At 39.2% G+C, this 72,089-nt stretch overlaps 2 non-coding genes across 2 annotated transcripts; both read right to left on the reverse strand.

The window, feature by feature from the left end:
- Positions 1-13,807: 13,807 nt before the first annotated feature.
- Positions 13,808-13,911, reverse strand: LOC112133292 (small nucleolar RNA U13). Its single transcript, XR_002914960.1, has one exon. It is a non-coding gene; the product is annotated as a small nucleolar RNA U13 (small nucleolar RNA).
- A 12,432-nt stretch (positions 13,912-26,343) lies between these two features.
- Positions 26,344-26,447, reverse strand: LOC112133204 (U6 spliceosomal RNA). Its single transcript, XR_002914890.1, has one exon. It is a non-coding gene; the product is annotated as a U6 spliceosomal RNA (small nuclear RNA).
- Positions 26,448-72,089: the final 45,642 nt, after the last annotated feature.

Below are 72,089 nucleotides of genomic sequence, written 5' to 3' on the forward strand. Positions count from 1 at the left end.
ATTTTTGCATTGATATTCATTAGGGATATTGGTCCAAAATTCTCTTTTATTGTTGTGTCTCTGCCAGGCTTTGGTATCAGGATGATGTTGGCCTCATAAAATGAGTTAGGGAGGATTCCCTTTTTTCCTATTGATTGGAATAGTTTCAGAAGGAATGGTGCCAGCTGCTCTTTGTACCTCTGATAGAATTTGGCTGTGAATCCACCTGGTCCTGGACTTTTTTTGGTTGGTAAGCTGTTAATTATTGCCTCGATTTCAGAGCCTGTTATTGGTCTATTCAGAGATTCAGCTTCCCGGTTTAGTCTTGGGAGGGTGTATGTGTCCAGGAATTTATCCATTTCTTCTAGATTTTCTAGTTTATTTGCATAGAGGTGTTTATAGTATTCTCTGATGGTAGTTTGTATTTCTGTGGGATCGGTGGTGATATCCCCTTTATCATTTTTTATTGCGTCTATTTGATTCTTCTCTCTTTTCTTCTTTATAAATCTTACTAGCAGTCTATCAATTTTGTTGATATTTTCAAAAAACCAGCTCCTGGATTCATTGATTTTTTTGAAGGGTTTTTTGTGTCTCTATCTCTTTCAGTTCTGCTCTGATCTTAGTTATTTCTTGCCTTCTGCTAGCTTTTGAATATGTTTGCTTTTGTTTCTCTAGTTCTTTTAATTGTGATGTTAGGGTGTTGATTTTAGATCTTTTCTGCTTTCTCTTGTGGTCATTTAGTGCTATAAATTTCCCTCTACACACTGCTTTAAATGTGACCTAGAGATTCTGGTATGTTGTGTCTTTGTTCTCATTGGTTTCAAAGAACATCTTTATTTCTGCCTTCATTTCATTATGTACCCAGTAGTCATTCAGGAGCAGGTTGTTAAGTTTCCATGTAGTTGTGCGTTTTGAGTGAGTTTCTTAATCCTGAGTTCTAATTTGATTGCACTGTAGTCCGAGAGACTGTTGTGATTTCTGTTCTTTTACATTTGCTGAGGAGTGCTTTACTTCCAATTATGTGGTCAATTTTAGAATAAGTGTGATGTGGTGCTGAGAAGAATGTATATTCTGTTGATTTGGGGTGGAGAGTTCTGTAGATGTCTATTATGTCTGCTTGTTGCAGAGCTGAGTTCAGATCCTGGATATCCTTGTTAACCTTCTGTCTCATTGATCTGTCTAATATTGACAGTGGGGTGTTAAAGTCTCCCATTATTATTGTGTGGGAGTCTAAGTCTCTTTGTAGGTCTCTAAGGACTTGCTTTATGAATCTGGGTGCTCCTGTATTGGGTGCATATATATTTAGGATAGTTAGCTCTTCTTTTAAACAATTGATCCCTTTACCATTGTGTAATGGCCTTCTTTGTCTCTTTTGATCTTTGTTGGTTTAAAGTCTGTTTTTCAGAGACTAGGATTGCAACCCCTGCTTTTTTTTTTTTTTTTTTTTTTTTTTGCTTTCCATTTGCTTGGCAGATCTTCCTCTATCCCTTTATTTTGAGTCTATGTGTGTCTTTGCACGTGAGATGGGGCTCCTGAATACAGCACACTGATGGGTCTTGAATCTTTATCCAATTTGCCAGTCTGTGTCTTTTAATTGGGACATTTAGCCCATTTACATTTAAGATTAATATTGTTATATGTGAATTTGATCCTGTCATTATGATGTTCACTGGTTATTTTGCCTGTTAATTGATGCAGTTTCTTTTCTTTACTTTTTTTTTTTTTTTTTTTTTTTTTGAGGAATTCTCACTCTGTTGCCCAGGCTGGAGTGCAGTGGTATGATCTTGGCTCACTGCAAGTTCCGCTTCCTAGGTTCACCATTCTCCTGCCTCAGCCTCCTGAGTAGCTGGGACTACAGGCACCTGCCACCATGCCCCACTGATTTTTTGTATTTTTAGTAGAGATGGGGTTTCATCGTGTTAGCCTGCATTGTCTCAATCTCCTGACCTTGTGATCCACCTGCCTCAGCCTCCCAAAGTGCTGGGATTACAGGCATGAGCCCCTGCGCTGGGCCATTGCAGTTTCTTAATAGCATTGATGGTCTTTACAATTTCGCCTGTTTTTGCAGTGGCTGGTACTGGTTGTTTCTTTCCATTTTTAGTGCTTCCTTCAGGAGCTCTTGTAAGGCAGGCCTGGTGGTGACAAAATCTCTCAGCATTTGCTTCTCTGTAAAGGATTTTTTTTTCTCCTTCAGTTATGAAGCTTAGTTTGGCTAAATATGAAATTCTGGGTTAAAAATTCTTTTCTTTAAGAATGTTGAATATTGGCCCCCACTCTCTTCTGGCTTGAGGGTTTCTGTTGAGAGATCTGCTGTTAGTCTGAAGAGCTTCCCTTTGTGAGTAACTCGACCTTTCTCTCTGGCTGCCCTTAACACTTTTTCCTTAATTTCAACCTTGGTGAATCTGACAATTATGTGTCTTGTGGTTGATCTTCTTGAGGAGTATCTTTGTGGTGTTCTCTGTATTTCCTGAATTTGAATGTTGGCCTGCCTTGCTGGGTTGGGGAAGTTCTGCTGGATAGTATCCTGAAGAGTGTTTTCCAACTTGGTTCCATTCTCCCCATCACTTTCAGGTACACCAGTCAAAAGTAGATTTGGTCTTTTCACACAGTCCCATATTTCTTGGAGGCTTTGATCATTTCTTTTTACTTTTTTTTCTCTAATCTTGTTTTCTTGCTTTATTTCATTAATTTGATCTTCAATCACTGATACACTTTCTTCCACTTGATTTGAATCAGCTATTGAAGCTTGTGCATGCGTCACGAAGTTCTCGTGCCATGGTTTTCAGCTCCATTAGGTTATTTAAGGTCTTCTCTACACTGTTTATTCTAGTTAGCCATTCTTCTAACCTTCTTCAAGGTTTTTAGCTCCCTCGTGATGGGTTCAAACATCCTCCTTTAGCTTGGAGAAGTTTGTTATTACTGACCTTCTGAAGTCTGTTTCTGTCAACTTGTGAAAGTCATTCTCCATCCAGGTTTGTTCCGTTGCTGGTGAGGAGCTATGATCCTTTGGAGGAGAAGAGGCGCTCTGATTTTTTAGAATTTTCAGCTTTTCTGCTCTGGTTTCTCCCTATCTTTGTGGTTTTATCTGCCTTTGGTCTTTGATGTTGGTGACCTACAGATGGGGTTTTGGTGTAGATGACCTCTTTGTTGATGTTGATGCTATTCCTTTCTGTTTGTTAGTTTTCCTTCTAACAGTCAGGTCCCTCAGCTGCAGGTCTGTTGGAGTTTGCTGGAGTTCCACTCCAGACGCTGTTTGCCTGGGCATCACCAGCGGAGGCTGCAGAACAGCAAATATTGCAGAACAGCAAATATTGCTGCCTGATCCTTCCTCCAGAAGCTTTGTCTCAGAGGGGCAGCCGCCTATATGAGGTATCTGTCGGCCCGTACTGGGAGGTGTCTTCCAGTTAGCCTACACGGTGGTCAGAGACCCACTTGAGGAGGCAGTGTGTCTGTTCTCGGAGCCCAAACGCCATGCTGGGAGAACCACTGCTCTCTTCAGAGCTGTCAGACAGGGATGTTTAAGTCTGCATAAGTTTCTGCTGCCTTTTGTTCAGCTATGCCCTGCCCACAGAGGTGGAGTCTACAGGCAGTAGGCCTTGTTGAGCTGCGGTTGGCACTGCCTAGTTTGAGCTTCCTGGCCACTTTGTTTACCTACTCAAGCCTCAGCAATGGCGGATGCCCCTCCCCCAGCCAGGCTGTCATCTCACAGATTGATCTCAGACTGCTGCGCTAGCAGTGAGCAAGGGTCCGTGGGCTTGGCAGCCACCGAGCCAGGCACGGGAGAGAATCACCTTGTCTGCTGGTTGCTAAGACCTTGGGAAACACACAGTATTTGGGTGGGAGTGTCCCATTTTTCCAGGTAGTCTGTCACAGCTTCCCTTGGCTAGGAAAGGGAAATCTCCCAACCACTTTTGCTTCCCCGGTGAGGTGACACCCTGCCCTGCTTTGGCTCATCCTTCATGGGCTGCACCCACTGTCCAGCCAGTCCCAATGAGATGAACCAGGTACCTCAGTTGGAAATACAGAAATCACCCATCTTCTGCATAGATCATGCTGGGAGCTGCAGACCAGAGCTCTTCCTATTTGGCCATCTTGGAACTAACTTACTTACTTACTTTCTTTCATCTTTCCTTCTTTTCTTTTTTTTTTTTTCAAGGTCTCACTCTGTCACCCAGTCTGGAGTAGAGTGATGCAATCATAGCTCACTGCAACCTCAAACTCCTGAGCTCAAGGGGTCCTCCTGCCTCAGCCTTCTGAGTAGCTGAGACTACAGATGCATACCACCATGCCTGGATATTTTATTTTATTTTTTTTTAGACATAGGGCCTCACTTTGTTGCTCAGGCTTGTCTGGAACTCCAGCCTGGGCTCAAATAATCCTCCTGCCTCAGCCTCCTAAAGTGCTGGGATTACACACTCTATACATATTTTCTACCAAAAAAAAAAAAAAAAAATAGAGTACACTAAAACATCTGGGGTAGTGAAACAAAAAATAATATAAATTGTCTTAGCTAACACTGAACAAATATCAATTATGAGCTGGCACATTATCTGATTTAATTCTCTTAACATCTCCTTGAGACAGGTCTATTGTGCAGATGAGGAAACTGAAGCCCTGTCTCAAGGTGATGGCTCTGTTGAATTCTAGAGACTGCAGAGATGAAGAAACTAAGAAACTGAGGCACAGATTATTAACTATACTGCCCAAGGTCATACACTGGAAATGGGTGGTGAAGGTAGGACGTGAAACCAAACTTACAACCTCCAAACTCTAATCACTCTTTTTGGAATACTACTAGCACCTGAAAATGCAGTCTCAAGTCAATGACCAAAATATTACAGATGCAGGATTGTTGATCAGAGGACGTCTTAGTTAATAGAATGCCAGAGACTAGATCCATTAGTTATGAGATAGATGCAGAATCCAGAATGAATCTGAAAGGCTCTATACCCTTCCTACTCAGTGTGGACTGTGGCTCGGCAGCCCCAGCAGCACCATGAGCTTGTCAGAGCTGCAGGAGGTTGTGATGTGCCCTAGACCCTCTGAATCAGAATCTGCATTTTGACAAGACTCCCAGGTGAGGGGGTCTTGCCAATTTCAAATCCTTCAATTTCCCATAGGTTATGTATTTTTATAAGGAGTCCTGGCTGGGCTCAGTGACTCACACCTGTAGTAGCACTGGGCACATGAAAAGCACTTAATAACAATTATACCCTGTATTATAGGACTGAAGCTATGGTCATTTCAACTTGTTTTCTAGAGGGCTCTATTTTTGTTTGTTTTTAGTTTCTGCTGAAATTGAACAGTGAACCCTCAGGCCAGTGAGCCTGTATAAATGGTTCTCAATGGAGACATCCTGGTCAGGCTGCTGAGCCAGAGCTTTGCTCCCAGTGAAGCTGGTGCATGTTCCAGGGCTCAAGGAAGGGAGCTGAGGCTTTGATGATTGCCTTCATCCATTTCTCTGTCTCTGTGAATAGACAAAAAACAATTGTTCTTTTAGTAACATTCTATTTGGAGCTCCTGAGATGGTACAGGAGGGTGGTTGGTATTCTGAATTGAGGCTGATGTTAATAGAGGAACTGGCATTTGGAAGAGTCGTACACAGAGAGAAGAAAAGTACCAAAATGAAATCAGCTCAGAGGAGGTGCTCAGAGGGGTAAAATGTCACAGTGGTGGAAGCAGACCCCTCTAAGCACCAACTTTCCTTTTTAAAGCATATTTGACGAAACTCTTTTTAAAACTCTATCACATCCTCTCCAGGTTCTTTAAATAGAGAATATGAAACCCAACTTAGTGTTAGGGCAGGGAGGGCTGATAGAAATCATCAGACTCAATCCCTTCATTTCACAAATTAGGAATCTGTGACCCAGAAAACTTGGATGGGGGGCAGGTCACACAAAGCCACATAACCCACTTATGGAAGAACAAGGTCTTCAAATAAATTTTTGGATAGTTCTTTCTATTCCATCATGCCATATTTTTTTTTTCTTTCTAAAGTCTAATTATTTTCTTGTCTAATACCATCTTTTTTAAAAAAGTAAATTATGGCTGAGGAAATGCATGCAGACTTTTTCCCTTGGGTGCAAATCTAATTTTCCAGGAGGTCAGCAGGAGGGCACTAAGGATGAAGACAAGCTGTCAGATAAAGACAAGCTGTCATTCAAACTCCAGTGCCTCCTTCTGCTCAAGTGCGTCTCTACTTTTCTGCACATTGCTTCCAGACAAAAGTTCGAGTTTCCTAGACTTTATCTCAAGGTGTACAACACCTTTCCTCCCACTTCAGTCCCATGCTGGTGGCTGCTCCTGCTACCTCTTTTGCGTGGAGCAGAGTTCTGCTCAAGATTCGTCCTCCCAAGGTCAACTTCCTGTTTCTTGTTTTCCTAACAAACAGGAGGCCAAGTGTGGAAAGTACTTGTGTTAAGGTTGCATTTCCCACCAGAGAAGGAACATGGCTAAAAAGCATTAATTCCATTTGATTCTTTCTTTACAGAAATCCATTTGGTCTTTTTCAGATTTGAGAAGTTAAAAACTGTTTCCCTGCATCACTTTTCCGAATCTAACAGAGACTTCAAGCATGGTTTGAGGGCAGAGATGGCACTGTGTGTTTGATTGTTAAAGTGAAACTGCAGACTGTGAGGAAAATCAAGATCCCCAGAGCATTTAAAATGGAATGGTATTTTTCATTTCCATATGAGGAAATATACAGATTTATTAAGAAATTATTTGTAAAAATCCTAATAATGAGATGTCGTGGATATTTTATTTTGTTTTATTATACATATTTTCTAAATTACAAAAACATAGATAGAGGCAGGTCTTGCTGTGTTGCTCAGGCTGGTTTTGAACTCCTGGGCTCAAGTGATCTTCCTGCCTTGGCCTCTCAAAGTGCTGGGATTACAGGCCTGAGCCACTGCACCCAACCTGCCATGGCTATTTTAGAGATTATTAATTACTGTGTCAGTACTACTAATTTCTACTCCTTTATTTCATATGGCTTTAAATATAGTCTAGAAAAGACAAAAATGAGAAGGATCATTGCTTCTGCCCATTTAGTCTCTTACTTAGAATCTACTTATTTATTTACTTAGTTTTCTATTTAGGTACAAACTTGAAGTGCACATTGAAGTACACAAAATATAAGTATATAGCTCAATACATTTTTATGTATGTATATACTCATGTAGCTACCATCTAGATCAAGATAAAAAAGTCTGTAGCACCTGAGAAAGCTCCCTTGTGCTCCTTCCCTGTCCATCCCTGGCCTTTGCCAGAATTAACCTCTATTCTGTTTTTTAGCATAATCCCTTAGTTTTTTCTCTTTGTGGACTTCCTATCAATAGAATCACACAATATTTCTCTTTTGTGTCTAGCTTCTTTCACTGCACATGTCTATGAGATTCATTCATGTTGTTGCTTCTATCAGTAGACTTTAAAAATTTGTAGATAGCATTCCATTATCAGAGTATATCAGAATTTATCCAGTTTCCAGTTCATGGGTATCCAGATTGTTTTCAGTATTGACTTGTGCATAAAAGTGTTAAGAATATATATGTTGGCCAGGTGCAGTGGCTTATGCCTGTAATCCCAGCACTTTGGAAGACCAAGGCGGGTGGATCCCTTGAGGTCAGGAGTTCGAGACCAGCCTGACTGAACCTTATCTCTACTAAAAATACAAAAATTAGCCAGGCGTGATGGTGCACACTTGTAATCCCAGCTACTTGGGAGGCGGAGGCAGGAGAATCACTGCAGGAGAATCACTTGAATCCTGAAGGCGAAGGTTGCAGTGAGCCGAGATTGCACTACTGCACTCCAGCCTGGGTGATGGAGTGAGACTGTGTCTCAAAAACAAAAACAAAAACAAAAGCACCCCAACCCACCCCCCCCCCCCCCAAAAAAAAAAACAGAAAACCAAAAAACTTTGGCATATGTGTTTTAATTGGCAGAAGCACTAATTTCTCTTTAGTGTATGCCCAGAAGTGGAATTGCTGGATCATAAGATACGTTTAATTTTAGTGGTTATTGTCAAACTGTTTTCTAAAATGGCTGAACTCTCAGCAATAATGTACATATAAGAGTTACAGTTGCTCTCTATCCTGACCAATACTTTGTAGCTCAGTTTTTTTAATTTTACCCATTCTGGTGGAAGTGTGGTGGTATCTCACTGTGGTTTGAACTTGCATTTCCCTGGTCAAAGATGATGTTGACCAACTTTTCATATGTTTATAGGCCAATTGGATACTTTGTAACGTGAAGTCCCTAACCTTTGCCCATTTTTATTTTTGTTGTCTTTTTCTTATTGATTTGTAGAAGTTCTTTATGTCTTCTTTTTTAAAAATTTAATTTTGTTTAAAAATTATTATTTATTTATTTGGCATTGAGACATAATAGATGTACATATTTTCAGAATACCTGTGATAATTTAATACATCTGTATAATTTGTAAAGATCAAATCAGTGTAATTGGGATAGCCATCATCTTAAATATTTGTCATTTTTTATGCTAGGAATATTCAAATTATTCTCTTTCAGCTATTTTGAAATATTCAGTAGATTATTGTAAACTACAGTCACCCTAATCACCCTGTTGATCTATTAAACACTGTCTTAAATATATTCTTGATATGAATCCTTTTTTGTACTATGTATTACCAAATTTTCTCTCATTCTGTGGCTTTTTTGTTTACCATCCTTATAGTGAAGAACAGAAATTAATTTTATTGAGACTCAATTTATTAAAAATTTTATTGACCCTCAATTTATTAAAAACTTTTTATTTTGCTATTATAGGGTTTTTTGTGTACTGTTGAAGAAATCTTTGCCTACCCGTAGGTCAAGAATATATTCTCCTATATATCTTTTATAAGCCTTCTTATTTTACCTTTTACATTCCTATCTATACTGCATCTCAAATTAACTTTTGAGTGTGATATGAGGTAGGGGTCAAGGTTTACTTTTCCTCCCATAAGGAGATCCAATTGCTCCAGCACTATTTATGAAAAGGCTATACTTTCTCACTTCAGTATTACTTTTGTTGTAAATCAATTGACTGCACATATGTGGGTCTATTTCTGGATGGAGAAACTTCATTTTTAGCATATTCATTGTAAATATTCTAGTGGATACAGCATTGGGTTAAGCATCAGAAACTCTGGCATCTTCGGCTGGTTTTACCAGGAAGAGCTGGGAGACTTGGGAGTGGAGGACATAGCAGTCTGTTTGTTGCCTCTTACAACACTCCCTCCTAGCATTGTGTGCCCTAAACTAGAGAGCTAACATGTGATCCCCTTCCTCCTTCAGTTGCTCTGATTAGATCTTGGTGGACACGTGGCCCATACCTATAAAGCTACTGGATGGAAAGTGACCAGTCAGATTTTCCCTCTTGGGAATCTGATCCAATGGTTACAGAGACAGGATTTGCATTGAAAGATCATATAGAATAAGCGTGTGGCGGCCAGGCATGGTGGCTAACACCTGTAATCCCAGCACTTCAAGAGGCTGAGTGGGTGGATCATGAGGTCAGGAGTTCAAGACCAGCCTGACCAACATGGTGAAACCCCATCTCTACTAAAAAAAACAAAAATTAGCCAGGGGTGGTAGTGCGCGCCTGTAATCCCAGCTACTCAGGAGGCTGAGGTAGGAGAATTGCTTGAACCTGGGAGGCGGAGGTTGCAGTGAGCTGAGATTGTGCACTCCAGCCTCAAAAAAAAAAAAAAAAGAATAAGTGTGTGGCTTAATAAAGGGATGAAGCTCTGGATCAAGTTAAACTTAAGAGAGAAGGTGCAGAAATAAAGTTGAGAAAGGCAGCTGACCAAGCAAGCAAAGGATAAGAATGGAAGAGCAGCAAAAAGAGGAGAGGAGATGAAAGATTGGATGAGGCAGTGACACGGATAGAAAGGTTGCCTGGGAGAGCTCTGCAAGAGACTCTTATTAACCCATCTTCCAACAATTGTTGGAGAAAGAGCAGGAAAGGTGAACAGAAAGGGCCTATGTAATTAAAATCACTGTGTCACCCAGAGGCAGTACAGAATGCTTTTTATAATAAAAAAAAAAAGTCACATTGTATTAGTCTGTTCTCACGCTGCAAATAAAGACATATCAAAGACTGGGTAATTTATAAAGGAAAGAGGTTTAATTGACTCACAGTTCCACGTGGGTGGGGAGGCCTCATGATCATGGTGGAAGGCAAATGAGGAGCAAAGTCACATCTTACATGGAGGCGGGCAGGAAAGCATGTGCAAGGGAACTATCCTTTAGAAAACCATCAGATCTCCTGAGACTTATTCACTATCACAAGAACAGCATGGGAAAGACCCGCCCCCATGATTCAATTCCCTCCCACTGGATCCCTCTCACGACATGTGGGAATTATGGGAGCTACAATTCAAGATAAGATTTGGGTAGGGACACAGCCAAACCATATCACACATAAAGATATATTTCAACAATTTTCTTTCCTCCTTAGGCCTCCAAGCAACTTCGAAGGTTGTTTTATACACGATCTTGTGAGTGGCATTTCTGGGAAAGCCCCAGTCCTTCTTATAAGCTCCCCCTCTTCTCACCCTGCATACTAGAGCCAAACTTGAGGGAAGCTGCTTTGCCTGTGTGAGGTTTGGGTTTAGTGCTTTCAATTTCCGTAAGTTGTGTATTCTTATAAGAAATCCTGGCTGGATGCAGTGGCTCACACCTGTAATCACAACACTTTGGGAGGCCAAGGTGGGAGGATCTCTTGAAGCTAGGAGTTCGAGACCTGCCTACACAACATAGCAAGGCCTTGGCTCTACAAAAAACCTTTTTTCATTTGAGACGAAGTCTCGCTCTGTTGCCAGGCTGGAGTGCAGTGGCGCAATCTCGGCTCACTGCAACCTCCACCTCCCGGGTTCAAGTGACTCTCCCTGCCTCAGCTTCCCGAGTAGCTGGCACTACAGGCGCATGCCACCACGCCCAGCTAATTTTTTGCATTTTAGTACAGACGAGGTTTCATGATGTTGGCCAGGATATTCTCAATCTCTTGACCTCGTGATCTGCCCTCTCGGCCTCCCAAAGTGCTGGGATTACAGGCATAAGCCACCATGCCCAGCCTACAAAAAAACTTTAAAAAAAATTAGCTGTGTGGTGCCATTTACCTGTAGTCCCAGATGCTCAGGAGGCTGAGGCGGGAGGATGGCTTGAGCCCAGAAGATCAAAGTTGCCATGTGCCATGATGGCACCACTTCACTCCAGCCTGGGCAACTGAACAAGACCCTGTCACCCTGCAACCCACCCCCGCCCCCCTACAAAAAATTCCTACTTTCATTCAAACTAGTTTGTGTATTTCTTGCAACCAAACCAACTTTCACTAGAATTACTTGGATATTCTGTTACTCCTATGTGAAACAGAAGTTATAAACTGTGCCCTGGTATTCAAGAGGGATGTTTGGATGTGATAAGTACAACTTGTCACAGAAGCTGAGCACACACATATGTGGGCAGGACAGAGTTAAAGAGCAGCAAGGGGCAGCCAGGGAATTGCTGAGGGAGATAAATAAAGAACGCTAGTGCCTAGAATAGATATTTTTTTTCCTGCTGGAAACCAGGTGTAATTGTCCATTCGTGAGATCACAGCAATGTGCTTTCCAAAACCTGGAGGAAAGGCCGCTCTCAGTGCTTAGTAAAATCCACATACAGTGGGTATGATTGATGTCTCCCAGAGTAAAGCAAGAAACTGCCTGTAAACGAGGACTTGAAGAATTTGTGAACAGCCAAAATGCCAACCTGAATGCAATTTGTCATTAGAAAGAGGAAATCAAATCCTTCCTTTTCCAAATCAAATTGACACAAGTCAGACTGTGTCCTTTTTGGATAAACAGTAGTTAAACAGAAAAAGCAGGGTCACCTTGGAGCATTCAAAGTTGGTAGTGCCAACCTGGCACTGTCTGGATGAGAGATGCTACTCTGGAGACCACCAGCTTTCTGTGCCTGGAGAGTGGCTCTGCTGAGACAGGGATAGTGACCTGGATGAACACCTCTACAACAGTCCACCACCCTCCTTTGCTTTAATGCTACACTCCCATCACTTTTTTTTTTTTGAGACAGGGTCTTGCTCTGTTGCTCAGGCTGGGGTGCAATGGTGTGATCATGGCTCATTGAAGCCTCGACCTCCTGGGTTTAAGGGATCCTTCCACCTCAGCCTCCCATGCCACCATGTCTGGCTAACTTTATGATTTTTTGTAGAGATGGAGTTTCACCATGTTGCCCAGGCTGGTCTCTAATTTCTAGCCCCAAGTGATCCACCAGCCTCGGCCTCCCAAAGTGCTGGGATTACAGGCGTGAGTCACTGTCCCTGGCCAATTTGATAATATATCTTCCTCAGTATTTTGCTCGTTAGAAGACAATGTCTCAGAAAGGAGTAGGAGTATTTTAGCCACTAGAAAGAAATATCCTTTATTGAAAAGTAACATATTTTCTGTCTGGTTTGTACATTTCAATGAGCTTGAATGGCAAAAGTTCAGCATTCTTGCTTTCAGCCAACTCTGGTGCACTAATAAAGCTAAGTGTAAGATCCTGGCTGGCAGCCTACCACAAATCAACTTCACGGTTGCTCCTAAGTCATCTATATTACCATAGAAGTTTATTTTAAAAACCATCTCTCCATTGCCATAGGAATAATCTTGGGGGCCATAATTTCTAAAGGCATTTACACAAACTTTGCAGCAGGTACTTAAGAAATGTGTTTACATTGGAAGCATTCATATCTTCAGAATTTCCAGCATTTCGCTTGTGATAAAGCACACAGGAACAGAAATAGAACGTGAGAAATAAGGTTGTGTATTAGGTTGCTAGGGCTGCCATCACAAAATACCACAGCCTCGGTGGCTTAAACAACAGGCATTTATTTTCTCACAGTTTTTGTTGCAGGAAGGTCTTGAATTCAGAGGTTTCCAATCTTTTGGCTTTCCTGGGCCACATTGGAAGAAGAAGAATTATCTTGGGCCACACATAAAATACACTAACGATAGCTAATGAGCTAAAAAAAAAAAAAAATCTCAAAAAAGTGTCCTAATGTTTTAGGAAAGTTTATCAATTTGTGTTTGGCCACATTCAAAGCCATCCTGGGCCACATGCAGCCAGTGGGCCGTGGGTTGGGCAAGCTTGTTGCAGATCAAGGTGCCAGCAGGGTTGGGTTCCTCCGAGGCTTCTATCCTGGATTCTGTAGATGGCTACCCTTGATTTACAGACGGCTCACCTCTTGCTGCCTGTTCACGTGGTCTTCCCTCTGTGCATGCAGGACTCTTCTTCTTCTAAGGATGCCAGTCATATTGGGTTTGCCCCCCTTCCTATTTAAAAAACAGATTTAGGGGGTACAAGTGCAATTTTGTTACATGGATATACTGTGGAGTGGTGAAGTCTGGGCTGTTAGTGTAACCATCACCTGAATAGTGTACATTGTATCCATTAGGTAACTTCTCATTCCTCACCTCTCTCCCACTTTCCCACTTTTGGAGTCTCCAGTGTCTGTTATTCCACTCTGTAGGTCCATGTGGACCCATTGTTTAGCTCCTGCTTATAAATGACAACATGTAGTATTTGACTCTCTGTTTCTAAGTTTTTTCACTTAAGATAGTGGCCGCCAGTTCCATCCATTTTGCTGTAAAAGACATGATTTCATTCTTTTTTATGGCTGAGTCGTATTCATATAAATATATATATACACACTGCATTTTCTTTATCCAGTCATCCATTAATAGACACTTAGGTTGATTCCATATCTTTGCTATTATAAATGGTGCTATCATAAACATATGAGTGCAGATATCTTTTTAAACTTTTAAACATTTTTAAATTTTCTTCATGTCAGACAGGTAATATTCCAACATCGCCACGAGGTTCGAGGGTGACACATCTCACACATGTATGTGAACACCCAATCATCACGCTCATGAACTACAAAAGGATCAGGTATCTTTTTCACATAATTATTTCTTCTCCTTAGTTTAGATACCTAGTAGTGGGATTGCTGGATCAAATAGTAGTTCTAGTTTTAGTTCTTTGATAAATCTCCATACTGTTTTCCATAGAGGTTGTGCAAATTTACATTCCCACCAACAGTGTATAAGCATTCTCTTTTCTCTGCATCCTTGCCAACGTTTATTGATTTTGACTTTTTAATAATAGCCATTCTGACTGGTGTAAGATGATATCTCATTGTGGTGTTAATTTGCATTTGCCCGATGATTAGTGATGTTGAGCATTTTTTCATATGTTTGTTAACTGTTGGTATATCTTCTTTTGGAAAACGTTCATGTCCTTTGCCCATTAAATTTTTTTAAAAAAATTTCGAGTTCGGTGGGTACATAAGTGTATATATTTATGAAGAACACGAGATGTTTTGATACAGGCATGCAATGTGTAATAATCACATCATAGAGAATATGGTGTCCATCCCCTCAAACATTTATCCTTTGTGCTACAGACAATCCAATTATGCTCTTTTAATTATTTTAAATGTACAATTAAATTATTATTGATTATAGTCATCCTGTTGTGTTATCAAGTACTAGGTCTTATTCATTCTTTTTTGCTTGCTCGTTTTGAGACAGGGTCTCACTCTGTTGCCCAGGCTGGAGTGCAGTGGGCTAGATCACAGCTTACTGCAGCTTTGACTTCCCTGGGTTCTGGTGATCCTTCCACCTCAGCCTCCTGAGTAGCTGGGACCACAGGCATGAGCCACCACACCCAGTTAGTTTTTGTATTTTTTGTAAAGATGGGATCTCACTATGTTGCCCAGGCTGTTCACAAGCCTTGCCCAGGCTAGGCTCAAGTGATCTTCCTGCCTCAGCCTCCCAAAGGGCTAGGATTATAGGCATAAGCCACTGCGCCTGGCCTTATTCATTCTTCTAATTATTTTTTGTTCTTATCCATTAACTATTCCCACCTCTTCCCCTCCCTCCCACTTTTCTCACTTTTTAATGGGATTATTTGTTTTTCCTTGCTGAGCTGTTTGAGTTCCTTGTCGATTCTGGCTATTAGTCCTTTGTCAGGTGCACAGTTTGCAAATATTTTCACCCATTCTGTAGGTTGTCTGTTTACTCTGTTGATTATTTCTTTTGTGGTACAGAAGCTTTTTAGTTTCATTTTGTCCCATTTGTCTATTTTTGTTTTTGTTGCATTTGCTTTGTCATAAATTCTTAGTCATAAATTCTTTGCCAAGGCCAATGTTCAGAAGAGCTTTTTCTAGGTGTTTCTTCTAGGATTTTTATAGTTTCAGGTCTTACATTTAAATCTTTAATTCATCTAGAGTTAATTTTTGTATATAGTGAGAGATATGGATTCAGGTTCATTCTTCTGCATGTGGATATCTGATTTTCCCAACATAGGGTCCCACTCTATTGTTTTCAGTTAATGTAATTACCTCTTTAAAGGCCCTATTTCCAAATAATATCATATTCTCATGTATTGGAGGTTAGGACGTCAACATATGAATTTGGGTAGGGGACACAATTCAGCCTAAAATAGGTGATGAAATCTGTCCTGTCAAGGCAGTAAGACTTCCTCCAATCTATCTGTTGTTTTGGTGAGTTAGAGGAAAGAAGATTTTCTGGGCTTTGGGTTTTTTTTTTTAATCCAACATTAGCATCCAGACTGGGCAGGCAAGGTTAGCTTCTGCTTTGTGGAATGTCTCCCAGCAAAGACTGTTCTTACAGAGATCATTGTGAAAATGCAACTTAATTATTAGCTTGTATGGACAGAGGCACAGCACAATCCAAGATACACTATTGTTTTAATCTCAAAATCAACAGATAAGTAGTGAACATAAATATCCCAAGCAATGCAGGGGTATTGGACTGGTATTGGTGTTATGATGGTGATTGTTTACAAAGAAGGGCTTTTCTGTGGGGAATGGCTAAATCAGCAGGCCCAGCAAAGGAGAATTAGAGCTTCCTGTGCTGAGGCATCCCAGAATTCTGGGGATTCTGCCAGAGTCCGGCTGGTTCTCAGACAAAGTCATTGGACTTCTTAGGGGAACTTACCAAAGTCCCCCTGTAACTCTAACTGCCGTGCAGCCTGAGCCAATTTGTTCTCTGCCAATCTCTGCAGCAAATTTATGAATGATGAGAGGAAACAGTTGAGGAATCAGTAAACTGGCTAAAACATAATCTTTGTTGCCCTAGCAATGCCTCTGGGGCTTCTGATGGTGGACTGTGCATTTCTGGGCACAGTTTACTTCTCATGCCACAGTCAACTGCCTGAATAGGACTGGGGTTAAGATGCTTGCTCCAAACATTACAGTAATAAATGGAGGTTTGTAAAGAGCAAGGACTTCAAATCAGAGTTAGAATGACCAATGCATTTATTTGTTTACTGAGCACCTACTATAGGGTAAGGCACCCTTGGTGGAGCCAGAGATACACTTCAGAAAAAATAGACAAAAGTCCCTGTTCCCATAGAGCTTTCATTCTATCAGGCAGAGACAGACAATAAATAAAGCCATTAAGTGGAATATATCTTTTGTTATATGGTGACATACATTATGGAGAAAAATAAGGCAGAGAAGGGAACTAGGAAGTTCCCCAGATGGTGGGCAGCTTTGCAGTTTTCTGGGGTGGTCAGGAAAGATGTCACTGAGAAAGTGACATTTGGGTAGAGTCTTGAAGAAAGTGAGGAAGCAACCCATGAAGGTATTTGGGGGAAGAGTGTTCCAGGCAGAGGGCTTCCTAGTGCAAATGTCCTGAGGTACATGCAGAAGCAAGGAGCTGGTATGGCAGAAGCAGGAAACAGTGGTGAGACAATAGCAGTGGGATGAGGTGAGACAGCAGGCAGTGGTGGGGTAGGCAACAATGTCAGTCTTTGTAGGCCATCATAAGGACTGGACTTTGTGAGTGAAATGAGAGGTCATTGAGGGTTTTAGCAGAAAAGCCACTTGACCTGATAATAAGGTCAAGAATAATTCAAAGTGGGGAAAGAGTGGAAGCCCAGCCAAGAAGCTACTGCTGTAATCCAGGTAAGAGATGATGGCTTGGACTGGGATGGTAGCAGTGGATGGGTAAGAAGTGGTTGGATTCCAGCTAGGTTTTGAAGTAGAATCATTAGGATCTACTGACAGCTTGGAAGTAGAGGAGGAAAGGATGACCTTAAGATTTTAGGCCCATAATAACTAGAAATCTTGTGCTAAAGTGGCTAGAAATATTATCAAAAGGCATTTTTAGTCAAATAGACAGACTTTAGAGTCTCTGACACTCAAACATCATTCCCCTAATCTATTCTATAAGTACTGAAGAATGTACCATGCTAAAATCCTCCAGTCTAGCTTCACAGTACCGGATGCCTTCCACCCATTCATTCATTCATTCATTCATTCATTCATTCATTCGTTTGTTCATTTATTCACTCATTCATCCATTATCTTATTCATTCCACCCATCAACTCTAGCTCAGCTGTCAGCCAGCAACTCCCTGTTCCTTGAGATATAGAGGAGATTTATTTGAACAGCCCCTTTCCATGGTATGTGAAAGTCCAGCATCTCCGAAGCACTTCCTCCAAATTCCAGCAGACATAGGTTCTTCTGGCCTCCTCTGTGTCCTGGACCCCAGCTTCATCTATTCTGTCATGGTGCCTTTATACCAAATATTCTTTGTGTCCTGGACTCTACTGATGATTTGGGATAGAGCCTTCATTTCTTCACTTTCTCCTCCATCTTTTCTAGGAGAAAAAATTTCCTTATTGTCTTCTTCATAGCAATTTAGGGACACGTTTCTGGCTTAAGCTTGGTATCCACCTCCAAGACCTTATCAGAGAGAAACCATGTTCTTCTTAGAGCAATCTAAGAGGGTCTAGCCAAAGTGTGTTTGAACATTTTTTGAAGACTCCTTCAGCTGCTGGTTGTAGAATGGATTGAAGATGGGTAAAGTGTATAGACACACATACCCCTCCACCATCTCTCACTATGTGGTTTTCTGGATTTCCTTTGTGCCGCACTCTGTTAGAGATGGCTTATAGTAGTGCTGCTTGTGCTCCAATTGTACAGTTTAGTTGAATAGCTATTACAGCTTTTACTTTGTTCTTTTTAACCTTGGGACCCAGAAATGGGGCTACACAGAAAAGGAGCAGAGTTACAATCATTATGCTCTAAACAGAACCGCCTTCCCCCTGCACCTACCTCCCAGGTACTACAGGTGTTTTGTTGAGCCAAGCTTGTTTTACCTGGCATCCTCTTCCCCCAGGAGGAGTACTCTCTTGAAGTCCTCAGTTCTATAGTCAATGGTCAAAAAACCCACCTCACCTATTTGCAGATGTGCCCAGACAAGTCCGACTCTTATATGGGTTCCAACTGGAACCTGTAAGTTTTATGAATAAGTTTCTTCCATATAATTTGATCCCAGTGAATGACATTTAATATTGATCTTGAGTTAAATTACTTTCATATGGAAAAGATTTCCATACTTTGGGAATAATATGCTTCATAGTTAAATAAATTATGTGTAATAATTGGTTTGTTATTTTTAGTCTCCATACTCAAATCAGTGCCCTTAGAAAATAGCTTCCAAATGTGCCTGTCATTGACAATAAAAGAAGCCAGGATGCGCCTGTGAATGTGCATCACTCATTGTTAATTTAGGCAGGCATCTGATGGGAATGTCCTGATCAAGTCATAGCACTGTTGATTTGCGGACAATGTGGAGAATCTGATGTGTGTTGCTGGTTAGAGTAACTGAGACCAGCAAAAGTTTGTCAGACTTCTTTGCCACAGTGTCAGGTTGAGGCTTTTTTTAAAAAAAGTGGGGGGAAAAAGTGCTGTGAAAGTTACTAAAGGAAAAAGCTTTCTCCATTAAAAATATTTTATTACCTATAAAATGTAATATTTTATTACCTATGAAAATAATAGGAATGATACGTGAATAACAATATAAACTTGCAAATTGCATAAAAGGTGTCATTTTTATGTAATGCAACACATAATAGTAATTAATATAAAATCTTTCTTGATCACAAGATTTTTCTGGGTCACTTTCCTGCAAATTAATTTATTAGTTCATCAAAATGTATACATTTAATAACTTCATTTTCAATTGATATAATTGAAAATGATGTCAATTACTCTTGGCAAATGCAAGATTGTAAGTAATTTCTGAACATTTTTAATTTTGCAAACTAACTTTCTGTTGACACACTGTTTCTAGAGCTGTTAAGATTATTTTATGATTTGTGACAATACTAGGGTACATATTAATAAGTCATTTCAAAATATAAACCTTAGTACATCTAGAACTGATGATAGTTTCAGAACAATTTTTCTAAAAAGATTTAACTCTTCATACAAGTCAGTTTCACCTAAGTTTGAATTAAATTTTAATTGGAAATGTATACAGTAACATTTTAATGTTTCATCTGGGAGTTCCTGCTCCAGATTCTTGTGGAGGCAGTTTAAGATGCAGAATTTAAACCCCCATTTATGCACTCTATGATGTATCTTCAATACAGGAAAAAAATATTTTAAAATTGTCTTCTTCATTGATAATTGGGTCATCCAAAGCTTTGGATGAAAATAGAGCTCTTTTCTATCAGATGTGATAATGTTTAAATTTAATTTTGGTTTCTAAAGTTGTGTATATTTGCTTTGCAACATTACGCCAGTGTTCAAAACTGGAGATTCTGTGAAGAATTACTGCAACTCCCTGATATATTATTGCAATGCCTGTGTATATGCTTCTATTTTGTTATAATCTGCTGACGATGGTCACTGCTTGAGAGCCAGCAATTTGATCCTGGTACTTAGTCCAGAAAATTAATATCTGTCCCATGTTGCAGGGATGGGCTCTGGAGGAGGATGGGCAAGCAGGCCTCCCACCAAAGATCTCATTGTTGCTCCCACGCGAGCCCCTTCTTTCTCCCTTGGCTATGTTCACTGCTGCCATTGCTGCTGCTGCTTCTGCTGCCTTTGTTCCAGCTGCCAGTGTTGCCAGGTCCTGCCAGCTACTTTGGGGTCTGATACTCTAGACTGCCCTGAGACATACACATGTGCTCCAGGCTACATGGCCAATTACTCAGAACCAGAGCTGCTACTATGTCAGTAAGTGTGTGTGTTGTTTCCTGCTACACCTTGGCTGCTCACATGCATGCTCCATTGTCCCATTGGATTTCACTGACAAAACACAAGTTTGAAGATAAAATTATCAAGAATTTTAAGACAGTAACAGTAGAGCATTAAACTAAGCATGGGATCCCCTTGAGAGTGGAGCCCTCTCCAGCTGCATAGATTGTGTGGTTGTGAAACTGGCCCTGGTGCCACAGCACATAAAGCACTCTACAATTGCAAGGTGAATAGGGAGAGGAAGAGCAAGGGAGACTTCGGTGCCCAAAAATGTCTCACACATGAGATATCCAAAACCATAGCTCCTGATCTCCCTGATCCTCCAAACCTTTTTCTTCGACAGGATTCCCCATCTCAGTAAGTGGCAATCTGATTTTCATAGTTGCTCAGGCCCAGATCTTGGAGTTCAATGCCACTTGTCTCTCATACACATCAGCAGCATATCTGATGACTTCTCATCTCTTCTACTGCTCCTGTTCTGGTCTGGTGCTTGGGGTTATGGAATAGCCTCTGCATTGACTTCCATGCTTCTTTTTTTAGCCCCATATTAGGCAGGGTTGTCCAGAGAAACAGAAACAATAGGAGATATATATATATATATATATACATATGATTTATTATAAGGAGTTGGCTTATGTGATCATGGAGGCTGAGAAGTCCCATGATCTGCCATCTCCAAGCTGAAGACTCAGGAAAGTGATGTAGCTACAGTCTTGAGTCTAAATACCTGAGGACCAGAAGAACTGGTAGTGGATGTTCTAGTAGAAGTCCAAAGTCCTGAGAAACAGGCATGCTGATGGTGTAAGTTCCACTCCAAGTCTCAGTCCAAGGACAGAAGAAACCTGACATCCTATCTCAAGAAGTCAGGCAGAGAGAAAGAGAATTCTCCCTTCTACCGCCTTTTGATTCTATTCAAACCCTCGACAGATTAAATGATTCTCACTCACACTGGGGAAGACACTCTGCTTTACCCACTTCACAGATTCAAATGCTAATCTCATCTGAAAACATTCAGAGATACACGCAGAAATAATGTTCAGCCAAATTTGGGCACCTTGTGTTCTAGCCAAGTTGACATATAAAATTAACTGTCATACCCCCTAATGTCCAGCACCTAGAATTGGACCTGACCTAGAGAAACTACTCAGTAAATACTCGTGAGATCACCAGTTAGAATGGCGATCATTAAAGTCAGGAAACAACAGGTGCTGGAGAGGATGTGGAGAAATAGGAACACTTTTACACTGTTGGCGGGACTGCAAACTAGTTCAACCATTGTGGAAGTCAGTGTGGCGATTCCTCAGGGATCTAGAACTAGAAATACCATTTGACCCAGCCATCCCATTACTGGGTATATACCCAGAGGATTATATAAATCATGCTGCTGTAAAGACACATGCACGCATATGTTTACTGAGGCACTATTCACAATAGCAAAGACTTGGAACCAACCCTAATGTCCAATGATGATAGACTGGATTAAGAAAATGTGGCACATACACACCATGGAATACTATGCAGTCATAAAAAAGGATGAGTTCATGTTCTTTGTAGGGACATGGATGAAGCTGGAAACCATCATTCTGAGCAAACTATCGCAAGGACAAAAAACCAAACGCCGCGTGTTCTCACTCATAGGTGGGAATTGAACAATGAGAACACTTGGACACAGGAAGGGGAACATCACACACCGTGGCCTGTTGTGGGGGTGGGGGGAGGGAGTAGGGATAGCATTAGGAGATATACCTAATGTAAATGACGAGTTAATGGGTGCAGCACACCAACATGGCACATGTATACATATGTAACAAACCTGCACATTGTGCACATGTACCCTAGAACTTGAAGTATAATAAAAATATATATTAAAAAAAAAGAAAAGGCCATTAATGGCTACTATGTGAACACCTGATCATCAGAGAGCTCTGATGGTGTCTGTAGCCTTGCTCTTACAGGCACTGCCAGACCTGGGTTGGGGCTTTGTGTCCTTCGGTATACAGCAATATACAGTACACATGAGTTGCACAGTCATGAAAAAATTACATTGGGTATCTTACTGTGTGTATGAAAGCTATTATATTAATTTTTACCATATTAGAATGTTTTGGTCTCAAACCATATATGATGGAAAAGTTTCACAGAGTTCCTTTAAAAATGTCCCAAATTGGCATACTTTTTGCATGTCTAATTCCATTTGGCACCTGCTCCTTAGAGGACAAGAACAGAAAAATCATCCAACATTTAATGTGGTCAATTTTATCCTTTGAAACAGAATCCTATTGAAAATCTGTAAAAGTTACACCTATACTTTTGTGAATTAAACTCTGATATTTATTAATTAAAAAATACTCATTAGATGAATGAGATAGGACTCTTAAGTGTGGCTGGTCTTATTAAGGGCACATTCTGATCTCTTGGGATTAGATAACTTCTCAGGATAACTTTGGGCCAACACAAAGTGTTGTGCTTTCAGGCTAGGACCATGGTCCCTGAAGTATGGCCCATGCACCAAGAGGTGCCAGAGACCCTTTTCCACTGTGTTGACATTTGACCTGATAGTTCACATACAATGGTGGGTAAACTGCTGATGACATAACAGAAATGAAAGCACTGGCATCACACTGAACTATGAGACATTGTGCCCAATGCCTAGTTCACCATGCACTCATATAAAAATCTGAGTGGTTTCAGTTCAGAATGTTCTTGATGTAAAAATTAACTGTATTAGATCTCAACCCTTGAATCAATAACTTTAATATTTGGTGTTATGAAATGGTAAGTATGCATAAAACACATTTGCTCTATACCAAAGTATAATGATTGTTTTGAAGGAAAGCTCTCATGAGACTGAACTGCAAGCAGAACTAGTCACTTTCTTTAGGGAAAACCATTTTTTGTTTTTAGAGTGACTATCTTAGTCTGTTCAGACTGCTATAACAAGATACCATAAACTGGGCAGTTTATAAACAATGGAAATCTATTTCTTATGGTTCTAAAGGCAGGGAAGTCCAGATCAAGGGGCCGGCACTTTCAATGTCTAGGGAGGGCCCATTTGCTGGTTCCTAGAATGGTGCCTTCTTGCTGCTTCCTTACATGGTGAAAGGGTACAAGGCAGCTCTCTGGGATTCTTTTATAAGGGCACTAATTCTATTCATGAAGGCTTTTCCCTCATGATCTAATCACCTCCCAAAGGCCCCACCTGCTAATATTATCACATTGGTGATTGGGTGTCAACATATGAATTGTGGAGGGACGCAAACATTCAGGCCATAGCACTGACGTAGAAATTGTGTTTTTTTAGATTTAAATATTTGGCAGACTTTTCCAGAAAATGAATAAAGTGAAGCTGTCATTTCAAGAAAAATAGCTGCCAGTATTTGTTGCCAATTATAAAATTTGAATTTTCAAGTGACAATTAGGATTTTGGCAAACTTGTGTTCACCACAGTAAGTTTGATAGCTTTCCAATACTTGATGACTTTTTTTGATAATATCAGTAGTATATTATTTACATGCATATTATGTGTGTGTACGTATGTAAACTTGTATACATGTACAACATTATGTACCAACATTTGGAAGATCTGTATAACTCAGCAAACCAATATTTGCCAAATGACCATGCTATTATAATACTATACATGGAAAAGATCCATTCCAATTATACAATGGACCAATGGATTTTAACATAAGGGAGTATGAAAAGTTTGTTAATTTGGTTTTAGATTCCATACTGCAGCTAAACTTTAGGACACTACCACTTGTCAAGCTCTGATGTGGTATCAAAGAAGAATATCCACAATTATCTCAAAAAGCTATTAAAACATCTGTCCCTTTCCCACTACATATTTGTGTGAAGATGGATTTTCTTTATATACTTAAACTAAAACAACATAATGCAACATTTTGAATGCAGCAAGCAGATATGAGAATCCAGCTGCCTTGTATTAAGTAAGACATAAACCAGATGTGCAAAAATATCAAGCAATGACACTTTTCTCATTAAGTTGTTTTGGAAAACACAGATATTTCTTTAAATGGCTTTAATAAGGCATAATTAAAATATAGTAAATGACACATACTTAAGATATACAATTTAATAAATTTTGACATGTGAATACATCTACAAAACCATCACCTCAATCAAGATAATGAACATAGCCACCACCCCCAAAAGTGTCCTTGTGCCCCTTTTCATCCCTACATCTCTCCCCTTCCTGACTCCTTGATTTCTAGGAAATCACGACCTTCTCTCAGTCTGTTTTAGTTTTCATTTTCTAGGATTTTATATGAATGGAATCACAGTCTATGCATACTTTTTGTCTGGCTTTCCTCACGGCCTAATTATTTTGAGATTCACCCATGGTTTTGCCTGTATCAAAACCTCATTCATTTTTATTGCTGGGTACTCTTCTATTGTATGGTTACAGTATAATTTATTTATCCATTCACCTGGTGGTGGACATTTGGATTGTTTTCTTGTTTTGGCTATTATAATTAAAGTGGCTATGAACATTGTGGCTATGAACGTTGGTATATAAGACTTTGTATGGGTATATTCTTTCCTTTCTCTGGGTAAATACCTAGCAGAGAAATGCCTGGGCCATATGCTAGGCATATGTTTGAAGTTCTAAGAAACTGCAAACAGGCTGCCAAAGTAGTACCATTTTACATTCCAACCAGCAGTGTATGAAGGTTCAAGTTCCTCCACATCGTCACAAACACTTGGCCATTCCAAGGGGTGTATGTTGACATCTTTTTTTTCTTCTTTTCATTCAGTCTGTTTATTGAGCACACACATAAAACAGTATACCTCCAAGCCTCCTTGGTGCACATTGATCTTGCCCTTCTCTGAACCTCTCCCTTGAGATTGTATTGACATCTTATTAACATTTAATTGAATTACTAATGTTCTATAAAAGGGCCACAAATGCAAAGTGGCCCCCAAATGCAGGAGCCAAAGAACAACGCAGACAAATCCAGTTTGTTGGTAAAGCGTGATTTATTAGGGAACTTACAGGCAGAAGCCTGGTCTTGCGTGGCTGCAAGACAGGTAGATCTCCACACCACAACCCTCCAGACCCAGCACTTCTATGTTAGGGAGAAAGTCCATGTGCTCTGGAAATAATGGTGAATTGAAAGAATGCTGTGGGCGTCACAGCCTATGATGCATGCAACAATATCAAGAGTTGTTTTGGAGGAAAGGTGAAACTCCAGTAACTAGGTGTTTCTATGTAAGGAGTAATATATCACCTAGACATTTTGGAGGCATTCCTGGACTTGGGGTTAGTCAGGAGTCACATGGTGGATTAGCATCTAAAATGAAGTGATACGTATCCCCACAACTAATCATGTTGAGCATACTTTCATGGGTTTATTTGCTCTCTGTATATCTTTTGTTGAAGTGTCTGTTCAAATATTTTGCCCATTTTAAATTGGGATTTTTAAAAATTGATACATAATATTTTACATATTTATGGAGCACATGTTATGTTTTGTTACATGCATAGAATATGTAATGATCAAGTCAAGGCATTTGAGGTGTCCATCACTTTAAGTATTTATTATTTCTAGGTGTTGGGAATTCAAGTTCTCTCTTCTAGCTACTTTGAAATATATAATACATTGTTGTTAACTCTGCTGTTGAACAACAGAACTTATACCTTTTATCTAACTATATGTTTGTACCTCTTAACTTATCTCTCTTCATTCCCCTTCCCAAGCACCCAACCTTCCCAGCTTCCAGTATCTATCATTCTGCTCTTCTACCTTTATGAGATCAAGTTTTTAGTTCCCACATATTAGTGAGAACATGTGATATTTGCCTGTTGGTGCGTGGGTTATTTCACTTAACATGACCTCCAGTTCCATCCATATTGCTGATAATGACATAATTTCATTCTTTTTTTATGGCCAAATAGCACTGCATTGTATACATACATATATCTCACTTTCTTCATTCATTCATCAGATGATGGACACTTAGGTTGATTCCATATCTTTGCTACTGTGAATAGTGCTGTGATAAACATGTGAGTGGGGTTATCCTTTTCATACACTGTTTTATTTTCCTTTGGGTAGATACCAAGTAGTGAGATTGCTGAATCAAGTAGTATTTTTATTTTTAGTTTTTTGAGAAATCTCCATACTCTTTTACATTGTGGTTGTACTAATTTATGTTCCCACCAAATTGTATGAGTTCCTTTTCTCCAAATCCTCATCAGCCTCCCTTCTTTAATTTTTAGAACAATAGCCATTTTAACTAGAGTAATATGATATCTCGTTGTGGTTGTTTTCTGGAAAATATAGAGTGCTTCATGAATTTGCATGTCATCCTTGTTCAGGGGCCATGCTAATCTCTGTACCATTCCAATTTTAGTATACGTGATGCTGAAGGAAGCACTCACTGTGGTTTTGATATGTATTTCTCTGATGACTAGTGATGTTGAACATTTTTTAATATACTGTTTGCCATTTGTATGTCTTCTTTTGAGAGTTGTCTATTTGTGTCTTTTGTCCACTTTTTAATGTGATTTTTTCTATTGTTGAATTGTTTGGGTTCCTTGTATATTCTGGATATTAGTCCCTTGTTGAATGGATAGTGTGCAAATATTTTCTCCCACTCAACAGATTGTCTCTTCGCTCTGTTGATTGTTTGCTTTGCTGTCTTCGCTCTGTTGATTGTTTGCTTTGCTGTGCAGAAGCTTTTAGCTTAATATTTTCTCTATATTAGTCCGTTTTCACACTGCTGATAAAGACATACCCAAGACTGGGCAATTTACAAAAAAAAGAGGTTTAATATGGACTTACAGTTTCATGTGGCTGGGGAAGCCTCACAATCATGGCAAAAGGCAAGGAGGAACAAGTCACATCTTACATGGATGGCAGCAGGCAAAGAAGAAAAAGGTTGTGCAGGGAAATTCTTCCTTATAATACCATCAGATCTTGTGAGACCCACCCACCATCACAAGAATACCAGGGGAAATACCTGCCCCCATGATCCAGTTACCTCTCACCTGGTTCCTCCCACAAAATGTAGGAATTCAAGATGAGAATTGGGTGGGGACACAGCCAAACTGTATCAATCTCATTTCTCTATTTTTATTTTAGTTTTCCGTGCTTTTGAGAGCTTAGACATAAAATATTTGCCTAGACTAATGTCCTTTTTCCCCGTTTTCTCCTGGTAGTTTTCTAGTTTCCTATTTTACATTTAAATCTATCTTGAGTTGATTTTTGTATGTGGTGAGAAATAGGGATCCAGTTTCATTCTTCTCCATGTGAATATCTAGTTTTCCCAACACCATTTATTGAACAGGATGTTTTTTCCCCACCTTTGTCAAAAATCAGGTGGCCATTAATAATTGGGTTTATTTCTGGGTTCCCTATTTTGCTCCATTGGTCAATATGTCTATTTTTATACCAATATTATGCTGTTTTGATTACTATAGCCTCATAATATATTTTGAAATCAGGTAGTCTGATGCCTTCAGCTTTATTCTTTTTGCTCAGGATTGCATTGGCTATTCTGGCTCTTCTTTGGTTCTATGAGATGGAGTTTCACTGTTGTTTCCCAGGCTGGAGTGGAGTGGCACAATCTTGGCTCACTGCAACCTCTGCCTCCCAGGTTCAAGTGATTCTCCTGCCTCAGCCTCCAGAGTAGCTGGGATTACAGGTGCCTACCACCACGCCCAGCTAATTATTTCGTATTTTTAGTAGAGACAGGGTTTCGCCATGTTGGCCAGGCTGGTACCTGCCTCGGCCTCCCAAAGTGCTGGAATTACAGGCATGAGCCACTGTGCCTGGCCTGTTTTTACTTTGTCTGTGAAAATAACATTGGTATTTTGATAATGATTGCATTGAATCTCTATATTGTTTTGGGCAGTATGATCATTTCAATATTAATTTTTCTGATCCATAAGTATGGGATGTCTTTCCATTTGTTTGTGTCATCTTTAATCTCTTTCATCAGGGTTTTGTAGTTTTTCCTGTAGAGATCTTTTACCTCTTGGGTTAAATTTATTCCTATTTTATTTTTTTTTGTGGCTATTGTAAATGAGATTGCCTGCTTGATTTGTTACTTAGCTAGATCATTATTGTTGTATAGAAACACTACCGACTTTTGTATGTAGATTTTGTATTCTACAACTTTACTGAATTTGTTTGTGAGTTCTGAAAGATATTTGGTGGAGTCTTTGGCTTTTCTTTCTAAATATAAGATCATGTCATCGGCAAAGGGACAATTTGACTCCCTATTTTCCAGTTTGGGAGACTTTTATTTCTTTCTCTTGCCTGGGAGACTTTTATTTCTTTCTCTTGCCTGGGAGACTTTTATTTCTTTCTCTTGCCTGATTGCTCTGGCTAGGATTTCCAGTACTATGTTGAATAGGAGTCCTGAAAATGGGCATCCTTGTCTTATTCTAGTTCTTAGAGGAAAGGATTTCAACTTTTCCCCATTCAGTATGATGTTAGCTATGGGTTTGTCATATATGGCCTTTATTATTTTGAGGCATGTTTCTTCTATGCTTAGTTCGTTGAGAGTTTTTTTTTCTTTTATCATGAAGGGATGTTTAATTGTATAAAATGCTTTTTCTGCATCTATTGAGATGATAATATGGTCTTGCCCTTCATTCTGTTGATGTGGTGTATCATGTTTATTGATTCGTGTATTTGAATGATACTTGTGTCCCTGGTATAAATCCCACTTGATGATGGTGTATTATCTTTATGATGTGCTGTTGAATTCAGTTTGCTGGTATTCTGTTGAGGAGTTTTGAGTCCACATTTATCAGGGATATTGGTCTGTAAGTTTCTTTATTTGTCCTGTCCTTGTATGGTTTTGGTATCTGGGTAATTCTGGCCCTGTAGAATGAGTTGAAGAATTCCTGCCTCTTCAGTTTTTCGGAATAGTTTGAGAAGGATTAATTCTTTATTAGTTCTTCGTTATAAGTTTGGAAGACTTTGGTGGTGAATCCATCCAGTCCTGGGCTTTCCCTTTGTTGGAAGAGTTTTTATTACTGATTCAATCTTGCAACTTGTTATTGGTCTATTCAGGTTTTTTATTTCTTCCTGATTCAGTCTCTGTAGGTTGTAGGTTACCAGGCCTTTATTCATTTCCTCTAGGCTTTCCAATTTGTTAGTGTATCATTGTTCATAAACGTCTCTGATGATATTTTGTATTTCTGTGGTATGAGTTGTAATGTCTCCTTTTTCATTTCTGATTTTGTGTATTTGGGTCTTCTTTTTTTTGGTTAGTCTAGATAGAAGGTTTATAAATTTTGTTTATCTTTTTGAAGAACCATTTTTTTTTTTGCTTCATTGATCCACTGTATTTTTTAAGTCTCTATTTTATTTCATTCTCTTCTGATTTTTATAATTTCTTTGTTTCTTCTGCAGTTTGAGGTTTGGTTTGTTCTTACTTTTCTGGTTCCTCGAGGTGCATTGTTAGATCATTTATTTTAAATCTACTTTTTTGATGTAGGCTTATTGCTATAAACTTCTTTTTTAGTACTGCCTTTACTGTATCTCATGGGTTTTAGTATGTTGTGTTTCCATTTTCATTTGTTTCAGGAATTTTTGATTTTCATCTTAATTTCTTCACTGACCCAGAGATTGTACAGGAACTTATTGTTTCATATCCATGTATTTAGTAGTTTCCAAAGTTCCTCTTGGTATTGACTTCTATTTTATTCCATTGTAGCCTGAGAAGATACTTGATATAATTTCAATTTTTAAAATTTGTTGAGATTTGTTTTGTGGCCTACGATATGGCCTATCTTGGAGAATGTTCCATGTGTTAATAAGAAGAATGTGTATTCTGCTGTGTTGGATAAAATGCTCTGTAAATAGCTGTTAGGTCCATTTGGTCTAAAGTCCAGTTTAAATCCAGTGTTTCTTTACTGATTTTCTGTCTAGATGACCCATCTAATGCTGAGTTGAAGTCTCCCACTACTATTGTATTGGAGTCTCTCTCTTTAGATCTAGTAACATTTGCTTTAGGAATCTGGGTGCTCCAGTGTTGGGTGCATATGTATTTAGAATTATTTTCTTTTGCTGGATTGATCCTTTCATCAATAGATAATGACTTTCTTTGTCTTTTAAAACTCTTTTTGGTTTAAAATCTGTTTTATCTGATATAAATATAGCTATTCCTTCTTGCTTTTGATTTTTGTTTATGTGGCATATCTTTTTTCCATCTCTTCAAGTTTATATTGGGTTTTTATAGGTAAAGTGTGTTTCTTTTAGGCAACATTGGATCAAGTTTTTTTTTTAATCCACTTAGCCAGTTTATATCTTTTAAGTGGAAAACTTAATAATATATTTATACACAAGGTTAATATTGATATATTGTTTTGTTTCTGTCATATTGTTAATTGTTTTCTAGTTGTCTTATATATTTTTTGTTCCTTTCTTTTTCTCTTATTGTTTGTCACTCTGGTTTGGCAGTTCTCTGTAGTGTTACCATTTGAGTTCTTATTCTCCCCCATCTTCAGTTCTTCCCTTCCTCCCTCCCTCCTTCCCTCCTCCCTTCCTCCCTCCCTACCTCCCTTCCCTCCCTCCCTCCCGTCTTTCCTTCCTTCCTTCCTCTTTCTTTTCTTTTTTTTTTTTTTGAGATGGAGTCTCACTCTGTCACCCAGGCTAGAGTGCAGTGGTGCAATCTCAGCTCACTGCCAGCTCCGCCTCCTGGGTTCACACCATTCTCCTGCCTCAGCCTCCCAAGTAGCTGGGACTACAGGTGCCTGCCACCACACCTGGCTAATTTTTTGTGTTTTTAGTAGAGATGGGGTTTCACCGTGTTAGCCAGGATGGTCTCGATCTCCTGACCTCATGAACCTCCTGCCTCAGCCTCCCAAAGTGCTGGGATTACAGGCATGAGCCACCGTGCCTGGCCCCTTCCTTCCTCTTTCTTTCTTTCCTTTCTCTTCCTTCCTTTCTTTTCTTTCTTTCCTTTCTTTCTTTCTTTTTCTTTCTTTCTTTCTTTCTTTCTTTCTTTCTTTCTTTCTTTCTTCTTTCTTTCTTTCTTTCTTTCTTTCTTTCTTTCTTTCTTTCTTTCTTTCTTTCTTTCTTTCTTTCTTTCTTTCTTTCTTTCTTTCTTTCTTCTTCTCTTTCTTCTTTCTCTTTTCTCTTTCTCCTTCATTGTTGCTTGTGTAGTTGTTGTCACTTGTTTGTTTAGTAACTTTTTGAACACATTTTGTAAAGTCTGTATTCTTTGTTATATCTAGCCACTGAAATCTCCATTTTGTTAGTTTAGTTGTCAGGTAGACAACCAAACTAAATTTGACAGAAATTTCCTTAAATGCCTTAAGTAACAACAACAAAAAAATCTAGCACTTGCATATGGGCTATGTGTGTGTTTTGGAAGACACCTTCCTCAGCCAGGCAGTTTACAGCTCTGCCTTTGCCTTCATTCACTTCTGGCTTGCACAGGGTGTGCAGGTCAGTCATAGATGAGAGATTAGGTTCTCAGGTCTTTTTTGATACTGCATCATTCCTGGGCATGAGTGTTGCTTTCTAAATTCCCAGAAATACATGCTACTTTTTCAAAGCCCTTATTTCCCAAGGCATCTTATTCCCTGGCTTTTCCTGCCAGAGTAATTAGTGGTTTGCCCAAACTCTTATCTTTTGCCCCAGGTGGCAGCAGCTCATACATTTGCCTTGGAATATTTTCTACTAATGCCCCCTAAGTAGACTTAGCTCTGGGAGAATTTCAGGTTAAGTGAAATAAAGGCAAGCCCTCTGAGCCACTTATTCAGGGAGACATAGTTCAAAACAACTACAATTCTTTAAGAATGAGGCTTGTTCTGCTCCCTTCATACTAAGATCCTATCTTGGTAATGTGGGCTATTGTTTTCTCCCCACATTGCTGGGGAGCCTGCAGAGCTAGAGAGTAGAAGATGGGGCTGAGGTTAATTAAAGCACCACAAAGCTCTCTTTTGTAGAGGCAAGTTTTTTTGTTTTTGTTTTTTTTTTCTTGTTTGTTTGTTTTTTGCTTAGGCATTCATCTGTTTACTGTAAATTTTGCATTAGTATTCAGAGTTCTGACAAAACTAATTCTGACAGTTTTGCCAATTTATTTTTGGCTTTTATAGAGGAACATACTTTTGGAGTTTCCTTTTCCACCCATTTGAACTGGCATCATTTTCCAGTTTGCTGACTTTTGTTCTGATCTTTATTACAGATGTTCCTTGACTTAACAATGGGATTACATTCTGATAAGCCCATCATAAATTGAAAATATCATAAGTTGAAAATGCATTGAGTACACCCAAGCTATTAAAATCCTGTCTTAGCCTAGCCTACCCTAAACATGCTCAGAACACTTACATTAGCCTACAGCTGGGCAAAATCATCTAACACACAGCCTATTTTAGAATAAAGTGTTGAATATCTCATGTAATTTATTGAAAATTCTACTGAAAGTGAAAAATAGAATGGCTGTATGAGTACTCCAAGTATGCTTTCTACTAAATGCATGTTACTTTTGCACCATTGTAAAATCAAAAAGTTGTTAAATTGAACCATTGTGAATTAAGAACTGTCTATATTTTCTTTCTTTTGCTGCTTTGTTTAGTTTGCTCTTTTTTCCCCTAAGGTGAAAGTTAAGATTATTTGTTTGTTTCTTCTCAGTGCACAAGTTTCCCTCTAAAGAATGGTTTGGTGATAACCCCAAAATTTTGATATATGTATATTCATTTTCATTTGGTTCAAAATGTTTTCTTATTTCCCTTTTGATTTCTTCTTTGACCCATGGATTATTTTGAAGCATGTTATTTAGTATCCAAATCTTTAGGAATTTTCTAGATACTTTTATTAATTTCTAATCTAACTTTTTTTTTTTGCTGTTGGAGAACATATTTGTATGACATAAGTCATTTAAAACTTAGATAGATTTATGTTATGGCCCAGAATATAATTAATCTTGGTAAATGTGTCAGGTATACCTGAAAAGTATCAGCATTCTACTGTTGGCTGGAGTGTTCTATATCAATTAGGCTGTTTCTATTGTGTCTTTATAATTAAAGCAGATTTCTTTTAGACAGCATAAGGTTGGATCTTGTTTATTTGTTTTTTCTAATCTGAAAACCTCTGCTTTCTGATTGAGGTGTTTATTTATATGGAATGTGATCACTGACATGGTTTCATTTAAATCTATCATCTTGTGATTTCCTTTTAATTTTTTCTATTTTTGTTTCCTTTTTTCTTCTTTTTTGACAGTTTTTAGATGAATTGAAGATTTGTTATGATTTCATTTTATCTCCTTTTCTTTCTCATTAACTATAATTCTTTGTTGCATTATTTAAGTGGTTGCTTTTGAGTTACATCTTTAACAATATAGTCTACCTTCAATACTACTTGATGTACAGTATAAGAACTTTGCAGCAGGACACTTCCATTTTGATCCTCCAGGCTTCTCTGCTATTGTCATACAATTTACTTCTACATTTTACATAAATCCCACAATATATTGATATTAATTTTGCTTTAAATTTCAATTATCTCTTTAACTTTAAAGAGATTTAAATAATAAGAAAATTACCTATCTAGTTAGAATTTCTGGTACCATTTATTTACTTGGTGAGGATACAAGTATCCATCTGGTATTATTCTCCTTCTGCTTAAAGGATAATTTCTTAAAATTTCTCATAGTGCAAGTCTGCTAGTGATAAATTCTTTCAGCTTTTGTATGTTTGAAAAAGTTTTATTTTGCCTTCTTTATTAAAAGATGTTTTTCTTGGGCAAAGAATTCTAGATTTACTCTTCCTGTACTTTCAAGATGTTGCTCCACTATCTTCTAGGTTGCATTGTCTCCGATGAGCTATCTTTATCTTGTTTTTCTATAAATAATGTGTCTTTTTTCCTGGGTGTTTTTAAAAAATGTTTTCTCTTTATCAGCGGCTTTTAGCAATTTGATTATTATATCTTGGTGTAGTCTTCTTCATGTTTCTTATGTTTGATGTTCATTGAACTTATTGGATCTGTGGGTTTGTAGTTTTTACATTTGGAAAATAGTGTCCTTTTGTACAAATTCTATCATTCTGTCATTTCTAGGTGAATGTAAATTAATTGTTTTTTCTCATTGTGGATTATATTTTCCTGCTTTGTCTTATTCCAGGTAATTCTCTATTATATGCCACATAGTGTGAATTTTGCCTTGTAGGGCGTCACATATGTCTGTATTCCTATAAATATTCTTGATTTTTGTTTTGGAATGCAGTGAAGTTAGTTAGCAACAGTTTGATTCTTTGGGGTCTTGCATTTAAGATTTGTTTAGCTGGATCAGAGCAGCATTTTACCTACCATTAATTTTCCCCACTACTGAGGCAAGGCCCTTCTTAGTGCCCAATCCAGGGCCCCATAAGTTATACAGTTTTCTGCTCTGGTTGTTGAAATGAGACAGTAATCCGGGTCTTATGTGAGCAGCAGGCACTGTTCCCCTCCAACGCTTTCAAGTTGTTCTTCCCCTAGCCTTGGATGGTCACGCACACATGGGCTGCTCAGTATTCATCTGAATACTTGAAGATGCCTCCGGAAGATCTCTGAAGTTAACCTCCCATGCTACTCTGTCCTCTGCAGGGCTCCCCAACCCCTGGGACCCAGACTGGTACCCATCCATGGCCTCTTAGGAACTGGGCCACATAGCAGGAGGTGAGGGAGGGGTGTGTAGGCAAACATTACCACCTGAGCTCTGCCTCCTGTCAGATCAGTGGCAGCATTAGATTCTCCATAGGAGCGTGCACCCTATTGTGAACTGTGCATCCAAAACCCATCCCCCACCCCAACGCCCTGTTCATGGGAAAATAGTCCTCTACAAAACTGGTTTCCGGTGCCAGAAATGTTGGGACCACTGCTCTACAGTACTTTGTCCTGTGAAACTTGGTTTACCTAAACTCCGAACTCCATCTCCTCAATTCAGAGACATTCTATACTTGGGTTTTTTTGTCCTTGCTCTATTACCTAGAATCTTTATGTAGCCCAGAAAGACTAAAATGTATGCCATCTGGCCCTTTACAAAAAAGTTAGCTGACCCTGATAGTAAGCTGATGGAAGTACAGGGCTCACTTCACTTGTTTCTCTTCTCTTGGGGATTACTGCTTTTTATTGCCTTATGTCTAATGTCTCAAGAGCTGTTGTTTTATATATTTTTTTATCTTTTTTTTTTTCTTAAAAAAAAAAAAGCTCAGGTGGGATGGTAAATCTGATCTTTGTTAATTCCATCTTGGCTGCAAGTGAATGCCTCCAATATAGTTATATGTAATAAAACACATTTTAATGTTAACATGTAGTGGGTTCATTGATTTGTTAAATGAATTAAAAATAAATATTTAAAAAATTTCTCATTTTAGTTTGTAATTTGGTAAACATCAATAGATCTAACTCATATAAACAAAAGCTCTGTAGCTCTTCAGCTTTTTTTAAAAGCTCTTCAGCTTTTAAAAAATTGATATAAATTATTATTATTATTATTTTTTGTGACAGAGTCTTACTCTGTTGCCTGGCTGGAGTGCAGTGATGTGATCTCGGCTCACTGCAACCTCCGCCTCCCAGGTTCAAGCAATTCTCCTGCCTCAGCCTCCTGACATAAATTATTTTTAAGATCAGTTTTTGGTTTCCAGAAAAATTGAGTAGAAAGTACACAGACTTCCTATATATTCCTCATCACCCTCATCCCAGCCTTCCCTGCAATCATCATCTTACATCAGTATGACACATTTGTTACAATCAATGAAACAGCACTGATACATTATCCAACAAAGCACATAATTTACATTAGAGTTTGCTTTTGTGTTGTACATTTTATGGATTTTTACAAACATATGATGACATGTATCCAACATTATAGTATTGTATAAAATAGTTTCACTGCCCTAAAAATTCCCTGTGTTCTTCCCATGTATTCCTCTCTTCCCCTAAACCCCCGGCAACCACTGATCTTTTTACAGTCTCTATAGTTTTGTCTTTTCCAGATGTTACGTAGTTGGAATCATACAGTAAGTAGTCTTTTGGGATTGGCTTCTTTTACATAGAAATATGCATTTAAGTTTCCTCTATCTTTTCATGGCTCAATAGCTCATTTCTTTTTATCATTGAATAATATTTTATTGTATGAATATATCACAATTTACTTATCCCTCTACCTATTGAAGGGTATCTTGGATGCTTTCAATTTTTTTGCAATTGTAAATAAAAGCTGCTATAAATATTCATGTGATCATCTTCAATAGTTTTAAGAGCGTAAAGGGTGTTACAACCAAAATACTTTAGAACCACTAAGCTAGGGACAGTATTTCTCAGGAGAGGAGCAAAAGTATTTTTCTTTGCTCCAATTCCCACGTGTTTTTATTGATTATTTAGTAGATTCATTCGGTAAATATTAATTGACTTTCTCCTCTGTGGAACATGTTGTGCTAAGAACAGGACATACAATAGTGAGAAAAACCAGAAATGGTTGCTGCCTTGGAAGAACTTACAATTTATTTGGGGAGAGAAGCATTAATCAAATAGTACAAAATTGAAATCACCACTAAGCAAAATGCAAAGAAAGAGAGGTATATAGTGTCAAGGGAATCTGTAATGAAAAACTTGACTTGGGCAGAAAGGTCAGGGAAGGTTTCCCTGTGGCAGTAATAATTACACTCAGAGCTAAGAGATGGCAAGGAATTAACTTGGTGAAGAGGGGAAGAAACAGGAAATATTAACAGGCAATGTTCACTACTCTATTTGGCTTATCAGAGGCTGACTGTCTAGTCCTTTTTTGTCCTCTTCTTCCTTCTCTGCCTATTTCTCCTCAGTTTCTTCCTTTTCCTTCTTTCTCCTTCTTTTTCTCTTCCCATCCTTTGTCCTTTGTTTATTTGCAATAAATATTCAAGATTTTCTAGCTTAATGGGCAGATACTAGAGTTTTTGTGTATAGGATGTTGTTTTAGTCTGTTTTGTGCTGCTATCATGGAATACCACACACTGGATAATTTGTAATGAATGTATTTTCTCACAACTCTGGAGTCTGGGAAGTCCAAGGTCAAGCTACCAGCATCTGATGAGGGCATTCTTGCTGTGTCCTCACGTGGCAGAAAGCAAAAAGGAAAGAAGGCAAAAGGGGCCAAACCTGGCCTTTTATAGCAGCATTAACCCCACCATGAGGGGAACTCTCATGGCCCAATCTCCTCACAAAGTTCCCACTACCACAATGCGACCACATTTCAACATGAGCTTTGGAGGGGACAAACATTTGAACCATAGCAGATGTTCACAAGCAACTCTATAAAATTTTTAAAAGGATGGCCTTTGCTTGCTTGTATAAGCTGACCCCTTTTAGAAAGAGAAGTTAAGATTTTAGGATTTTGATGATGCTTGGCTTATTGTTGGGAGTGGAGAGGTGACAAAGGATGGAAGAAGGGGAAAAAGCTGGGATCAGTCAGATCATTAATGAAGTCATTTCTGTCAAGAAAATTTAATTTCAGTGCTTGAATCATTGACCTACCAAGACAACTAAATGTCATGTGTACTTGCATTTTAAACACACTTGGACTCTCTACCCTAATGGAGAATATGAGGGTGCATAGTGTTAATATCACACAAATATTTCTATAGTCGTACTCACTGTGGCATTGCACCAATGTTAGCTGTAATTTCAGAATTGCAAACAAGAGTGGCAAGCCCTTTGGCTTCTTAGCTCTGTAATTAAACATCAGGCTGTTGGTTTGGCTGGGATATGTGACCTTTCCAAATGAAGTAGAGTTCTAGCTTAATTGTAAACCTAATTTGTCTTTCTTATCAGTGAAGAAACAGGCAGAAATTAAAAGGCCAAAACAAGACACCTCCTCCCCTGGAACTGTTAAAAGCTGTTGTTCCATAATTACTGTGACTAAGACAATAAACAGGCTCCATTGAAGTTGACAAAACATTAGATCCATGTGGCTGGATTTCTTTGGGCCTTTTCTGCATGTTCCCAACAAAAGTATAGCATATTTTCACAGAGCAGGCGATAACTCCAGGAGAGTTATTGTAATATATTCTGCTAATGTGAAAAGGGATGCATTTAATTTAGGCTTGTTTTGAAATATAGGAAAACATCACCAAATTGGAGAAATAGTATATTCCCTGTCTAAAATATTGGGAAGTGGAGTAGGGTTGAAAACATATGCACTTTGCACTTAAAGTAGGCTACACTACTAGACTAGACTAGACTACTGCAACTCTAACCCAGTTGGGGACCAAAATATAGATAATGATGAAAGGATCTGCATCAGAAGGCATACAAATACTAAATGTGTCAGTATTTCATAACAGAATTTCAAACTACATGAAGTCAAGTCGAAATAAATAAAAAGCACACAAACTATGGTTGAAGATTTTAACACCTGTTTCTCAGTAATTGTCAGAATAAGTAAAACCAATCCTTAGCAAGAGTAATCAGAACAGTGATTACTTCTGCAGGGATGAGGGGAAGGAGGTTAGCTGAAAAAGGACATGTGGAAATTTTCTGGAGTGGTAGAAATGTCCTATATGTTGATATCATCAGTGGACAGGTATATGCATTTATCAAAATTCATCAAAATTTACACTTAAAAATCTATGCATTTTACTGTAGGTAAAATATGCTCAATATTTAAATTTGAAATAAATTGGTAAGATTTAGTTTTAGATATATTATCCTTGGAATTCCTGTTAGATATCAAAGTGGAGATATCAGAGTGATATGTAAGTTGGATACGTGAATCTGGAGCTCGAGGGAGAGGTTGGTACGGGGGTTACATTTTGAAAGTCATTAGTATATAGACAGTATTTAAACCCAAAGGACTGAACAATCCCTTAGGTATTGAAAATAGAGATGACATCTGAGGTCAAAGGCTTGAAAAGCCATGCCAACTCTTAGAATTTGGGACAATAAAGATAAATCAGTAAAGAACATTGAGATTAATCAACTAAGGAGATAGGAGTGAAACTGGGAGGATACGGAAGTCAAATTAAGAAAGTGTTTCAAGAGGACAGAATGATTATGTCAAATTCTATTGAGAAATACCGTAAGATGAGTACTAATAACTTTTTTCAATTTTTTCAGTTTTCCAAGATGGAAGTCACTGGTGAGTTTGTAAGAGAAGATACATAAAAATAGCAAAATGCAAGACTGATTGGACTGGGTTAATGAGACAATGAGTATAGAAAACTCTTTCAAGAAAATGTGTGTCTATGTTGCTTAAATGAGATGACATAATTGCTTCTTATATTTAAGCAATGCTGTGGGCCTTGACCACTATTATTTCCGGAGAATATACCAGAGAATGATGATGTTGAAAGAGAACACAGGAACCATCTCCTCCAGTGGTTTTTAACAGGGGCTATAACAAAATCCATATGGCTGACCCTCAAGATAGGATTAAATGAGGACACATAGTCACTTTGAGCATAATACTTTAGCACCTTTTCATAATGATATTTTAAAAACATTTGTTTAACTTTATTTGGAGAAGACACTGAACTCTGTTCTGTATATGGGAGGATGGATGACTGACGGTCATTATTAGACTTCCCTCTTTTGAACCAAATAGTTTAGGAATGACCCAATGTGGTTAGCTCAGAGATATAAAATGCCTTTATAAATCATACTCTTTATTAAGAACCTCACTTCTATACTCTAAGTAGCTTACCAAAATATTCCTTCTAAACACACATATTATTCTCTTATAGAAAAATTATGATAGATCCATATTTTCGGTTAGGATATAAATTCAACTCCATATAACAGAGACAAAATAACAATGGCATAAATGAAATAATGTATTTCTCTCTCACATAAAGGTCTGTGCTGGTATAGCAGCTTTGTACTGCAAGATCACTGGGGGCCCAGGCTCCTTCTCTCTTGTTGTGTGGTGGTGATGTCATCCATATGGCCCAAGATGACTCACCACCATGTTTGTATTCCAGCCAGTGGCAATAGGGAAAGAGGAAGGAGTAGGTGTGCTCTTTCCTTTGGGAGCAGGCAGGACCTAGAGTTGCATACGTTATTTTATTCTCATCCCTTTGGCCAGCACCCGCCCACACTCAGTCACAAAGGTGCCTAGAGAATATAGTCTATTCAGAATGGCCTTATGCTCAAAACAAATCACTAAAAAAACCACTGTGGAAGACAGAAAGATGGCTACTGATGCAAAACCAGCAGCTTCTGTTTAACTGAATACCTTACCTATGATGTTTTAGGCTTCCAGTGCTCTCTTAGAGACTGGCACTTGGGCATGTGGCTGGCCTGCCCCTTTCTCTGCATCTATCTTTGGGATCACCACAGGGATAAAGAGGAGGTGCAGGGGTGACCCTACATTAAATCTTCAATAAGTGTAGCGTCTCCTGCGTTTGTTTCACTGATGTAACTTCTGAGCAAGATGCCATTTAAAGTAAGGTTTCCCAAGTTGTAATGGGTAATTTTATGTGTCAACGTGACTGGGTCACAGGGTACCCAGACATTTGGTCAAGCATTACTTTGATTGTGTCTATGAGGGTGCTTTCGATGAAATGAACATTTGAACAGGTAGACTGGGTAAAGTAGATTGTACTCCCTAATGTGGATGGGCCTCATCCAATTCATTAAAGACCTAAATAGAACAAAAAGGCTGATTCTCCTTTCACTAAGAGGAAAATGCCTCCTGCCTGACTGCCTTGAGCTGGGGCATTGGTCTTTTCCTGCCTCCTGACTCAAACTGAGACATTGGCTCTTCTTGGGTCTCAAGTCTGCTGGCCTTGGGACTGGAACTATACCATTGGCTCTCCTGGAGGGGCAGCTTGCTGACTGCAGATCTTGGGACTTACCAACCTCCGTAATCACATGAGCTGATGTCTTATAACAAGTCTAATAAATATTTCTCTCTCTCTCACCCTCGCTATTGCTCCCAACCCCCCAGCCTCACACACATACTCTGTTGGTTCTGTTTCTCTGGACAATCCACCTGACTAATATGCCAGTTAAAAAACAAATAAACTGGAGGCCACTGATTTAGTCCCTATAAGTAACAGATGGTGGAATTGGGGCCCAGAGCCATTAAGTAGCTTCTACAAGTTAGGTGGCCATAAATTCAGGACTAGATCTAGATCTTCTAATAATCAGTCTAATCTTTGCTCCATAGAATGTTTCCTTGTCTTGCAGGTCACATTACAGATGGAAATGCACCATGTTTTACCAAAAGGTACATTCGCATACTGCTTCTCAAGCATAGTTGATGTTAGGCTTCCTATTATTTGTACAATCTCCATAGAAACTGTAAAATACAAATTCACTTTTCATAGGAAGTTTTTTTCTAGGCTAAAGTAATGGAAAGATGTGAAAAACAAACTGATCTTGCTATTTTAATGGTCAGTACTGGAACAAAACATCCTTTAAAATCTGTCTGGTAGCTGAATTGGTGATTGAATTCCATGAGCAAATGCCAACATTACTAAAGTGAAAACACAACGTTAGAACAGAGGAACACTGTAAGCCCTCTGCATTAAGCAGACCAGACTCCAGATTTGATTTGTCAAAGCTCAGAAATAAATTAGCCTCTTGCTGTGGTAGAGTTTATATAAGTAATACAGTGCCCTGTTCTCCCTTGTGTGGGGGTGGAAGGAGAGAGCTGTTAGTATCTCTGAAACAGAATTGAGATGAATCATAACTTCTATGCATACAATGACAATATTTTCCTGTACCAAAAATTAGGTCAAGTCAGCAATGGCTTTTAGGAAGGAGATAATGTAAAATCTGATAATGACTTAGAAATTCGTACCAATTATTTTATTTTTGTACTATCAAAAACCCAGCTTTTTTGAGATATAATTAAAATACGAAATAGTTCATTTAAAGTGTACAATTTAATGGTTTTTAGTATATTCACAATGTTGTGAAACAATCACTACTCTCTAATTCCAGAAAATATTAATCACCCCCAAAATAAGTCTCTTACTTATTAGCATGGATTTCTATTTCCCTCTCTTCCTAGTGCCTGGAAATCAATAACCAACTTTCTGTCTATATGGATTTGTCTATTCTGGACTTTTCACAGAAATGGTATCTTACAATATGTGACCTTTTGTGACTAGCTTCTTTCACTTAACACAATATTTCCTCTAAGAATTTTTTATTTGTATAAATTTATGAGGTATAAGTGTAATTTTGTTACATGGATATATTGCATGGTGATGAAGTCAGGGCTTTTAGTGTATGAATTGCTAGAATAACAAAATCATACAAATTATAATATCTTCAAGGTCCATCCATGTTGCAGCATGTATCAGAGGATAATTTTTTTTTATCGCTACATTACCTTCCATTGCATGGCTATACCACATTTTATTTATCGATTTACCAAGTGATTAATTGATGATTTGAATTGTTTCCACTTTTTGGCTATTTAAAATAACATTAGTGTACGAGTTTTTGCGTGGGCATGTATTTTCAATTCTCTTGGGTATATATCCAGTAGTAGAATTTCTGGGTCATATAATAACTGTATGTTTAACATTTGAAGGACTGTTAAACTCTTTTTCACAGTGGCTACATCATTTTACATTCCCATCATCAATGTGTTAAGGCTCCAGTTTCTCCACATTCTCACCACTACTTGTCATTGTGTGTTTGATTATAGCCATCCTAGTGCACATGAAGTGGTATCCCGTGGCTTTAATTTTCATTTCCCTTATCATTAATAATGTCAAGTACCTTTTAACTTGTTTCCTGACCATTTTCCCATTCCCTTGTGAAGTGTCTGTTTAAGTATTTTGTCCTTTTAAAAAACTGCACTGTCTGTCTTTTAAAAAACTGCATTGTCTGTCTTTTAAAATACTGAATTCTTGGGGTTCTTTAAATAATTACTTTTTCAGGTGTTACACATTTATTGCGATTTTCTCCCAGTGTGTAACTTGCTTTTTAAATTTTCTTAATGATGTCTTTCAAAGGGAAGGAAATTTAAATTTTGATGCAAGTCTAATTTATCAACTTTTTAAATGGTTTGTAGTTTTGGTGTTTTGTCTATGCTATTTTTTTCATTCCAAGGTTGTGAAAACATCGTTAGTTTTTTTTAAAAGTTTTAAGAGTTTTAGCTTTCAAGTGTAAGTCCATGATGCATTTTAAGTTAATTTTTCTGCATAGTAGGAGTTAAAAGTTGAGATTTCTTTTCCACACATGATATCCAATTGTTCCAAAACTACCTACTATCATTTCCTCACGGAATTTCCTTGACAACTTAATGAAAATCCATTGGCCATATATGTCTATTTCTGGACTCTCTACACTGTTTCATTAATCCATATTGATCTATGTGTTTAGCCTTTCACCAATGCCCTATTGTCTTGGTTTCTGTAGCTTTAGAGTAAGCCATAAAATCAAGTAGAGTAAGTCCTCAAACTTTGATCTACTTTTTCAACAGTGCTCTGGCTATTCTATGTTTTTAGTATTTCTATATAAATTTTAGAATCATCTCATCGATTACTACAAAAAAACTTCTGGGATTCTGATTGAGATTGTTTTCAAACTATAGATTAACTTGGAGAGAAATAAGATCTTAAGATTGCCAAATCTTCCAATCCATGAACATAGCAAAACTTGCTAATTATTTCAGTCTTTTCTAATTTCTCTCGGTTTTCAATATGGAGATAATGTGTTTTTTATTACATCTATCCTCATGTATTTTTATTTTCTTATATGTTATTATAAATGGTATTATTTTAACATTTATCTTCCACTTTGTGTTGCTAGTATAAATAGACAAATTTGATTTAAAGTTATTGAACTTACATCCTACAGACTTGCTAAATTCACTTAGTTATTTTAGCATTTTTATACATTTATAGGATTTTCTACACATTCAAACATGTTGTATATGAATAAAGACAATTATACTTTTGTCTTTCTGGACATTTTGCCTTTTATATTTTGCCTTTTATTTATTTTTGTTGCCTATACCACTGGCTAGAACATCCAGTATGCTGTTGAATAGAGGTAGTGATATTAGGTATCCTTGCCTCATTTCTGACTTTAGGAAGAAAGTATTCATTTTTTCACCATTAAATATCACATTATCTGTAGAGTTTTCATAGGTGCCCTTTATCAAATTGAGAATATTTCTTTCTATTCCCATTTTGTTGAGAGTTTCTAATCATAAAGGGATGTTGAAATTTGTTAAATGCTTTTTCTGCATCCATTGAGATAATCATATTACTTTCCTCTTTTATTTTGTTAATATAGTAAATTACACTGATTGATTTTCAGATAATTCTGTCTTGCATTCCTAGTAGAAACCACATTCGTCATGACATACAATATTTCACTTTTTATAAATTGTTGGATTTGTTTTACTAATTATTTTGTTAAGCCTTCTTTGTATCTATGTTTATAAAGGATATTGATCTTTAGTTTTCTTGTAATGTGCTTGTCAGATGTTGGTATTAGGTTATTCTGTCTGTATAATATGAGTTAGGAGTATTCTTTCCTCCTCTGTTTTCTGGGTGTGTATAAAATGGTTATTATTTTCTCCTTCAACGTTTGATAGAATTCAGTACAACAGAACCAGTACAGCAAGTTGGATTCTCTATAAGCAAAGGCTGAGGTAGAGTTTAGGGGGGAAAGATGTTTTCTAGGGATCAACAGCTACGAAGGGAGAGGAAAGAAGATTGGGCAAAGGCAGAAAGTAAACTTCAGTGAAGGCCCAGTGAATGTGGGTCAACCCAGTAGGGTACTCTGAAGTAAGTAGTAGAGTCAGGTACAGCCTTCAAACCTTGCCCTGCTCAGTCCTTACATGGGAGCCACTCCCGAAAGCCTGTGACAATGGAGGAGACAGCACTCTGTAGTGGAGGTGGCCCCACCAATCCTACCTAGTGAACTTAGTATCTGAGTTCTAATCTCTGTCTCTCAGCTCACCAAGGTGGCCAGTCACCATGAAGGGTCTCCCTCTCTGTGCCACAGTCCAGAAAGATCTGCACTGGCTGTGGGTCTCATCTTTGCTTCACTTCACTCATGGATCGTAGTTCTGTGCTTTCTATACTCAAGAAAATAATAATTTCATATATCTTTTTCAGTTTTATAGTTGTTTTCAATAGAAGGGCTGGTCCAGAACTAATTACTCCATCATGATGGGAAGAAAAATTCTTAGTTCAGCTTTTGTCAGCTAGTTATGTAGAAATTTATTTTTATTAACTTTATTAGGAATTCATTTTTGACACAGCATTATAATTTTAAGATAGATTTTTCCTTAGCCGACTAGAAGAGTTTTAAAATCTTAGAAGTACAAAAGGAAGCCATAAATCCAGACCACAGCTTGGATTATTTTGCTAATGTAGGCCCCTTCTCAGATGTTCATTCTCCCTGTCCATCACCATAACCAGATTCCATTTTAAAAAATAAAATTAATCACATAAGCAGTTCTTAATGGCAGATTTCCAGAGTCCTCAGCCAAAACAGAAAAGCCCCACTCTACCTCCCTTCACAATTCATCTCTACTCCTGGGCCATTTCAGCAGGAACCCTCCCAAACCCAAGTGGCATTGCCACATTTATAGTAGTGGGTGCTCCTGTTACCCACTCCTTTGGACTGTGTCTCAGTCCATTTGGGCTGCTATAACAAAAATACCATAGACTGGGTGGTTTAAGTTACAAACATGTATTTTTAAAGTTCTGGAGGCTGCAAGGTCTAGATCAAGGTGCCAGCAGATTCAGTACTTGGTGAGGAGCCACTTCCTAGTTCAAAGATGGTTGTCTTCTTGTTGTGTCTTCACATAGGAGAAGGGGCAAAGGAGCTCTCTGGCACTTCTTTATAAGGGCACAAATCCCACCCACGAGGGCTCCACTTTTATGATCTAATTACCTTTCAAAGGCTTCACCTCCTAATACCATCATCTTGGAGGTTAGGATTCAAGCTATGAACCTATGAATTTTAAGGGTGCACAAACATTCAGTCTATAGCAGACTGTCAGTATTTTTTGCACCCACATGATCTGAGGGGCTGTCAAGTCAAACCTGTGAAGCTTTTAAGGTTTATGTTTTCCAAGAAAGAATATTTGGGATAAAAATTGCTGATTAGAATGAGGGGAACAGGAGGGTATGGAGGGAGAGCACTAAAGACCACCAGGGAGTATCAAAGGAGGTGGAATACAGAAAGAAAGAGCTTTTGACATATGTCATTTTCATTCATTGTTAGGTATACAGTAGGCACTTAATAGACACTTGGTTATTGGTTGATATGGAATTTCATATTCAGTATAGCTGATACTTTCCCTTTAATAATGGCCAGCTCATTTTCCATCCTACATTGCCCTGTGGAAGAAATCATCACTGTATTTTGGCACTTTTGAAATAGCAGCAGACATTGTGAATGCAGGAGCAATGGCAACAGAATGGAAAAGAATGATCACTGGTGAGCTTTCTAGTGTGGGTGTTGAAAACTAATGAATTGCTGTATTATTCTGTGTTCTGCTCTAGCGAACTTTCGATATTCTTTTTCCTTAGTTAAATTTGACTCTATTACTTATTATCATTCCAGAAATGTGAAGAATAAAAAGTTCAGAAGCCATTTGTATTCCAATAGAATGCAATTAAAAAGTCCCAGGCAAGCATTATAAGCTCATAAACAAGAGAGCTAGCAAGAGGAAAAAAATCAAGAAGCAAATCTTGAAGCAAGTTATAACCTGCCAGATGTGACAAGGGTGATAGAAAACCAGAAAGGAAAAAAAAAAAAAAGTTATGACCATTAATTAGCATATGGAAAAAGATAATCAGAGGCCCCCAAGGAAGCTGGATTATTAAAAATGCGACCTCCATTTCAACAAAGAAATTCCAGGCAGTGACACGGTTTTGAATTTATGATGAGGATTGATGAATAGAAGAGTATTGGATATTTCAAGAAACAATGAAATACATAAGTTGAAGCTACAGTTAACAAAAAAAAGGTACTGGAGGAAAAGTTTTCTACCAAAGATTGACTATATCACTGTACTGTTATACTCTTCTTTGTGTTTCTACAACCACTTTGATTCTTCTTTTCTGTATTGTCAGATCCCTGCTAAATGTTTCTCCAGAAGGTGCTCGTTTTTTCTGGTCATTGGGGCACTGCCATCTTCTGTAATTGCACCTCTTTGAAAAATATACTATTCACTTCTCCATGGGGAATACATTCCAAGATCCCCATTGAATGCCTGAAACTGTAGATAGTGCAGAACCCTATTTTTACCATGTTTTTTTCCTATACATATATACCTATGATGATGTTTAATTTATAATGGGCAGGGTAAGAGATTAACAACAATAACTAATAATAAAATAGAATAATTGTAATACTATAATATGTGACTATAGTCTCTCTCTCAAAATGTCTTACTGTATGTAATATTTTCAGACTGTGGTTGACCACAGGTAACTGAAACCAAAGAAGGTGAAACGAAGGACAAAGGGTGCTACTGTATAAGCAAACAGATCCCCTATGGATCTTCATTACTGAGATACTTCTGACTGATCTCATCCGTAGTTTGCAATTATCTTGATCAAGGTCTAATGATTACTGTTACCATAACACTGAAACAAGGCTATAAAGCAAAGTATCCTTTGACCAAAATTGGTCAAATAAACATGAACAATACAAACTGTTCCTAATGATAAAAATAGTTACCAGTTACTGAATACCTTGTATAGGCAGACTTAGCACCCCAATGTCTGATTTAATTCTTACAACAAACCTGTGAGTTTTGTATGATGATCTTTATTTTAAAGATGGGGAAACTGCAGTTCAGAGGGGTTTGATAACTTACTCAAGATCTTCTAGCTGATAAGGGCAGAACTGGACCTGACCCAAGCTCTTCTCACACCAAATCAAAAACAGGTAACATGACACAATGTTCCTATAATTTGTGAGTCCCTTTACAGCTTTAAGTACTTTCATACGAGCAAGGGCAACTTCCAAAATCTGAAGACACTTTGATCTAAGTTGCTATGGCAAGAGATTCAGAAAACAAAGAGAGTAAAAATCTTAAATTAAGATTTAGATTCTAAAGTTGGTGAATAAAATGAAAGTAGACAAAATTAATTCTGAGTGCCTGTGATAGATTAAGCACAGTCTGCCCATCTCTTTGATTACAACTAAAAACTAGACAGAATGTATAAAGCAACTATCTGAGAACTTTGAAGAGTAATAGTAGGCATATTGAGGAGGGAAATAAAATCTTGAAGATCATGACTGATACAGGAGCAAGTTTCCCATTATTTTAATTTTTATTTTTATTTAAAAAAAGTAGAGATGACGGTCTCACTTTGCTACCGAAGCTGTTTTCGAACTTCAAGCAATCCTCCCACCTCAACATCCCAAAGTGCTGGGATTTCAGGCATGAGCCACCATGCCCACCACCCACCCCTCCTGCTCCCCCACCTTTAAAAAAACTCTGCCATATCTTCTGGTTTACACTCAAGAGCAGCCTGAATGCTAGAAGTCTGCAGCAGTCGTAGATAGAAAAAGCTCCAAGAAAAACGCTTACTTTTTGGACAGAGGAAAGAAAGCAGGAAGTGGGTTTCTTTTTTTTTTTAATTTAATTTTATTATTATTATACTTTAAGTTTTAGGGTACATGTGCACAATGTGCAGGTTAGTTACATATGTATACATGTGCCATGCTGGTGTGCTGCACCCATTAACTCGTCATTTAGCATTAGGTGTATCTCCCAGTGCTATCCCTCCCCCCTTCCCCCACCCCACCACAGTCCCCAGAGTGTGATGATCCCCTTCCTGTGTCCATGTGTTCTCATTGTTCAATTCCCACCTATGAGTGAGAATATGCAGTGTTTGTTTTTTTGTTCTTGTGATAGTTTACTGAGAATGATTATTTCCAATTTCATCCATGTCTCTACAAAGGACATGAACTCATCCTTTTTTATGGCTGCATAGTATTCCATGGTGTATATGTGCCACATTTTCTTAATCCAGTCTATCATTGTTGGACATTTGGGTTGGTTCCAAGTCTTTGATATTGTGAATAATGCCGCAATAAACATACGTGTGCATGTGTCTTTACAGCAGCATGATTTATAGTCCTTTGGGTATATACCCAGTAATGGGATGGCTGGGTCAAATGGTATTTCTAGTTCTAGATCCCTGAGGAATTGCCACCCTGACTTCCACAATGGTTGAACTAGTTTACAGTCCCACCAACAGTGTAAAAGTGTTCCTATTTCTCCACATCCTCTCTAGCACCTGTTGTTTCCTGACTTTTTAATGATCACCATTCTAACTGATGTGAGATGGTATCTCATTGTGGTTTTGATTTGCATTTCTCTGATGGCCAGTGATGGTGAGCATTTTTTCATGTGTTTTTTGGCTGCATAAATGTCTTCTTTTGTGAAGTGTCTGTTCATTTCCTTCACCCACTTTTTGATGGGGTTGTTTGTTTTTTTCTTGTAAATTTGTTTGAGTTCATTGTAGATTCTGGATATTAGCCCTTTGTCAGATGAGTAGGTTGTGAACATTTTCTCCCATTTTGTAGGTTGCCTGTTCACTCTGATGGTAGTTTCTTTTGCTGTGCAGAAGCTCTTTAGTTTAATGAGATCCCATTTGTCAATTTTGGCTTTTGTTGCCATTGCGTTTGGTGTTTTAGACATGAAGTCCTTGCCCATGCCTATGTCCTGAATGGTAATGCCTAGGTTTTCTTCTAGGGTATTTATGGTTTTAGGTCTAACATTTAAGTCTTTAATCCATCTTGAATTAATTTTTGCATAAGGTGTAAGGAAGCGGTCCAGTTTCAGCTTTCTACATATGGCTAGCCAGTTTTCCCAGCACCATTTATTAAATAGGGAATCCTTTCCCCATTGCTTGTTTTTCTCAGGTTTGTCAAAGATCAGATAGTTGTACCTATGTTGTGTTATTTCTGAGGGCTCTGTTGTGTTCCATTGATCTATATCTCTGTTTCGGTACCAGTACCATGCTGTTTTGGTTACTGTAGCCTTATAGTATAGTTTGAAATCAGGTAGCGTGATGCCTCCAGCTTTGTTCTTTTGGCTTAGCATTGACTTGGTGATGTGGGCTCTTTTTGGTTCCATATGAACTTTAAAGTAGATTTTTCCAATTCTGTGAAGAAAGTCATTGGTAGCTTGATGGGGATGGCATTGAATCTATAAATTACCTTGGGCGGTATGGCCATTTTCACGATATTGATTCTTCCTACCCATGAGCATGGAATGTTCTTCCATTTGTTTGTATCCTCTTTTATTTCATTGAGCAGTGGTTTGTTGTTCTCCTTGAATAGGTCCTTCGTGTCCCTTGTAAGTTGGATTCCTAGCTATTTTATTCTGTTTGAAGCAATTGTGAATGGGATTTAACTCATGAATTGGCTCTCTGTTTGTCTGTTATAGGTGTATAAGAATGCTTGTATTGTTGTACATTGATTTTGTATCCTGAGACTTTGCTGAAGTTGCTTATCAGCTTAAGGAGATTTTGGGCTGAGACAATGGGGTTTTCTAGATATACAATCATGTCGTCTGCAAATAGGGACAATTTGACTTCCTCTTTTCCTAATTGAATACACTTTATTTCCTTCTCCTGTCTGATGGCCCTGGCCAGAACTTCCAACACTATGTTGAATAGGAGTGGTGAGAGAGGGCATCCCTGTCCTGTGCCAGTTTTCAAAGGGAATGCTTCCAGTTTTTGCCCATTCAGTATGATATTGGCTGTGGATTTGTCATAGATAGCTCTTATTATTTTGAGATACGTCCCATCAATACCTAGTTTATTGAGAGTTTTTAGCATGAAGGGTTGTTGAATTTTGTCAAAGGCCTTTTCTGCATCTATTGAGATAATCTTGTGGTTTTTGTCTTTGGTTCTGTTTATATGCTGGATTACATTTATTGATTTGCGTATATCGAACCAGCCTTGCATCCCAGGGATGAAGCCTACTTGATCATGGTGGATAAGATTTTTGATGTGCTGCTGGATTCAGTTTGCCAGTATTTTATTGAGGATTTTTGCATCAATGTTCATTAAGGATATTGGTCTAAAATTCTCTTTTTTGGTTGTGTCTCTGCCAGGCTTTGGTATCAGGATGATGCTGGCCTCATAAAATGAGTTAGAGAGGATTCCCTCTTTTTCTATTGATTGGAATAGTTTCAGAAGGAATGGTACCAGTTCCTCCTTGTACCTCTGGTAGAATTCGTCTGTGAATCCATCTGGTCCTGGACTCTTTTTGTTTGGTAAACTATTGATTATTGCCACAATTTCAGAGCCTGTTATTGGTCTATTCAGAGATTCAACTTCTTCCTGGTTTAGTCTTGGGAGGGTGTATGTGTCAAGGAATTTATCCATTTCTTCTAGATTTTCTAGTTTATTTGCATAGAGGTGTTTGTAGTATTCTCTGATGGTAGTTTGTATTTCTGTGGGATCTTTATTTCTGCCTTCATTTCGTTATGTACCCAGTAGTCATTCAGGAGCAGGTTGTTCAGTTTCCAAGTAGTTGAGTGGTTTTGAGTGAGTTTCTGAATCCTGAGTTCTAGTTTGATTGCACTGTGGTCTGAGAGACAGTTTGTTATAATTTCTGTTCTTTTACATTTGCTGAGGAGAGCTTTACTTCCAACTATGTGGTCAATTTTGGAATAGGTGTGGTGTGGTGCTGAGAAAAACGTATATTCTGTTGATTTGGGGTAGAGAGTTCTGTAGATGTCTATTAGGTCCACTTGGTGCAGAGCTGAATTCAATTCCTGGGTATCCTTGTTAACTTTCTGTCTCATTGATCTGTCTAATGTTGACAGTGCAGTGTTAAAGTCTCCCATTATTATTGTGTGGGAGTCTAAGTCTCTTTGTAGTCACTCAGGACTTGCTTTAAGAATCTGGTTGCTCCTATATTGGGTGCATATATATTTAGAATAGTTAGCTCTTCTTGTTGAATTGATTTCTTTACCAGTATGTAATGGTCTTCTTTGCCTCTTTGGATATTTATTGGTTTAAAGTCTGTTTTATCAGAGACTAGGATTGTAACCCCTGCCTTTTTTTGTTTTCTATTTGCTTGGTAGATCTTCCTCCGTACTTTTATTTTGAGCCTATGTGTGTCTCTGCACGTGAGATGGGTTTCCTGAATACAGCACACTGATGGTTCTTGACTCTTTATCCAATTTGCCAGTCTGTGTCTTTTAATTGGAGCATTTAGTCCATTTACATTTAAAGTTAATATTATTATGTGTGAACTTGATCCTGTCATTATGACGTTAGCTGGTTATTTTGCTCATTAGTTGATCCAGTTTCTTCCTAGCCTCGATGGTCTTTACAAATTGGCATGATTTTGCAGTGGCTGTTACCGGTTGTTCCTTTCCATGTTTAGTGCTTCCTTCAGGAGCTCTTTTAGGGCAGGCCTGGTGGTGACAAAATCTCTCAGTATTTGCTTGTCTGTAAAGGATTTTATTTCTCCATCACTTACGAAGCTCAGTTTGGCTGGATATGAAATTCTGGGTTGAAAATTCTTTTCTTTAAGAATGTTGAGGAGGAGGAGCCAAGATGGCCGAATAGGAACAGCTCCGGTCTACAGCTCCCAGCGCGAGCGACGCAGAAGACGGGTGATTTCTGCATTTCCATCTGAGGTACCGTGTTCATCTCACTAGGGAGTGCCAGACAGTGGGCGCAGGTCAGTGGGTGAGCGCACCGTGCACCAGCCGAAGCAGGAGCGAGGCATTGCCTCACTCGGGAAGCGCAAGGGGTCAGGGAGTTCCCCTTCTAGGGGTGACAGACGGCACCTGGAAAATCGGGCCACTCCCACCCGAATACTGTGCTTTTCCGACGGCCTTAGGAAACGGTGCCCCAGGACAGTATAGCCCGCACCTGGCTCAGAGGGTCCTACGCCCACGGAGTCTCGCTGATTGCTAGCACAGCAGTCTGAGATCAAACAGCAAGTCGGCAGCGAGGCTGGGGGAGGGGCGCCCGCCATTGCCCAGGCTCGCTTAGGTAAACAAAGCAGCCTGGAAGCTTGAACTGGGTGGAGCCCACCACAGCTCAAAGAGGCCTGCCTGCCTGCCTCTGTAGGCTCCACCTCTGGGGGCAGGACACAGACAAACAAAAAGACAGCAGTAACCTCTGCAGACTTAAATGTCCCTGTCTGACAGCTGTGAGGAGAGCAGTGGTTCTCCCAGCACGCAGCTGGAGATCTGAGAACGGGCTGACTGCCTCCTCAAGTGGGTCCCTGACCCCTGACCCCCGAGCAGCCTAACTGGGAGGCACCCCCCAGCAGGGGCAGACTGACACCTCACACGGCCGGCCAGGTACTCCAACAGACCTGCAGCTGAGGGTTCTGTCTGTTAGAAGGAAAACTAACAGAAAGGACATCTACACCAAAAACCCATCTGTACATCACCATCATCAAAGACCAAAAGTAGATAAAACCACAAAGATGGGGAAAAAACAGAGCAGAAAAACTGGAAACTCTAAAAACCAGAGTACCTCTCCTCCTCCAAAGGAACGCAGTTCCTCACCAGCAACGGAACAAAGCTGGACGGAGAATGACTTTGACGAGCTGAGAGAAGAAGGCTTCAGACGATCAAATTACTCCGAGCTACGGGAGGATATTCAAACCAAAGGCAAAGAAGTTGAAAACTTTGAAAAAAATTTAGAAGAATGTATAACTAGAATAACCAATACAGAGAAGTGCTTAAAGGAGCTGATGGAGCTGAAAACCAAGGCTCGAGAACTACGTGAAGAATGCAGAAGCCTCAGGAGCCGATGCGATCAAATGGAAGAAAGGGTATCAGCCCTGGAAGATGAAATGAATGAAATGAAGTGAGAAGGGAAGTTTAGAGAAAAAAGAATAAAAAGAAACGAGCAAAGCCTCCAAGAAATGTGGGACTATGTGAAAAGACCAAATCTACGTCTGATTGGTGTACCTGAAAGTGACGGGGAGAATGGAAACAAGTTGGAAAACACTCTGCAGGATATTATCCAGGAGAACTTCCCCAATCTAGCAAGGCAGGCCAACATTCAGATTCAGGAAATACAGAGAACGCCACAAAGATACTCCTCGAGAAGAGCAACTCCAAGACACATAATTGTCAGATTCACCAAAGTTGAAATGAAGGAAAAAATGTTAAGGGCAGCCAGAGAGAAAGGTCGGGTTACCATCAAAGGGAAGCCCATCAGACTAACAGCGGATCTCTCGGCAGAAACCCTACAAGCCAGAAGAGAGTGGGGGCCAATATTCAACATTCTTAAAGAAAAGAATTTTCAACCCAGAATTTCATATCCTGCCAAACTAAGCTTCATAAGTGAAGGAGAAATAAAATACTTTACAGACAAGCAAATGCTGAGAGATTTTGTCACCACCAGGCCTGCCCTAAAAGAGCTCCTGAAGGAAGCGCTAAACATGGAAAGGCACAACCGGTACCAGCCACTGCAAAATCATACCGAAATGTAAAGAACATTGAGACTAGGAAGAGACTGCATCAACTAACGAGCAAAATATCCAGCTAACATCATAATGACAGGATCAAATTCACACATAACAATATTAACTTTAAATGTAAATGGACTAAATGCTCCAATTAAAAGACACAGACTGGCAAACTGGATAAAGACTCAAGACCCATCAGTGTGCTGTATTCAGGAAACCCATCTCACGTGCAGAGACACACATAGGCTCAAAATAAAAGGATGGAGGAAGATCTACCAAGCAAATGGAAAACAAAAAAAGGCAGGGGTTGCAATCCTAGTCTCTGATAAAACAGACTTTAAACCAACAAAGATCAAAAGAGACAAAGAAGGCCATTACATAATGGTAAAGGGATTAATTCAACAAGAAGAGCTAACTATCCTAAATATATATGCACCCAATACAGGAGCACCCAGATTCATAAAGCAAGTCCTGAGTGACCTACAAAGAGACTTAGACTCCCACACATTAATAATGGGAGACTTTAACACCCCACTATCAACATTAGACAGATCAACGAGACAGAAAGTCAACAAGACAACAGAATTGTCAGATTCACCAAAGTTGAAATGAAGGAAAAAATGTTAAGGGAAGCCAGAGAGAAAGGTCGGGTTACCATCAAAGGGAAACCCATCAGACTAACAGCAGATCTCTTGGCAGAAACCCTACAAGCCAGAAGAGAGTGGGGGCCAATATTCAACATTCTTAAAGAAAAGAATTTTCAACCCAGAATTTCATATCCAGCCAAACTAAGCTTCATAAGTGAAGGAGAAATAAAATACTTTACAGACAAGCAAATGCTGAGAGATTTTGTCACCACCAGGCCTGCCCTAAAAGAGCTCCTGAAGGAAGTGCTAAACATGGAAAGGCACAACCCGTACCAACCGCTGCAAAAACATGCCAAAATGTAAAGACCATTGAGACTAGGAAGAGACTGCATCAACTAACGAGCAAAATAACCAGCTAACATCATAATGACAGGATCAAATTCACACATAACAATATTAACTTTAAATGTAAATGGACTAAATGCTCCAATTAAAAGACACAGGCTGGCAAATTGGATAAAGACTCAAGACCCATCAGTGTGCTGTATTCAGGAAACCCATCTCACGTGCAGAGAAACACATAGCCTCAAAACAAAAGGATGGAGGAAGATCTACCAAGCAAATGGAAAACAAAAAAAGGCAGGGGTTGCAATCCTACTCTCTGATAAAACAGACTTTAAACCAACAAAGATCCAAAGAAACAAAGAAGGCCATTACATAATGGTAAAGGGATTAATTCAACAAGAAGAGCTAACTATCCTAAATATATATGCACCCAATACAGGAGCACCCAGATTCATAAAGCAAGTCCTGAGTGACCTACAAAGAGACTTAGACTCCCACACATTAATAATGGGAGACTTTAACACCCCACTGTCAACATTAGACAGATCAACGTGACAGAAAGTCAACAAGGATACCCAGGAATTGAACTCAGCTCTGCACCAAGTGGACCTAATAGACATCTACAGAACTCTCCACCCCAAATCAACAGAATATACATTTTTTTCAGCACCACACCACACCTATTCCAAAATTGACCATATACTTGGAAGTAAAGCTCTCCTCAATAAATGTAAAAGAACAGAAATTGTAACAAACTGTCTCTCAGATCACAGTGCAATCAAGCTAGAACTCAGGATTAAGAATCTCACTCAAAACCGCTCACCTACATGGAAACTGAACAACCTGCTCCTGAATGACTACTGGGTACATAACGAAATGAAGGCAGAAATAAAGATGTTCTTTGAAACCAACGAGAACCAAGACACAACATACCAGAATCTCTGGGATGCATTCAAAGCAGTGTGTAGAGGGAAATTTATAGCACTAAGTGCCCACAAGAGAAAGCAGGAAAGATCCAAAATTGACACCCTAACATCACAATTAAAAGAACTAGAAAAGCAAGAGCAAACACATTCAAAAGCTAGCAGAAGGCAAGAAATAACTAAAATCAGAGCAGAACTGAAGGAAATAGAGACACAAAAAACCCTTCAAAAAATAAATGAATCCAGGAGCTGGTTTTTTGAAAGGATCAACAAAATTGATAGACCGCTAGCAAGATTAATAAAGAGAAAAAGAGAGAAGAATCAAATAGATGCAATAAAAAATGATAAAGGGGATATCACCACCGATCCCACAGAAATACAAACTACCATCAGAGAATATTACAAACACCTCTATGCAAATAAGCTAGAAAATCTGGAAGAAATGGATAAATTCCTCAACACATACACCCTCCCAAGACTAAACCAGGAAGAAGTCGAATCTCTGAATAGACCAGTAACAGGAGCTGAAATTGTGGCAATAATCAATAGCTTACCAACCAAAAAAAGTCCAGGACCAGATGGGTTCACAGCCGAATTCTACCAGAGGTACAAGGAGGAGCTGGTACCATTCCTTCTGAAACTATTCCAATCAATAGAAAAAGAGGGAATCCTCCCTAACTCATTTTATGAGGCCAGCATCATCCTGATACCAAAGCCTGGCAGAGACACAACAAAAAAAGAGAATTTTAGACCAATATCCTTGATGAACATTGATGCAAAAATCCTCAATAAAATACTGGCAAACAGAATCCAGCAGCACATCAAAAAGCTCATCCACCATGATCAAGTGGGCTTCATCCCTGGGATGCAAGGCTGGTTCAATATACGCAAATCAATAAATGTAATCCAGCATATAAACAGAACCAAAGACAAAAACCACATGATTATCTCAATAGATGCAGAAAAGGCCTTTGACAAAATTCAACAACCCTTCATGCTAAAAACTCTCAATAAATTAGGATTTGATGGGACGTATCTCAAAATAATAAGAGCTATTTATGACAAACCCACAGCCAATATCATACTGAATGGGCAAAAACTGGAAGCATTCCCTTTGAAAACTGGCACAAGACAGGGATGCCCTCTCTCGCCACTTCTATTCAACATAGTGTTGGAAGTTCTGGCCAGGGCAATTAGGCAGGAGAAGGAAATCAAGGGTATTCAATTAGGAAAAGAGGAAGTCAAATTGTCCCTGTTTGCAGATGACATGATAGTATATCTAGAAAACCCCATCGTCTCAGCCCAAAATCTCCTTAAGCTGATAAGCAACTTCAGCAAAGTCTCAGGATACAAAATCAATGTGCAAAAATCACAAGCATTCTTATACATCAATAACAGACAAACAGAGAGCCAAATCATGAGTGAACTCCCATTCACAATTGCTTCAAAGAGAATAAAATACCTAGGAATCCAACTTACAAGGGATGTGAAAGACCTCTTCAAGGACTACAAACCACTGCTCAAGGAAATAAAAGAGGATACAAACAAATGGAAGAACATTCCATGCTCATGGGTAGGAAGAATCAATATCATGAAAATGGCCATCCTTCCCAAGGTAATTTACAGATTCAATGCCATCCCCATCAAGCTACCAATGACTTTCTTCACAGAATTGGAAAAAACTACTCTAAAGTTCATATGGAACCAAAAAAGAGCCCGCATCGCCAAGTCAATCCTAAGCCAAAAGAACAAAGCTGGAGGCATCACACTACCTGACTTCAAACTATACTACAAGGCTACAGTAACTAAAACAGCATGGTACTGGTACCAAAACAGAGATATAGATCAATGGAACAGAACAGAGCCGTCAGAAATAATGCCACATATCTACAAGTATCTGATCTTTGACAAACCTGACAAAAACAAGAAATGGGGAAAGGATTCCCTATTTAATAAATGGTGCTGGGAAAACTGGCTAGCCATATGTAGAAAGCTGAAACTGGATCCCTTCCTTACACCTTATACAAAAATCAATTCAAGATGGATTAAAGACTTAAATGTTAGACCTAAAACCATAAAAACCCTAGAAGAAAACCTAGGCATTACCATTCAGGCCATAGGCATGGGCAAGGACTTCATGTCTAAAACACCAAAAGCAATGGCAACAAAAGCCAAAATTGACAAATGGGATCTAAATAAACTCAAGAGCTTCTGCACAGCAAAAGAAACTACCATCAGAGTGAACAGGCAACCTACAAAATGGGAGAAAATTTTTGCAACCTACTCATCTGACAAAGGGCTAATATCCAGAATCTACAATGAACTCCAACAAATTTACAAGAAAAAAACAAACAACCCCATCAAAAAGTGGGCGAAGGACATGAACAGACACTTCTCAAAAGAAGACATTTATGCAGCCAAAAAACACATGAAAAAATGCTCACCATCACTGGCCATCAGAGAAATGCAAATCAAAACCACAATGAGATACCATCTCACACCAGTTAGAATGGCAATCATTAAAAAGTCAGGAAACAACAGGTGCTGGAGAGGATGTGGAGAAATAGGAACACTTTTACACTGTTGGTGGGACTGTAAACTAGTTCAACCCTTGTGGAAGTCAGTGTGGCGATTCCTCAGGGATCTAGAACTACAAATTCCATTCGACCCAGCCATCCCATTACTGGGTATATACCCAAAGGACTATAAATCATGCTGCTATAAAGACACATGCACACGTATGTTTATTGCCGCATTGTTCACAATAGCAAAGACTTGGAACCAACCCAAATGTCCAACAATGATAGACTGGATTAAGAAAATGTGGCACATATACACCATGGAATACTATGCAGCCATAAAAAATGATGAGTTCACGTCCTTTGTAGGGACATGGATGAAATTGGAAATCATCATTCTCAGTAAACTATCGCAAGAACAAAAAACCAAACACCGCATATTCTCACTCATAGGTGGGAATTGAACAATGAGAACACATGGACACAGGAAGGGGAACATCACACTCTGGGGACTGTTGTGGGGTGGGGGGAGGGGGGAGGGATAGCATTGGGAGATATACCTAACGCGAGATGACGAGTTGGTGGGTGCAGCGCACCTTCATGGCACATGTATACATATGTAACTTACCTGCACATTGCGCACATGTACCATAAAACCTAAAGTATAATAATAATAATAATAATAAAAGAAAAAAAAAATAAAGTATAAAAAAAAAAAAAAAAAGAAAAAAAAAAAAAAAAAAAAAGAATGTTGAATGTTGGCCCCCACTCTCTTCTGGCTTGTAGAGTTTCTGCTGAGAGATCTGCTGTTAGTCTGATGGGCTTCCCTTTGTGGGTAACCCGACCTTTCTCTCTGGCTGCCCTTAACATTTCTTCCTTCATTTCAACTTTGGTGAATCTGACAATTGTGTGTCTTGGAGTTGCTCTTCTCAAGGAGTATCTTTGTGGCGTTCTCTGTGTTTCCTGAATCTGAAGGTTGGCCTGCCTTGCTAGATTGGGGAAGTTCTCCTGGATAATATCCTGCAGAGTGTTTCCCAACTTGGTTCCATTCTCCCCGTCACTTTCAGGTACACCAATCAGATGTAGATTTGGTCTTTTCCCATAGTCCCATATTTGTTGGAGGCTTTGTTTGTTTCTTTTTATTCTTTTTTCTCTAAACTTCCCTTCTCACTTCATTTCATTCATTTCATCTTCCATCACTGATACCCTTTCTTACTGTTGATTGCATTGGCTCCTGAGGCTTCTGCATTCTTCACGTAGTTCTCGAGCTTTGGCTTTCAGCTCCATCAGCTCCTTTAAGCACTTCTCTATATTGGTTATTCTAGTTATACATTCGTCTAAATTTTTTCAAAGTTTTTAACTTCTTTGCCTTTGGTTTGAATTTCCTCCTGTAGCTCAGAGTAGTTTGATCGTCTGAAGCCTTCTTCTCTCAACTTGTCAAAGTCATTCTCCATCCAGCTTTGTTCCATTGCTGGTGAGGAGCTGTGTTCCTTTGGAGGAGGAGAGGCGCTCTGCTTTTTAGAGTTTCCAGTTTTTCTGCTCTGTTTTTTCTCCATCTTTGTGGTTTTATCTACTTTTGGTCTTTGATGATGGTGATGTACAGATGGGTTTTTGGTATGGATGTCCTTTCTGTTTGTTAGTTTTCCTTCTAACAGACAGGACCCTCAGCTGCAGGTCTGTTGGAGTTTGCTAGAGGTCCACTCCAGACCCTGTCTGCCTGGGTAACAGCAGCAGTGGCTGCAGAACAGCAGATTTTTGTGAACCGTGACTGCTGCTGTCTGATCGTTCCTCTGGAAGTTTTGTCTCAGAGGAGTACCTGGCCATGTGAGGTGTCAGTCTGCCCCTACTGGGGGGTGCCTCCCAGTTAAGCTGCTCGAGGGTCAGGGGTCAGAGACCCACTTGAGGAGGCAGTCTGCCCATTCTCAGATCCCCAGCTGCCTGCTGGGAGAACCACTGCTCTCTTCAAAGCTGTCAGACAGGGACATTTAAGTCTGCAGAGGTTACTGCTGTCTTTTTGTTTATCTGTGCCCTGCCCCCAGAGGTGGAGCCTACAGAGGCAGGCAGGCCTCCTTGAGCTGTGGTGGGCTCCACCCAGTTTGAGCTTCCTGGCTGCTTTGTTTTCCTAAGCAAGCCTGGGCAGTGACGGGCGCCCCTCCCCCAGCCTCGCTGCCGCCTTGCAGTTTGATCTCAGACTGCTGTGCTAGAAATCAGTGAGACTCCATGGGTGTAGGACCCTCTGAGCCAGGTGCGGGATATAATCTCCTGGTGTGCCGTTTTTTAAGCCCGTGGGAACAGTGCAGTATTAGGGTGGGAGTGACCTGATTTTCTAGGTGTCGTCTGTCACCCCTTTCTTTGACTAGGAAAGGGAATTCCCTGACCCCTTGTGCTTCCCGAGTGAGGCAATGCCTCACCCTGCTTCGGCTCGTGCACGGTGCTCTGCACCCACTGTCCTGCGCCCACCATCTGGCCCTCCCTAGTGAGATGAACCTGGTACCTCAGATGGAAATGCAGAAATCACCTGTCTTCTGCGTCACTCACGCTGGGAGCTGTAGACTGGAGCTCTTCCTATTTGGCCATCTTGGCTGCCCTTTCCTGAAGTGGGTTTCTTACAGGACAATTGTTCAGTAGAAATACCTCCTCTCTTCATTTTCTCTCTTTTTATTCTCTGAGTCCTGCTTTGAGGCAAGCCCCAGTCATGAAGCTGTACTTCTGTAGTAGCGGTGGAGTCCATAAAGGCACCTAACTCTCTGAAAGCCTTTTTCTCTGATCAGCAGACCCTGTGGTCTTGTTGCCCTGCCCTTAAGGTGGACTCAGTCCTTGATGTGTGTAACAGTGTAGGGAGGATAAAAGCCCAGTTTTTAAGTTATAGTACTTGGAAAAGGGGCTCTGGGTTCTGGAAAGTGTGGGGGAAATATCACAGATAGAAGGGAATTGACGAAGAAATCCCTTGAATCTGTGTATCAAATCTTAAACTCACCACTGAGTTGCACATGCATAAAACTGATCTGAAGCAGCACAGCAAAGGCTTGGAGAACTGAACTACAGTGTAGAATGCCTCCTATGTCCTAGACCTGGGTGGTGCTCCCATGGAGCAGACCCAAATATCAAAGCAAATGTTTTGAAAAAAAAAAAACTGACATTGAAACAGAAACATGCAAAAAGGTGGGTGAGACTTGCACTCCAAACCTAATCAGATTGATTACAAAAATAAAAATAGACATTTTCCAGAGGATTTAAGCTAGAGTCAGAGACTCAAAACAAAGTTTAAAATGTCTAGGGTATAATCTGAAATTACTCAACATACAAAGAACCAGAAAAATCTCAGTAATTCTCAAAAGAAAATAAGAATCAACAGATTGCAACCCCAGATGATCCAGATGTTGGAATTATCAAAGACTTTAAAGCAATTATTATAGCTATGTTCCATGAAGTAAGGGCCCATACTGTTGAAATGAAGGGAAAGATACAAGTTTTCTGCAAATAAGTAAAAACTAAAAGAAATAATCGAATGAGGATTTTAGACCTCACATTACAACAACTGAAAAAAAACGTTCCCTGGAATTACTGAATAGCAGAATGGAGATATCAGAGGAGTTGAGAAACGTGAAAATAGGAAAATAAAAATTATCCAAGGAAAATTTTAAAATATTTTGAACATACCAAAATTTGTGGGATGCAACCAAGGCAATGCTTATAGGAAAATATGGAACATTAAATGCTCATATTAGAAAAGAAGGTCTTTTGTATAAAATATAGTATTATACCTTAAGAAGCTAGAAAGAGTTAAACCCAAAGTATGTAGAGAGAAGGAAGCAATAAAGAGCAGAAATCAATGAAATTTAAAACAGAAAAATAATGGAAGAAATAATCAAAACCAAAAGATTGTTCATTGAAAAGACCAGTAATATCCAGAATGAGTTGAGAGAGAGAGAAGAAACAAACAAACAAACAAACAAAAAAACTACAAGAATTACAGGTATCAGAAACAAAAAAGGAGATATCTCAATAGATGCCACAGACATTAAAAATACAACAAGGGAATACAATAAACAACTATGCTGATAAATTTAACACTTTAGATTAAATAGATCAATTATTTGAAATACAGAAGTTGCTAAAGTTTATATGAAAAGAGATGGAAAACTTGAGTACTTTTATCCCTATCAAAGAAACAGAATTTATAGTTAAAAACCTTCCAGCAAGGAGAAGTTCAAACCTAAGTGTCTTTACTTGTGAGTTCTACCAAATACATAAGGAGGAAATAATGCCAGTTTTACATGATCTCTACTCATGAGAGCAACATAACTTGCATGCAAAATCAGGCAGATAGAATAGAAGAATAAAAAGAAGGAGGAAGAAAAGGAAGACGAGTATTTATATGAAACATAAAGTAATTAGAATAGCTAAAATAATTTTTAAAGAGAAGAAAAATGTTGGAAGACTCAAAATACCTGATTTTAAGACTTACTGTAAAGCTACAGTAGTCAAGAGAGTATGATATTGGTGAAAGAATAGAAAAAGACATCAATGGAACATTTCAATATCCCTCATAAAATAGCAAGACAGGCACAAAAACCTCCAGTAAAATATTAATGGTGCAAATCCAGCTATATATTAAAAGTATATTACTACCAAAGGGAAGCAGGTTATCCCAGAAATGAAAGGCTGGTTCAACATTCTAAAATCAATCAATGTAACTTACCTTATTATATATTTTTTGAGAAATCATTCATTAATTTGTTAAATAAATATTTTTGAGCACCTACTATATGTCTGGTATAGTTGTAGGTCCTTGGGAATCATCAGTAAAATGCATTAATACATGACTTTAATTCTGCAGCATTTAGAAAAAAACTCTCTGATGTTTGATGGGTTTTTTTTAAAAAATATATATATTTATTATACTTTAAGTTCTAGGGTACATGTGCATAATGTGTAGGTTTGTTACATATGTATACATGTGCCATGGTGGTGTGTTACACTCATTGACCCATCATTTACATTAGGTATATCTCCTAATGCTGTCCCTCCCCTCTACCCCTACCCCACAACAGGCCCTGGTGTGTGATGTTCCCCTTCCTGTGTCCAAGTGTTCGCATTGTTCAATTCCCGCCTATGAGTGAGAACATGCGGTGTCTGGTTCTTTGTCCTTGTGATAGTTTGCTGAGAATGATGGTTTCCAGCTTCATCCGTGTCCCTACAAAGGACATGAACTCATCCTTTTTTATGCCTGCAAAGTATTCCATGGTGTATATGTGCTACATTTTCTTAATCCAGTCTATCATTGTTTGACATTAGAGTTGGTTCCAAGTCTTTGCTATTGTGAGTAGTGCCACAATAAACATACGTGTGCATGTGTCTTTATAGCAGCATGATTTTTTTCCTTTGGGTATATACCCAGTAGTGGGATGGCTAGGTCAAATGGTATTTCTAGTTCTAGATCCCTGAGGAATCGCCACCCTGACTTCCACAATGGTTGAACTAGTTTACAGTCCCACCAACAGTGTAAAAGTGTTCCTATTTCTCCACATCCTCTCCAGCACCTGTTGTTTCCTGACTTTTTAATGATCGTCATTCTAACTGGTGTGAGATGGTATCTCATTGTGGTTTTGATTTGCATTTCTCTGATGGCCAGTGATGATCAGCATTTTTTCATGTGTCTTTTGGCTGCATAAATGTCTTCTTTTGAGAAGTGTCTGTTCATATCCTTCGCCCACTTGTTGATGGGGTTGTTTGTTTTTTTCTTGTAAATTTGTTTGAGTTCATTGTAGATTCTGGATATTAGCCCTTTGGCAGATGAGAAGATTGCAAAAATTTTCTCCCATTCTGTAGGCTGCCTGTTCACTCTGATGGTAGTTTCTTTTGCTATGCAGAAGCTCTTTAATTTAATTAGATCCCATTTGTCAATTTTGGCTTTTGTTGCCTTTGCTTTTGGTGTTTTAGATATGAAGTCCTTGCCCATGCCTATGTCCTGAATGGTATTGCCTAGGTTCTCTTCTAGGGTTTTTATGGTTATAGGTCTAACATTTAAGTCTTTAATCCATCTTTAATTAATTTTTGTATAAGGTGTAAGGAAGGGATCCAGTTTCAGCTTTCTACATATGGCTAGCCAGTTTTCCCAGCACCATTTATTAAATAGGGAATCCTTTCCCCGTTTCTTGTTTTTGTCAGGTTTGTCAAAGATCAGATAGTTGTAGGTGTGTGGTATTATTTCCGAGGGCTCTGTTCTGTTCCATTGATCTATATCTCTGTTTTGGTACCAGTACCATGCTGTTTTGGTGACTGTAGCCTTATAGCATAGTTTGAAGTCAGGTAGCATGATGCCTCCAGCTTTGTTCTTTCAGTTTAGGATTGACTTGACAATGCGGGCTCTTTTTTGGTTCCATATGAACTTTAAAGTAGTTTTTTTTTCCAATTCTGTGAAGAAAGTCATTGGTAGCTTGATGGGGATGGCATCGAATCTATAAATTACCTTGGGCAGTATGGTCATTTTCATGATATTGATTCTTCCTATTCATGAGCATGAAATGTTCTTCCATTTGTTTTTGTCCTCTTTTATTTCATTAAGCAGCGTTTTGTAGTTCCCCTTGAAGAGGTCCTTCACATCCCTTGCAAGTTGGATTCCCAGGCATTTTATTCTCTTTGAAGCAATTGTGAATGGGAGTTCACTCACGATTTGGCTCTCTGTCTGTCTGTTATTGATGTATAAGAATGCTTGTGATTTTTGCACATTGATTTTGTGTCTCGAGACTTTGCTGAAGTTGCTTATCAGCTGAAGGAGATTTTAGGCTGAGATGATGGGATTTTCTAGATATACAATCATGTCATGTGCAAACAGGGACAATTTGACTTCCTCTTTTCCTAATTGAATACCCTTTATTTTTCTCCTGCCTGATGGCCCTGTCCAGAACTTCCAACACTATGTTGAATAGGAGTGGTGAGAGAGGGCATCCTTGTCTTGTGCCAGGTTTCAAAGGGAATGCTTCCAGTTTTTGCCCATTCAGTATGATATTGGCTGTGGGTTTGTCATAGATAGCTCCTATTATTTTGAGATATGTCCCATCAATACCTAATTTATTGAGAGTTTTTTGCATGAAGGGCTGTTGAATTTGTCAAACGCCTTTTCTGCATCTATTGAGATAATCTTGTGGTTTTTGTCTTTGGTTCTGTTTATATGCTGGATTACATGTATTGATTTGTGTATATTGAACCAGCCTTGCATCCCAGGGATGAAGCCCACTTGATCATGGTGGATAAGCTTTCTGATGTGCTGCTGGATTCAGTTTGCCAGTATTTTATTGAGGATTTTTGCATCGATATTCGTCAGGGACATTGGTCTAAAATTCTCTTTTTTGGTTGTGTCTCTGCCAGGCTTTGGTATCAGGATGATGCTGGTCTCATAAAATGAGTTAGGGAGGATTCCCTCTTTTTCGATTGATTGGAATAGTTTCAGAAGGAATGGTACCAGCTCCTCCTTGTACTTCTGGTGGAATTCAGCTGTGAATCCATCTGGTTCTGGACTTTTTTTGGTTGATAAGCTATTAATTATTGTCTCAATTTCAGAGCCTGTTATTGGTCTATTCAGAGACTCAACTTCTTTATGGTTTAGTCTTGGGAGGGTGTATGTGTCCAGGAATTTATCCATTTCTTCTAGATTTTCTAGTTTATTTGCATAGAGGTATTTATAATATTCTCTGATGGTAGTTTGTATTTCTGTGGGATTGGTGGTGATATCCCCTTTATCATTTTTTATTGCATCTAATTGATTCTTCTCTGTTTTCTTCTTTATTAGTCTTGCCAGCGGTCTATCATTTTGTTGATCTTTTCAAAAAAAAGAAGCTCCTGGATTCTTTGATTTTTTGAAGGGTTTTTTGTGTCTCTATCTCCTTCAGTTCTGCTCTGATCTTAGTTATTTCTTGTCTTCTGATAGCTTTTGTATGTGCTTGCTCTTGATTCTGTAGTTCTTTTAATTGTGATGTTTGGGTGTTAACTTTAGATCTTTCCTGCTTTCTCTTGTGGGCATTTAGTGCTATAAATTTCCCTCTACACACTGCTTTGAATGTGTCCCAGAGATTCTGGTATGTTGTGTCCTTGTTCTCATTGGTTTCGAAGAACATCTTTATTTCTGCCTTCATTTCATTATGTATCCAGTAGTCATTCAGGAGCAGGTTGCTCAGTTTCCATGTAGTTGAGCGGTTTTGAGTGAGATTCTTAATCCTGAGTTCTAGTTTGATTGCACTGTGGCCTGAGAGACAGTTTGTTATAATTTCTGTTCTTTTACATTTGCTGAGGAGTGCTTTAATTCCAACTATGTGTTCAATTTTGGAATAAGTGTGGTGTGGTGCTGAGAATAATGTTGGTGCTGAGAATATTCTGTTGATTTGGGGTGGAGAGTTCTGTAGATGTCTATTAGGTCTGCTTGGTGCAGAGCTGAATTCAATTCCTGGATATCCTTGTTAACTTTCTGTCTCATTGATCTGTCTAATGTTGACAGTGCAGTGTTAAAGTCTCCCATTATTATTGTGTGGGTGTCTAAGTCTCTTCGTACATTTCTAAGGACTTACTTTATGAATCTGGGTGCTTCTGTATTGGGTGCATATATATTTAGGATAGTTAGCTCTTCTTGTTGAATTAATCCCTTTACCATTATGTAATGGCCTTCTTTGTCTCTTTGGATCTTTGTTGGTTTAAAGTCTGTTTTATCAGAGACTAGGATTGCAACCCCTGCCTTTTTTTTATTTTCTATTTGCTTGGTAGATCTTCCTCCATCCCTTTATTTTGAGCCTATGTGTGTCTCTGCACATGAGATGGGTTTCCTGAATACAGCACACTGATGGGTCTTGACTCTTTATCCAATTTGCCGCCTGTGTCTTTTAATTGGAGCATTTAGTCCATTTACATTTAAGGTTAATATTGTTATATATGAATTTGATCCTGTCATTATGATGTTAGGTGGTTATTTTGCTTGTTCATTGATGCAGTTTCTTCCTAGCCTCGATGGTCTTTACAAATTGGCATGATTTTGCAGTGGCTGGTACTGGTTGTTCCTTTCCATGTTTAGTGCTTCCTTCAGGAGCTCTTTTAGGGCAGGCCTGGTGGTGACAAAATCTCTCAGCATTTGCTTGTCTGTAAAGTATTTTATTTCTCCTTCACTTATGAAGCTTAGTTTGGCTGGATATGAAATTCTGGGTTGAAAATTCTTTTCTTTAAGAATGTTGAATATTGGCCCCCACTCTCTTCTGGCTTGTAGAGTTTCTGCTGAGAGATCCGTTGTTAGTCTGATGGGCTTCCCTTTGTGGGCAGCTCTCTGGCTGCCCTTAACATTTTTTCCTTCATTTCAACTTTGGTGAATCTGACAATTATGTGTCTTAGAGTTGCTTTCCTTGAGGAGTATCTTTGGAGTGTTCTCTGTATTTCCTGAATTTGAATGTTGGCCTGGCTTTCTAAATTGGGGACGTTCTCCTGGATAATATCCTCCAGAGTGTGTTCCATTCTCCCCGTTACTTTCAGGTATACCAATCAGATGTAGATTTGGTCTTTTCACCTAGTCCCATATTTCGTGGAGGTTTTGTTCATATCTTTGTATTCTTTTTTCTCTAAACTTCTCTTCTTGCTTCATTTCATTCATTTGATCTTCCATCACGGACACCCTTTCTTCCAGTTGATCGAATCAGCTACTGAAGCTTGTGCATTCATCACGTAGTTCTCGTGCCATGGTTTTCAGCTCCATCAGGCCCTTTAAGGACTTCTCTGCACTGGTTATTTTAGTTAGCTATTTGTCTAATCTTTTTTCAAGGTTTTTAACTTCTTTGCGATGGGTTCAAACTTCCTCCTTTAGCTCGGAGAAGTTTGATTGTCTGAAGCCTTCTTCTCTCAACTCATCAAAGTCCTTCTCCGCCCAGCTTTGTTCCATTGCTGGTGAGGAGCTGCATTCCTTTGGAGGAGGAGAGGTGCTCTGATTTTTAGAATTTTCAGTTTTCCTGTTCTGTTTTTTCCCCATCTTTGTGGTTTTATCTACCTTTGGTCTTTGATGATGATGATGTACAGGTGGGGTTTTGGTGTGGATGTTGTTTCTGTTTGTTAATTTTCCTTTTAACAGTCAAGGACCCTCAGCTGCAGGTCTGTTGGAGTTTGCTGGAGGTCCACTCCAGACCCTGTTTGCCTGGGTATCAGCAGTGGAGGCTGCAGAACAGCGAATTTGCTAAACAGCAAATGTTACTGTCTGATCGTTCCTCTGGAGGTTTCTCCTCAGAAACCTCCACCAGCCGTGTGAGGTGTCAGTCTGCCACTACTGGGGGGTGCCTCCCAGATAGGCTACTTGGGGGTCAGGGACCCACTTGAGGAAGCAGTCTGTCCTATTTCAGATCTCAAACTCCATGCTGGGGGAACCACTACTCTCTTCAAAGCTGTCAGACAGGGACATTTAAGTCTGCAGAGGTTTCTGCTGCCTTTTATTCAGCTATGCCCTGCCTCAAGCAGTGGAGTCTACAGAGGCAGGCATGCCTCCTTGATCTGTGGTGTACTCCACCCAGTTTGAGCTTCCTGGCAGCTTTGTTTACCTACTCAAGCCTCAGCAATGGCGGGCGCCCCTCCCCCAGCCTCGCTGCCACCTTGCAGTTCAATCTCAGACTGCTGTGCTAGCAATGAGCGAGGCTCCATGGGCATCGGAGCCTCCCAGCCAGGCGTGGGACATAATCTCCTGGTGTGCCATTTGCTAAGACCATTGGAAAAGTGCAGTATTAGGGTGGGAGTGACCCAATTTTCCAGGTGCCATCTGTCACAGCTTTGCTTGGCTATGAAAGGGAATTCCCTGATCCCTTGTGCTTCTCAGGTGAGGTGATACCTCGCCCTGCTTCAGCTCACACTTGGTGCACTGCACCCACTGTCCTGCACCCACTGTCTGACAAGCCCCAGTGAGATGAACCTGGTACCTTAGTTGGAAATGCAGAAATCACCCATCTTCTGCATCGCTCATGCTGGGAGCTGTAGACTGGACCTGTTCCTATTTGGCCATCTTAGGACCGCCCTTACCTTATTATGTTAACACACTGAAAAAGAAAAAAAATAAGATTGTTTCAGTAGATGCAAGTTTTTTTACATAATTCAACATGCATTCATTGGTAAATTGATAAAGAGCATCTACAGAAAACTCAACTAACATCATATTTAATAGTGAAAAACTAAATGATTTCCCTTAGAGACTGGGAGCAAGGTAAGGTTGCCTCCTTTCACCATTTTTATTTAATATTATAGTAGACACCCTAGCCAGTCTAATAAGATAAGAAAAGTATATTAAAAATGTAAACTAAAGATGGCCAAATAGGAAGAGCTCTGGTCTTCAGCTCCCAGCATGATCGAGCAGAAGATGGGTGATTTATGCATTTCCAACTGAGGTACCTGGTTCATCTCATTGGGACGGGTTGGACAGTGGGTACAGCCCACAGAGGGTGAGCCAAAACAGGGCAGGGTATCGCCTCACCTAGGAAGTGCAAGGGGATGGGGGATTTCCCTTTCCTAGCCAAGGGAAGCCATGACAGATGGTACCTGGAAAAATGGGACACTCCCATCCAAATACTGTGCTTTTCCGATGGTCTTAGCAAATGGCACACCAGGAGATTATATCCCTTGCCCAGCTCCATGAGTTCCACACCCGCGGAGCCTTGCTCACTGCTTGGGCAGCAGTCTGAGATCAACCTGCAAGGCAGCAGCCTGGCAGGGGGTGGAGCATCCTCCATTGATGAGGCTTGAGGAGGTGAGCAAAACAAGCCAGGGAAGCTTGAACTTGGGGGAGCTCACCTCAGCTCAGCAAGGCTGGCTGCCTCTATAGATTCCATCTCTGGGGGCTGGGCATAGCTGAACAAAAGGCAGCAGAAATTTCTGCAGACTTTAACATCGCTGTCTGACAGCTCTGAAGAGAGCAGTGGTTCTCCCAGCATGGCGTTTGAGCTCAGAGAACAGACTGCCTCCTCAAGTGGGTCCCTGACCCCCATGTAGCCTAACTGGGAGATATCTCCCAGTAGTGGCCCACTGACACCTCACACACGCGGGTGCCTCTCTGGGCTGAAACTTCCAGAGAAAGGATCAGGAAGCAATTTTTGCTGTTCTGCAATATTTGCTGTCCTGCAGCCTCGGCTGGTGATACCAAGGCTGTGGAACTCCAGCAAACTTCAACAGACCTGTGGTTGAGGGACCTGACTGTTAGAAGGAAAACTAACAAACAGAAAGGAATAGCAACAAGATCAACAAAAAGGACATCCATATCCACACCAAAACCCCATCTGTAGGTCACCAACATCAAAGACCAAAGGTAGATAAATCCACAAAGATGGGGAGAAACCAGAGCAGAAAAGCTGAAAATTCTAAAAATTAGAGTGCCTCTTCTCCTCCAAAGGGTTGCAGCTCTTCACCAGCAATGGAAGAAAGCTGGATGGAGAATGACTTTGACGAGCTGACAGAAGTAGGCTTCAGAAGGTCGGTAATAACAAACTTCTCTGAGCTAAAGGAGGATGTTCAAACCTATTGCAAGGAAGCTAAAAACCTTGATAAAGGTTAGAAGAATGGCTAACTAGAATAAACAGTGTAGAGAAGACCTTAAATGACCTAATGGAGCTGAAAACCATGACACGAGAACTACATGATGCATGCACAAGGTTTAATAGCTGATTCAATCAAGTAGAAGGAAGGATATCAGTGATTGAAGATCAAATTAATGAAATAAAGCAAGAAAACAAGGTTAGAGAAAAGGGAGTAAAAAGAATTGAAAAAACCTCCAAGAAATATGGGACTATGTGAAAAGACCAAATCTACACTTGATTGGTGTACCTGAAAGTGACGGGGAGAATGGAACCAAGATGGAAAACATTCTGCAGGATATTATCCAGGAGAACTTCCCCAACCTAGCAAGGCAGGCCAACATTCAAGTTCAGGAAATTCAGAGAACACCATAAAGATACTTCTTGAGAAGAGCAACTCCAAGACACATAATTATCAGATTCACCAAAGTTGAAATGAAGGAAGAAATGTTAAGGGCAGCCAGAGAGAAAGGTTGGGTTACCCACAAAGGAAAGCCCATCAAACTAACAGCGGATCTCTTGGCAGAAACTCTACAAGCCAGAAGAGTGTGGGGGCCAGTATTCAACATTCTTAAAGAAAAGAATTTTCAACCCAGAATTTCATACCCAGCCAAACTGAGCTTCGTCAGTGATGGAGAAATAAAATCCTTTACAGACAAGCAAATACTGAGAGATTTTGTCACCAGCAGGCCTGCCTTACAAGAGCTCCTGAAGGAAGCACTAAACATGGAAAGGAACAACCGGTACCAGCCACT

This window comes from Pongo abelii, chromosome 3 (genome assembly GCF_028885655.2).
Source record: "Pongo abelii isolate AG06213 chromosome 3, NHGRI_mPonAbe1-v2.0_pri, whole genome shotgun sequence".
NCBI lineage: Eukaryota > Metazoa > Chordata > Mammalia > Primates > Hominidae > Pongo > Pongo abelii.